We start from the raw sequence: 72,089 nt of genomic DNA on the forward strand, positions 1-72,089 counted from the left end.
GAGTGTGTGCAGTTCTGGATTAAATGATTGTGCAGCGATTTGTACAAATACAGACATGTTTGCAAAAATATAAATTTTCTGTTCTGCATTAATATATCATAAATTTCTCATGCAAAAAGGAATCTGTACATAAGTGGATCAGGTGACCCATGCATTGACATGATCTGATTTTAACCTCTTATTTCAGTCTTCTGACTCATTTTGTCTATATGGTTATAGCCATACCAATTAATTTGAGTATGTGTAATTCTGTATGTGTGTGTCTGGGAATGTAAGAAGTGTGTGTGAGTGGGTGTATCCGTTTTACACTCTTAATGTTTTAGAGTGTAACGCCTTCCTTGCTGTCCACTTTTTTACTGCATTGTAGTCAAATTATTGATTTTATTTTACATAGTTGCAGTGTTACAGTCACACCAGTTCATAGGTGTGTATGTACAAGTACGTTTGCGCATGTGTGCATGTGGTTTGTTTGTTTTTTTTGTATTATTGTTTTGTTTTATTTTTTCACCCCTTCATCTACATAGCATCTTAATGCTCGGACAGTACAGAGCACAGCCAGGGCTGGGCCTGCCTCCTCCAGGGGCAGTGCTTGCAGGTTCACCACTTGGGCTTTGAAGGGTGTAGTGGGAACCTTGGGGTCGTAGCCGGGCCGGGGCCTCAGGATTACCTGGGAGTCAGTCGGCCCAAACTCTAGGCATGAATCATCGACCGAAAATGCGTGCAGGTCCCCTACCCTCTTGATGGCAGCCAGTGCAAGCAGGAGCAGAGTTTTCAATGAAAGAAACTTTAGCTCAACTAAATGCAAAGGCTCAAATGGGCCCTGCTGTAGTGATTTCAGCACCAGAGTCAGGTCCCAAAAGGGTATCAAGGAGGGGCCAGGAAGGATTTAACCTCCTGGCCCCTCTAAGTAACCTGATGATGAGGTCATGCTTACCTAGAGACTTCCCAATCATGGGGTCATAGTGTGCAGCTATAGCAGCAACCTGGACTTTGAGGGTGGAGGGAGACAGCCTTTGCTGGATTAATGGGGCATCTTCGGAGGTCTTCTCGGCGAGAAGAACAATCGACGAACAGGTTCCACTTCAAGGCATAAGCGTGTCTTGTAGAAGGAGGGGCTGTCACGAGGAGCACTAGTTCAGGGAACCAGGTCCGAGTGGGCAAATATGGCGCCACTAGCAAGACTTGCTCCTCATCCTCACGGACTTTGCACAGTGTCTGTGTGAGAAGGCTCACTGGGGGAAACACTTATTTGCGTAGGCCTGCGGGCCAGTGCGTCCGTGCTGAGAATTCCCTCAGTCAGGGAGTAGAACAACTGGCAGTGAGGGGTGTCTGGAGAAGCAAACAGGTCTATCTGAGTGGCTCCGAAACGACTCCAAATCAGCTGGACCATACGAGGATGGAGTCACCATTCTTTGCTCGAGCATTGCTCAAGACAGCTCGTAGGCTGTACGGTTGAGCAGGCCCAGAATGTGAACAGCACGAAGTGACCTCAGAACTTGCGTCCGCCATATGCCCCAGAAGCCTCTGAAAAAGCATGCTGTCTGTTCGACCGAATCCAACTCCATACTGAGAAAAGAGATCCTCTGCATCGGGGAGAGTTTGCTCTTTTCCCAGTTGACCTGAAGGCCCAACAAGCTGAGGTGCCGGAGCACCAAGTCCCTGTGCTCGCACAACTGATTCCGAGACTATGCTAGTATTAGCCAATCATGTAGACAGTTGAGAATGCGAATACCCTGCTCTCTGAGCGGAACAAGAGCCGCCTCTGCGACTTTCGTGAAGACACGGGGAAACAGGGACAGCCCGAAGGGCAGGACCTTGTACTGATATGCACGTCCTTCGAACGCAAACCGCAGAAAAGGTCTGTGGCATGGAGAATTGACACATGAAAGTACGCGTCCTTTAGGTCAATCGCTGCAAACCAATCTCGAGGATGGACGCACCCGAAGATGCATTTCTGCATCAATATCTTAAACGGTAGTCGATGAAGGGCCCGGTTCAAAACTCGCAGATCCAAGATTGGCCGTAACCCACCGCCTTTCTTGGGTAACCGGGTCTCATCTGTGGTTTTCATGTCAAGAAGGAGGGGCTGCATGTCTACTTTAATGCTGTCACTTTGGAGACCAGTGAGTACCATATGTAATAACATACTTAGAACCAATACTGGATCATACTTAAGGCCTGATTCTGCTTCTTGGGACGCAAACAAGATTTGAGTTTTTAACAGCAGATGGCACTGCGTGCTTTAGAAATAACCATATTCTACTTGCTTCCAGTTCCTTACACAAGCACCACTTGAACCTAAAATAATCATTCATATAGTTCAAAAAGGTTTAAGAAAATTACAAGGATGTTTACAGTGGGCTGTGTCTACATTAATCTTGCATCATAAAACCATAAGAACCAATGTGCAAGTACATTTAAACACTTACATTACTCAGCCGAATTCACAAGCACTCTTTTTTGTGAGCATTTGAGTGTGTGGTTAAAAACTATAGCCTAGAGTGCAATCTGCTGTTAAAAACTGAGCTCAAAATCGATTCGAGAAAGAATCACGATGCATTACGAAAATCTCAGAATTGATTCACGAGAACTTGAGTGTGCGACATTCACTGAATGTTTGGGCTAGGCACTGCATTGTTTTGTGCTCACTTCTTCCACTTTTTGAATTTCACTCAATTTTTGTTTCATTTCATTTGTAATTTATCTCTTTCAGTCAATTCACTGTGGCCTGTTGTCTCATTTTCAGTGACTGTATTGTAAGATATTATAGTCTGCCTCGACCCAGCTTCCACTCCACAATATGTTTGATCATGCTCATTTCACAAAATGGCTTAATTATTATAGAGAAGAAGAAAGTCAACAGTTATGTTGTTTGCAGACCATTTGGGATGATCACATCCTGAGCAAATGGTGACCAATTGTAGGATGGGACAGGTGTGGGACACTGAGAACCACCTCATACAAAGTGGTGTCAGAACTTAATTAACATACAGACTACAGCTATTACAACAGGAGCAACTTCAAATACATGAAGGGTAGTAAACTGAAAATGTATAAAAGGTTTGAACTTAGGATGTTCTGGGTTCATTCTGACTCAGTTGAACCCAAGGTACTAAATGTACTTTGTTACTGCTATGCTGCAAATAAACATCTTCAAGATCTTCAACGTCCTCATCACTTTTTCTTACAGTATTTAATTCTATAATTTTATCTCTCAGTCTTAGTTCAGACATGTCACCACCTTCTAGCTCTGTTACTCTAGGTCTTCGAAATGTGTGAAAAATGTGAGAGCAAGGATAAGTGAGATTTAGATATAAAAATAAAAAAAAATCTTCTCTTGATCTGCCACATTCAGGAATTCACAAACCCTCAGAAGCTTGTCTTTGCATAGAGGATTTTGGCATGGATAAAACCTTGGATTTCCTCAAGTGTTGCGGTCTCCATTTTGACACTAGAGTGGACCACACTCCACAATGCTTCTCCACCGCAAACTTTATGCATAATCACTTCAGTAATAATTCACAACAATCAACTTTCCAAAACCGCATCGTTTGCATTACTTCTTAATTAACTATTGGTAACATAAGCTGTTAATGAGACAATATTTAGTTATCTATAATAAATAAGTAATTCAATGAATTAATACATTTCATGGCATTTCAGAATTTTCTGAAAACCTAATTGTTCTTTTTAGCAAGACACATATCTATAAACTAGTACAATCAATTTAAACATGTAAATACTCTTTCCAGTAATTAATCTTTATGTGCTTAGATGTCTCAAACAATCTGTGAATCGAACAATGAACAAAGCAAACAGAATTAAATGTTCATTACAAACATACAATCCATATTTATATGGCTCATTGCTCATCATATGGCCTAGTGCCATCAGTACTCCTGCATCACCAAACTAATCACATTTTCAAGCATTTTAATCAACATTCACTCACACTATGAAACATTCTGAAAACGTCGAATCACACTATTTTAACGAATGATTAAAAAGCATATCTGAAGGGGAGAAAATTAATCACACTCCACCACAAACTTTATGCATAAACACCCTAAGTTCTCCCCCTAGTGTCCGACAAGTCGCCACTAATCGATTGCACAATTTATTGGAATAAACAAATTTATCACAGATTAAATCAACACTGCCTAAAGAACATTTGCATTTGATGAACCTTTTTTTAAACAGATTAGCCTGAATATAAAATACTTTCAGTGTTTTAGAAATTAATACATTTTCAATATTAAAGCAAACACACACATACATATATCACTCAGTATTACGTCACACAAACATTTTAACCCACAGTACCTTTATTAATTTAAAACTAGATACCATACGTTTGCACTATTCTTGCATACATGATTTTCAGTGGTTTGATTTAGAAGTACTGCACCTCTTTGTTAAAACAACTACCTTTTGTCCTGAACTTTGCTATAAAGTTCACAGTGAATCCCACAAACTCACCAGACCAGTGTTGAAAACAAAAACAAAACAGCGGAACTTCCTTGTATGTCGTCACATTCTTTGCGGAAATGACATTCACGCATTACTGAATCTGAATCTCAACCAGACTACCTTGGGTCTACTTATCTCTGTCCACTATTTCCATTATGTTTGTTCACAGCAGATCTTGTGCAAACTCAGCAGACCAGTGTTTAGAACATTTTCACATTATTTGTAGAATTGATATTCACACATTACTGACTCTTCATCTTCGACCAGATACTGCATGACACAGCATTCAGTATGATGTCATAATTTAGACATTTAACTACGCGTATCCATGTGTGTTGTGTACTAAAGGAATACAGCATGAAAGAGTAAATATACAAATAACCAAGTGAACTAAAATTATCTAAATAAATTGAAATTGCATGACATTTAACTAACAGCATATTTTTTTTTATTTAAAAAAAAAAAAAAAAAAAAAAAAAAAAAAGTCCTGCCTCTTCCAAGCTTTATAATGGCAGTGAGTGGGTGTTTTTTGCAGTAGTCCAAAAGTTCAATAAAGTGCATCTATCCATAATTAAGTGTCCTACATGGCTCTGGGGTGAATAAAGGTAGATAGGTAGAAAAAAAAAATATAGTGAATTAATGCATTTTTGTAAGAGAAATATCCATATTAAAAACTTTATAAACCAATCTCTGCCTTCAATCGCATTCATTCTGGCGGATGAATGCAGCATAAGGTTCAGTGAGAAGTGATGAATGCAGAAGCGCAGAGGAGAGACCAAAATAAAACACTGGTCATGAATTAGAAGCACAAAACGAAGTTTTGAATATTTTTCTTACAAAAACGCAGGGAGATGCTGGAGATCTTGGAAGGATGAAAGTAGGCACTCTCAAGGAAGTAGCACATATGTTTTGAGTCCTCAATCCACAAGGGTGACCAGACAATGAGGTAATGAGGAGTGTGTGCTTTTAAAGTGCTGGCTGGGCGATGAGATGATTCATGACAGGTGTGGCTGATTAGAATTCTGGTGATTGAGTGTGCTGAGTGTTGGATGAGCCTGGTGTGGCCATGACAGTGGTTTGATCACTGTATACTCTGCTCAGTATTTTCTTAACCTTTTCATTTGCCATTTTCTTTGTCTAGTTTATCCTGCCTTATCTGTCCCATTTTCATGCTGTGTCTCTGCCCAGAATCCTGGTTACCTGACTTCTCCTTGATTCTGGCACATCTCTGGATCTGGTCATTTGAGTGGACAATTTCCTGTTATTGGCTACTGCCTGCCACTGACATTGATACTGACTTGCCTTTGGATTTTATCTATTTGGTTTGGATTTCTCTCCAACTTTGACCCTCACCTGAACCTCGCTCTTCTTCATTTCTCTACCCAGCTGGTTGGAGTTCGGTTCGGGGCTCAGTGTTCCATGATTCAGTGTTTGTTTATGTTTACTGACTGTCAATAAAGTTTCTGTTCAACAAATCTCTGCTCTTGGGTCATCTCCCAACCAAATCTTGACACCACACTCAGGCCAGTATGGACCCCATTTGTTTGGTGGTCAAGCTTCAAGGTGCCAATATTGATCTGTCATGAGGAGCAGGTTGATGTCATGGCTTCTCACGCGTCTGAAATTTGGGGCCAATTCTGGCAGCTGCAGTTTGGGCAACCATTTACCACTGCCATAGACTGCCCATTCTGACCCCTCGAACTCTGAATCAACAATCCTGGGGTCTACTCCTGTGAGCTCCCTAATTGTCACTCTTTTCTAAATTCAGTGTGATATCCACTGCAGAGGTTCAAGGGAGGACCTGTGCTCTCTCTCTCCTCAACAGATAGGCTTGTGACTAATGTGCTGCTTAGTATTGTACCGATTTCTTTTCAGAATCAAGATGATCAATGTGTTTGACAGAACCGTCTTCGGCTATTTGTCAGGGTAGATGGTCAGTGGGAGATTACTCTATAGAGTTTGTGGCTACCAGCAACTGGTTTGGTGGAGGACATCAAGGACAAGATCTGTGGAGGCTAAATGTAATAATCATTAATAACAGGTACCCTCTGACATCAGAGTTTTTCAGGTAGAGTTTTTCAAGTAGTTGGACCTGTACAACCCTTACCATCTGGTCTGGTTTGGGAAGACTGGCTTTCAGGTTTGAGGGGGCCATTTGTGGTGTGGACCACAGGAACCTGCAATATATCCAGACTGCTAAGAGACTAAATTCCAGACAGATTTGTTGGGCACGGTTTTCAGGTGTTTCAGCTGGCCTCAAAGAATTCTAAGCCTGAGATGTGCCTCGTCTGGACACCATCTTGCTTTTGGGCTCTATGGTAGGGGTTGTCGTCTGTGGCACTGACGTGTCGTGAGCAGAATCCTGACAGGAGTGGAGACACAAGAGGAATGTCCAGTGGTCTGCCTGTTATTTGTCCCTGAGGTAGTTTGCTGAAGTGGTTTGCTTTGTATCTTATTTACCCCTAAATGTTCATAGTAGTACCTTAAGGTACTACATATTACTACATATTACTACTCTAAAGCCTCATTTCCACCGAGCAGGGGTGCATTTTCCAAATGCATTGTTAGCCAACTATGGTAACAAGTTCCGTCGTTACCAACATAGTTCAACGTTTCGGTGTTTCCTGAAACCATAGTTCAAACAAACATTCGCAAACAGCGTCGCAAACTTACATGGTAGGAACTACAGCTCTCGACCTATGGTTAGAAGCATAGTTTCTTGTTAGTAAGACATATGGACTTAAATAAATTATGCTTTTAGGCACAATAAGCAAGCTAACATGCAGTACAATCTATATCTTCCATTATATTTAAATATATATACATTTTAATCTATAAATTTTAGCGCTTCTTCAATAAGCACCGTTTTTGAAGAGTGATCATGTGCATAAATGCCTAAGGCAACCCCGGATTATAACGTAAGAGGAACCCCGCAATGAATCAAACATCAAATAAAGCAAAATGACAGGGAACAAAACATAGTCAATTTGTCATAAGATCTTAAATCAATTAATTAGCAGAAGTTATTACTCCACCACATGCATGTGACGTCATTAACAATGGCCCTAAATTGTTGAACTAATGTGGTTCAAATGACAGATATGTGACCGTGTTCGGGAAACAGTCATGACTGGCTAGTTATTTTCCACAACAATGCATTGTACTATGGTGGTTAATCAGTGAGTTACGTCATTGTACGGGAAACGCACAACAGTATGGTTCAGTACAGTACAGTACGGTACACAGTTATTTCCTTTTTCATTGTCAGAAGTTGTGTGAATGGTACCAAAATAGCAAACTGTACTACTTTTTTGGGGCCCTTCGGTTGGGGTACCTAGCACAGTAATCTGGTACCTAAATGGTGGAGCTAGACTCACTGCAGAATGTTGATTGGTTAACAAAAAATCTTCTCTTGCACGTGCTACAAGGGGAATGAAGCAAAAGTAAGTTTTAATGGTAATGCCCCAGTGACAAGCTGTTGTAACCCTAAAGGTACATTTTTAACATAATTTTTGGTGTTGCCCAATTGCAAATGTGACGTAAATTTTATAAATCAGTTCAATTAACAAGAAGTTAATATTAAGTGATTTATGTTTTAGACACAATATTGTCTAAAGTATTGTCCAAACTTCCACTCCATTTCAATAAAGAATACCAACTCAACAGTTGTTTTATTTCTTTATGAAACTATTTATTTATCACTATTTATTTATAGCACATATTATATATACATTTTAAAGAGTAAAAGAAAAATTCACTTTTGGAAGTAAAATGGGTTACAAACAATTCATGTTGAATTCAAATGACTTAAATTTAGATTGAACCTTGAATAACCATTTAAATCAGGATTGTTTGTCATGTTATAAATATGCACACTGACATTAAGATTCGTGTTTTACACCATGTTTTCAGAAGTCTTTGGTTTTGTGTTAGGGCTTAACAATGAAACAGCCAACATGATTATATTTTGTTATATAGTGTCATAATTTGTGTTTTACGGGATAGTTCACCCAAAAATGAAAATCGTTCCAAACCCATAAGACCTTCGTTCATCTTCGGAACATAAATTAAGATATTTTTGATGAAAGCTTTCTGACCCTGCATAGACAGCAACGCAACTACCACTTTCAAGGCCCAGAAAGGAAGTAAGGACATTGATAAAATAGTCAATGTGACATCAGTTCAACTGTAATTTTATGAAGCTACGAAAATACTTTTTGTGCCCAAAGAAAACTAAATTAACGACTTTATCTAACAATTTCTTGTCAAAGTCAGTCTTCGACATAACAGTACCATGACGCATGCATGTCCGTTCCTCTGCTTGTAAACAAGGCGCAGCGCTTCCAGGTTCTATGTCAGAATGACAGCTCCTGCGTCAGCAGCACTACACACATGTGTCATGGTACTGTCATGGGCGCGCGTCGAAGATTGACATGGAAGAGAAGAAGTTTTTGAACAAAGTCATCATTTTTGTTTTGTTTTTTAGCGCAAAAGGTATTCCTGTAGCTTCATAAAATTAAGGTTGAACCATTAATGTCACATGGACTATTTTACCAATGTCCCTACTACCTTTCTGGACCTTGAACATGGTAGTTCCCTTGCTGTCTATGCAGGGTTAGAAAGCTTTTGGATTTCATCAAAAATATGTTCATTTGCGTTCCGAAGATGAATGAAGATCTTATGGGTTTGAAACGACATGAGGGTGAGTAATTAATGACAGGGTTTTCAATTTTCGGGGTGAACTATCCCTTTAAATTCTCCATGTATCAAATCTGTTTTTTTTTAATGATTAGTGCTTACTTTTAAACCCATATTAGGCTCTTAGGCCCCATTTACACTGCATGGTTCAAGTGACCCAATTCCGATTTTTTCCTCTCATGTGGCACAGATCAGATATGACCGGTGAACCTGTAAGCAGGAAAAAAACGCATGGATTCCGATTTTCTCAGATCGGATTTAGGCCTCATTCATATGTGGTAATAAATCAGATATGAATCGGATACATGCATTTGCGTGTGCCATGTAAGCAGACAAATCGGATATTCCCTAGTAAGACTTAGTCTTAAAAAACTGGAGGAAACACAAACATTACTTCATTATTCAGGGGTGCACATTGTTAAAGAGAGTTTGAATGAAGCCCTCGCTAAAGTAAGAGGGAGTCAGTGTTTGTTTGTGTTATACAGTGAATGGGAAGTACTGCTGTCTGTATTTGTAATCTCACCCTAAATTACGTATGTTGATTTATAAAAACACGTTTACCATAGTGCATGATTTACTTTGGTGATAATACTTTGGTGCTATTTTTATTCTATTGTGAGCTCAGATGCAGCCTTCTGTATTTCTGTCATTGACGGGTCTGGCAAAACTTGGTTCCCATTAGTGCATTTTGAGATGGAAGTGTCTTTGGTTTTGTCACGCACTGTCTTCAGAAAGGTGATAATCCCTGACCCTCCAGTACCTCTTTCCTCCAGTGCTGTTGGTGCTCTTCTGATTGCATCCAGCTCTTCAGGCAAACCCTGGTTGTTGGCACGGAGCTGTTTGGCACGGGAGGCCGGGATAGTGATGTAACGTGTGACAATGTTGATGTGGTAATTCCGAAAGTCCACCAAGCGAGCCACACACTGCTCAAATGTGTGTGTTAGACCCTCATCCGCTTGCTGGAGCACAAAACTGCGCAGAGACGGGTGACTAGAGATGTTTTCAATGAAATGCTTATGAGAGGGCGGCATGTAGTCCCTCATTCTTCTCAGGAAGGCCCCTGTATTGAACATATTTAAATATAATGAAAATATTTAAATATAATGGCATGTCTTGATGTATGTAGCATTAAAATGCAAACATGTATTTTAAATGTCTCAGTTATGTACGTAACCCTCGTTCCCTGATGGAAGGAATGGAGACATTATGTCAAAAGACATATGGGGTCTCACTTGGGAGGTCATTCATCACTAAGTTTAAGAGAAAATGCCAATAAAAATTGCCCAGTGGATTTTGAACCTCTCCCCGTGCATATGGGTATAAATAGGCGACAGGTGCATTCACTCTTCAGGATTTACACTGAGGAGCCGAGAACATGTCCCAGCAACAGCAAATGGTTCACGGTTGTGGCATGGGGACATAATGTCTCCATTCCCTCCATCATGGAATGAGGGTTAAGTACATAGCTGAGACGTTCCCTATCTGTCTGTAACTACGAGCCATGTCGAACGACATATGGGGTCTATGGAAAACTCCACAACCTGAACACCGTCACAACCCTTTGGCGCTGCAATTGTTGACAAGCCGTAGTATGCCACAAAAGCTACACTAAGGTCGTAACCTTCCCAAAGCCCCAGCGCAAATTCACTGACCTTGGTAACGAAGGGGACCAAACGGTAAGTACATCACTGCTGGAGAAAGCCATGATGCTAATTCTGTCCACAAAAAAGTTTTTGGAAGGGATTTCAACCTTCAGTGAAAGTTTACTTCAGATATTTCCTATTTGTTCTTTCAGCCTGGCAGAATGATGGGGAAGCGAGCCTTAAGGGAAAAGTTAGCTATGGAGACCACATCCTACCTTTAGGGATGTGACATGTGGAAATACTGATATGGACTGACCCAGGGGCAGTACTACAAATGGAGTCGGTCCTACCTTAGAGAAGGGATGGAACAACTGCCAGAAGAAACTAACAGAGCGGGTGTTTTGTAGGGGAGAGATGTGTTTTTAGAGAGGGAAGGATTACTTTGTGTAATGAACATATTGGATTACCCTTAGGGAATCAAACCATATGGACACCTAGCCCAGTACAGGGGCTGACCGGGACTCCGGGCATGCTAACACCAGTACTGGACCTGGACCTGGAGTCAGACTGCTGGGGGTACTGGAGGATGCTCGACCAGGGTTCGCCAACCGGGGAACTCTACTGGGAGAAGAAAGGCACTCGCATCACTCGAGGGGGAATGGCGCAGCAAACGGGACACCGAGCCAGATCTTCCCGCCAATTACCTGGTACCCAACATACGGAAAAAAACCCGTCTCTTCACAAGGTGTTAGATTTCACCCAGCCCGCAGCTCGACAGATGGCTGCCAGAGAAGCGCTGTGTGCCAGCGCCCAGGAGGAGGCAACACTTCAAGTGGAGTGGGCTCTCACCCACAGGGGGCACGGCTCGCCTTGGGATTGGTACGCCAAGGGGATGGCATCCACTATCCAGTGGGCCAACCTCTGCTTGGAAACAGCCTTCCCTTTCTGCTGACCTCCAAAGCAGACAAGGAGCTGCTCAGAGTTGCTGGATCTATTGTGGGGGTGGTCGTCGTTTATTAGTGATGTTACAGGACACAGCAACACCAAGGCTGGATCTGCCTCCTCTGGGCCCAGCGCTTGCAGGTTCAACACCTGATCTCGGAAGGGAGTGGTGGGAACCTTGGGTACATATCCAGGCCAGGTCTCAAGGCAATGTGAGAGTAGGCCATCCAAACACAAGGCACTCTTCACTTACCAAAAATGCTAACCTCATACCAAGATGAGAGATTCTCTGCACAGGGGAGAGCTTGATCTTTTCTCAGTTGACCTGAAGCCCCAACTGACTGAGGTGCCGAAGCACCAACTCCCTTTGATTGCACAACTTCTCTCGCGACCGGGCCATGATAAGCCAGTTGTCAAGATAGTTGAGGATCCTGATGCCCACATCCCATAGTGAGGCAAGGGCACCCTCCGCAACTTTCTTGAAGATGCAGGGGGACAGGGAGAGCCCAAAAGGGAGGACCTTGTACTGCCATGCACGACCCTCTAACGCAAACCATAGGAACAGTCTGTGACGAGGAAGTATTGAGACATGAAAGTGAGAGGCCTTCAGGTCGATTGCTGCAAACCAATCCCGGGCTTGAACGCATTTGATAATACGTTTCTGTGTCAGCACCTTGACCGGAAGCTTGTGAAGGGCATGATTCAAGACTCGCAGATCCAAGATAGGTCAAAGAACACCACCCTACTTAGGTACGATGAAGTAAGGGCTGTAAAACCCATTCCTCATCTCGGCTGGAGGGATTGGCTCGATTGCATCCTTCGCCAACAGGACAGCTATCTCCTCGCACAAGACAGAGGCGTCTCAGACTGCAATCGAAGTCTCAAGAATGTCGTTGAACTTTGGATGTTGCCTGGCAAACTGAATCATGTGGCCGAGTCAAACTGTCCGAATGAGCCAGCGGGACAGGTTGGCCAGCGCAAGCCACGCTCCCAAACTCCGTACAAGTGGCACCAAAGCGACAGACGATGTACCTGCAGTGGTGCAACGAAGGGGAGTTCTGCTGGGTGGCCTATAAGGCATCACGGTCTGAGTCATCGCAGCAAAACTCCCCGAGCCCCCGGAGGGTCTGGCCAGAGACACGTGGAGAGGCGTTGCATCTCCGAACCGCAATCTCTTGGCCACTAGCGATAGGGGGCATCATGGGTGAGGGTGAGGAAGCAGTGCGTTGCTCACTGTCAACCCACGAACTTTGCAACCCGAAGGAAAAGGAAACCACTCTTTCTTTGATAATGTGGTTACCGCTGGCCATTGGGTCGGTCAGTCACTGTGCACAGCTCCTGCATCAACCTCGGGTCGGTACTACCTTCGTGCATTTGTTTTAGTGCCTTGACTTAGTGTACCTGCAGGATAGCCATGGCATGCAGGGAGGAGGCAGCTTGGCCCGCAGCACTATAAGCTTAAGCGGGTAGTGACAGAGGGGTCTGCTCTGCTCCCCTTGAGGAAAAAGAGACTCAATCGCAGTGATGCCATGGTCATACGCCCACAATAGACGCATGACTCTTCCACAAGCATCTTTTCAGCGTGCTGAAGGCCCAGACACTGTAGACAGCGATCGTGGCCGTCAACAGAGGACAGGAATCAACCGCATCAAGAAGGACACGGATGAAACGGCATCTTGAAAAAGGTGCAAATCGTCCGTGATTTGCTCTTTTAGGAAAAACTGCTCTTTCAGTCGAAGCGCCCAGGGGAATCACTGCTGCAGGGACACCACTGTACTGTGCCGTAACACTAACCAGGAACAGCCATCTTTCAACACAAAGATGAACTGGCTTTGTAGTGAAGAACATCAACTACTTGGCTCTGAAGCAAAAATCTGAAGAGTGGATGCACCTGTGGCCTATTTACACCCATATGCACGGGGAGTGGCATAACTTGTAGTGAACGACAGATAGGAAACTATGTTTGTCTTTTGTTTTTATCTGACATTTATAAATTAAAAAAAAAAAAAAAAATTCTGGAACGGGCTTTGTATTATATGCAGGGCTATATACACTAGCGTTCGAAAGTTTGGGGTCAGATGTTTAATGTTAAATTAAGGTTTTGACATTATGCTGCATTTATAAGATTTTGAAATATCATTACAATTTAAAACAACTGTTTTCTATTTTAATATGTTGTAAAATGTAATTTATTCCTGTTATCAATTCTTGTTTTTAAGAGTTGTTTTTTCAGTATTATTTTTCAAGTGTTCATTGTGAAATGATTTTAATATGTTGTTTTGATTTGGTGATTTTTCTCATTATTATCAATGTTGGAAACATTTGTGTTGCTTCATATTTTTATAAAGACTATAATACATTTTGACTATTATTTGATATACAGAAAGGAACGAGCAAATAAACAGCACTTATTTTATATGAATCTTTTTTATCTAAACTTTTACTGTCACTTTTTAATATGTCTTTGGTGAATAAAACTAATAAAAATAATCTAAATCACACGCACAGATATGTTGGGACGTAATGATTTTTATACTGTGCAAACTGTATTTTCTATCCTCTTACCCTAATCCTAACAACTATCCCTCTCAGAAAATTTTCTGAATTTTTAGATTTTCAAAAAACATTACTTAGTATGATTAATAAGCTGTTTTCCTCATCAGGTATTGGCATCTTTGAGGGGACATTTTGTCCCCAGAACATAGGGTATACCTGAAACCCCTGAATTATACCTGAATTATATTTATAAAATTACAGTTATAAAATATTTTTAACAAATATAATAATACTACAGATAACATTATTTGGAAAATATTTACTTTACCATTTAAATATTTAAATACTGTCTTTTTTTTAATACTATGAGGACATGTATATAAATACATTTTAAATGCAATTGCAATAAAGATATTTTATGCATTTTTATATTATTTTCTATAAAATATATATTTAATATATATAAGTTAATGCAATAACTTTGGTAGGCTTAAAAATATCCATCCATTTTCCGCCACTTATCCGGGATCGGTCTTGGTGGCAGTAGGCTGAGTAAGGACACCCATATGTCCTTTTCCCTGGCCACGTACACCAGTTCATCCTGAGGGACCCAAAGGTGTTCCCCTCCAGCATGTCCTGGGTCTGCCCCAGGGTCTCCCCTAAGTTGGACATGCCTGGAACACCTCCACTGGCAAGCGTACATGAGGCATCCTAAACAGATGACTGAACCACGGCAAATAGATTTTAAATAGATTCAGTAAAATCCTTTTATAAGCACCCCTTTATAGGCCTCTGTGGTTTGAAAAGCCTTGAAAATTTTATGTTGCAAATGAAATGATCCCCTATTTCTTTAATAATTGGCTCCACATGTTTGTGTAACACCTGATGTTATCCAGAAAAAAATCATTACTGTAATTGCAAGGCAAACATTTAAATCAAGAATGATTTAATCAGAAGAACAATTACAGTTCTCTTACCGGTGCTGCCTTCATGTTGGACTCCCAGCAGCTCATCAAAGCAGTGTAAGATACTACTCTGAGCAGCACTGCCACCTGAAAACTCCATTGGCTTCTCCTGAACTCCCTCGTACACAAGACCTTCTGGCATTGATGGATTATCTTTCCATCTAACACCCACATGCAGAAGAACATTTTTATAGATTCAAACGAACTCTGAAGAAAATTAAAAAAATGAAACCTACAGTATGACTTACCCAGACAGATAAATCCTCATAATGCCATAGAATATGGAGGGATCTACATATTCTGAAACGGTGAACATTTATTTGCCACTTGAAGTATTAAAACCATTTGAATAAAAGTTAATTATTTTCACTTGAAAGTATTACCATGCATTAGTTTAAGGGCCTGTTTCATGCTGTCTATGGCCTGACTGACAACATCTAGAGCTTTGGTGACCATAGCAACATCATTATAATGGATGCCATTGATGACATCAAGGATAGCCTGTGAAAAAAGAAACTGCTAGTATTACCATGGTACAGAAATGTAATCAGATGGTAATATCACACTGTGAAGTTATTTTCAAAGTAAATAAAACAAAAATTATTATTCAAGACAGTACTGTTTCAGACTTTCTACTTCAAAATTTATTTTATGTTTGATTGTATGTATTGCTTTTTATTTTTTTTTTTTATTTGTTTAATTTAATTGTAATGTAATGAATTATATACTTGTGTGTGAAAACAAATTCTTGGCTATTATGCTCTGTCTGTGAACTGTGGCATTTGTAAAGGTGTCAGACCTTCAGGCCAGGAACAGCTGCCAGCTCCACCAGCAGGGTCACCAGAAAAAATCCTCTTACACTTTCCCCACCAGGCAATGTCAGCAACAACTCCAAGTTCCTTTCAGGAAGCAAGAACAGTCACCATGAATGACAGACCAATGCTTCAGAAGCACTAGCCACAACTTAGACCAACATGTGGTTTACAACATATTGCAAAGATTATTAGTATTATTATTATTTGTTTGTTTTTAGTGTCTAATTCTTGGCAGAAGGATGGAATTGTAAGGTCACTTGCACTAAAGAGGTTCTGATTTCAAACAAAGCATATTTACATATTCCACACTGAACATAATGAGATGGCTCCCTCTGCTGGTTCTACACATTAGTAATATTTAACACACGTTTCTGTTAATTCATTATAATACTTACTCCATGGAAAAAGGTCTGGGAACAATCCATGACAGTTGTGGGTGAAAAAAAAAGAAATACCATTACCAGTTAGTTTGCTTTATAATACACATCACATTTGAAATATAGCTGATTTTCTAAATAATCTTTTTTAATTGAAAAAAGTGATTTTAACAAGTTTATAACATTCTGTTAAATGTCATTACACATGAATGTAAATTCATTTCAAGTTGATTCCGAAAAAAAAAAAAAAAAAAAAAAAAAAAACATTATCCAGTGAATTTCTTTCGTGAACAATTTTATGAACGTTTATCAACATTGTACTAATGACAACAGCATACTAATGATATCAAATTCATGAGTTTTTTTTTTTTTTTTTTTTTTTTTTATACAAATTTTACAGATATTTTTAAATTGTATACAGGGGACTTTGTGGGAAATTTTATAGAGATTTTATTTTTTATTAAATTTTATATCTCTTGAAGGTTTTTTGTGTGTGTGTGTTGTGTATGTGTGTGTGTGTTGTGTGTGTGTGTGTAAAAAAAAAATGTGTGTGTGTGTGTGTGTGTGTCAGAATCTATTGCAACTTTTTTTAATGCGGAAAGATGACTTTTGCCCTGAAGTTGTAGTTACAACATACACCAGCAGGGGCTTACTATTCATGCGAACAAACCAAACCCTGACACCTTGATAGGACAGTTTGTCATTCGGGTCATCCGTGCATAGTGAAAATGTGCAAACTGTGCAGTGTACATACTGCAGAAATAATAAGCGTATGTTGGTGTGATGACCAGGAAGGGGTCATGATTTGGCAAGTTACTATGCTGTTCTTTTTACTACAGTTATTCTAACTACAGTGTAACTTGTTTTTATTTTTAGTAGAGTTATTTTTGTTTGGGTTTAAATACATTGTTTGTAATAAGTAGAATTAAATTTGTATGATGATCTAAGTCCACATGTCATACTAATCAGAAACTATTTTACTAACTACAGGTTGAGAGCTGCAGTTCCAACCACACAAGTTTGTGATGCCGTTTGTGAATGTTCATTGGAAATATGGTTTCGGGAATCACCAAATAATTGAACTATATTAGTAACAACAGATCTTGCTACCATAGTTGGTTAACTGTGCCTTTGGAAAACAAACCACTGAGCAACCTTGGGCAAAGATTTTAATTAAATTGTAGTTGTAGGGGTCCTGCGCCAGCATTGAGATGAATAGAAATGCCCACTGATAGCTGGTATTGATCCTAATTAAATAATTATTTTTAGTAAAAACAAGGCAGGATAAAATATTACTACATATCAAAACACAATAAGTTAGTATGGATCAGTGAGTTTACCCATCTAAATTTTTTTTCTTCCAGTTGGCGAGGACTGTGTCAGCGTGGATGAGAATCGGGGGCAGACCCAATCTCTGAGACACCTCACAGAACGGCACTGACAGACTCTGCGGAAGCACCTGGAGGTTCATGACAAACATAAAGAGTCAAACAGTTCAATTCTGCAGTTCAGACCTTTTAGTGGTGTGGAATGCATAAAAAATTATTGTTGTACTTTTACTGTTTCTCTCTCTCCCTCCTGCCATACGTAACCCATAGTCATTATGCTCAAAGCCAGATGGGCCAAACGCAGCTCATGATGAGTCCGCAACAAATGAGTCTCCAACAGAGGCATCTGAGATAAGATACAGAATATGAAACAATCACAAGACCAATCATAATTGGATTATTAACCTTTTTCAGACCCTGCATCCCTTCTCACCATCACCATTTTCTGGTGTTTATTTTCTACTTGGTACGTCACAAAAGATTGTTAGATTGGATGTTGTGTACTGTGTATTTAGTATGAAAAATCATACATTATGAATTCGGAGGCGCAAAGAATGGGAAGAGATGAGTTCTGGCATATTTCTGGCAATGTCCATCCAGGGCTTGTAGTACACCGGAAGGTCTTTCTGAAACACAATGTAGATATGAGTCCATAACACAATAATATGTAACGTAATATATATATATTCTTGATCATTTTTCATTACATTTACTGTTATGCAAATGTGCTTTCATATAAGAAAATCCTACACATACTGCATATTCAGTTTATGTCAAATCATAAATCATATATCCATACATTTATGCTTTTTCTCAGCCAAAGAGTTAAATACAACAAAGTACATAGTCCAAAGGTGTATCTTGAGGTGGTTTCATAGTTTTGCACCAATCATTGAAAGAGAAGCATGGTCCCAGATACTAAATGTGAGTCAAAGTTAACAATTCACTACCTTTGAAGCTAAAAAAATTAACTGCACTTGTCACCAAATTTACATTGAAATCCTACTAAATTGGTCTAGTTTTCTAAGATCACCATCTGTCTGCTTTTTTGAATGTGCACTGCTGAAATGATGAAATTGCGTCTTTGGGGAGCAAAGTTTTGTGTTAACCTATTTACCATTAAAACAAATAGATAAAGGTCACTCAGAAAGCAAACAATGCCGAAGTCTAATGCTTTCATATATCAGTCTTACAGTGTCTGGATATACTGACTGTATATGATTTCAAATTAATAGTTTAAAACATTCTGACCAGCACAGTAACTTGGACACTCTCAGTGTGTTACTACCAAGTAATGAAACAAACTGTAGCTTTACTTGAGAGCAATAAATTGCTTCTTTGTCATAAATTTGCCTTTTCCTTACCAGTTGAATGAACAGGTAAGGAAAAGGCAAATTTATATTGTACATTGCATGAAACTAATATTGTACTAATATTAGTTGTATTATATTATATTAATAATATTGTACATTGCATAAAACACCAATATAATACATTCTTATTACAATGTTTAAAAAACAAAAAAATGTATATAAACAAATGATGTGCTGCAGCTAACACAATCTTATACAGTAAGTGTGATGACCTACCAGAGGCTCAGGAAGAATAAACCCATAATCCTCAGAGATGTGAAACTGCTTCAAGGACATTGGTGTCTCTGTATTTTTCACTTTAGTGTCCATAATTTTCTGTAAAATACTAGTGACTGATTTTCTGTTTAGCAAGCACTGGGCATATGCAACTGTCAGCGTTCTATGCTAAAAGTTGAATGAACCTCATTTGTCAAGCAATAAAACTCTCTCTCTCTCTCTCTCTCTCTCTCTCTCTCTCTCTCTCTCTCTCTCTCTCTATGTGTTTCTGTTCTACCGTTAGTAATGACCTTTCCACACTTCCTCTATCAGAAATCATATGTGTATGCATGTGTAAAAACCAAAGACGCACTACAGAAACAGTTGTCATAACCTGCAATAAAAGGATAATTCTGTAATTGCATTGTGCCATCTTAAGCTAAATAAAGACATTTTAATGTGTGATGGTATATAATTACACATTCAGCAAGGTACTACGGTTGAGAGTTATATAGTTTAATTTGACTTTACAAGACTTGTGCTCAAGGTGCTCAATTGGTATATTTTATCTTGTCTATGTCAATTCCATCTTCATGCTGTCTCTGCCTAGTTTTGCCAGAGGAATCCTGGTTACCTGACTTCTCCAAGTTTGATAATCTACATTGTCCTGGTACTAATTCTGGCTCAGATCTCTGATCTAGTCGAAGTGGACTGTTTTCTGGTTTTGACCTCTGCCTGCCTCTGACCTAAAAAAATTAGTCATCTTTGAGTTTGATCAGTGTCTCTGGCTTTGACTCTTACCTGATCCTGACTCTTTTTCATTCATCTACCCAGCCGGTTGGAGTTTGGCTTAGGACTCCAAGGTTTTTTTTTTTTTTTTGTTTGTTTGTTTTTATGTTTACTGACTGTTAATAAAGTTTTTGTTAAGCATTTCTCTACTTTTGGGTCCTCTCCCAAACAGATCTTGACATCACACTCTGGCCAGTATGGACCCAGCAGAGGGACCCTCCATTAGTTTGACGGTCAAGCTTCAAGGTGCCAAATGGTGACAGCTGCTGACTGAGGTGCTGCTTTGTGGGGTCAGAAGCTTTGTATTGTGCTGATTTCCACGTTTTCATTATCAAGAATATCAAGGACTTTGACAGAACTGTCTTTGGCAATAAGTATCCTTGTCTTTTAGTGCCACTTTTTCAGGGCAGATGGTCAGCAATGATCTATGCCATTCGCCTGGACCATTGCATGGATTTGCGACACAGAGTCCAAAGTCCTTCCATCAGGTTATAGGCTGATTGCTCTGAGCTCCTGTTTGCTTTCTGAGTTGTGGAAGTTCCGACCAAATATAACCCCATACAGGTGGGCAGGTTGCACCTGACTATGGAGGACAAGGAGCATCATCTTTCCAAGGGTCTGTGTCTGTACTGTGGCCGTCAAGGTCATACTGCTTCTCCCTGTCCGGTAAATCCCTTGCTCATCGGTAACCAGGGGAGTCCTGATGAGTACTTATTGACTCATATGGGGAATAGGGGAAATTCATAGGTGCTAAGTGGGTGATCAAGAATAGTGTTCCCATTCAAGTCCTCACCACCCATGCCCTTGATGTTTGTGAGTTGGCCATCATCATTACATCACATCTCCAGGGAGTTTAAAGGGGTCATATGGTGCGATTTCAATTTTTCCTTTCTCTTTGGAGTGTTACAAGCTCTTGGTGCATAAAGAAGATCTGTAAAGTTGCAAAGACTAAAGTCTCAAATCCAAAGAGATATTCTTCATAAAAGATAAGACTCGTCCACACACCCCTAAAACGGCTCGTTCTAACACGCCCCCACATCTCTAAGTCACTATGTAGGAAGATTTGCAAAACGCTGCCCAGATATTCACGCAAAGAAAGAAGGCGAACCTTTTATTCTAATTGTAGTGTTGTTGTTGCCGCCGCCATGTCGCATAGACACTGTGTGTTTCACTGTGAAAGCAAAACTACTTTGTTTGGCCTTCCAAAAGAGGTCGATATCCGCTTCAGCCTTCCTGGGGCTGATCAATGCTGGTCCCTAAGGAAATACATCATCTTTGCACTGTGGATCGCCGGATCTGGTTTCACCGTGGATAAAGAGGAGTCCAGCCCATGGTCGTCACATGTGGTTGCCGCAAGCCCAACGGACGCTCCTTCATATAATCCGCCAGCCGAGCCATTCTCAAGCACGCCCACCACTGCTCACTCAATCCGGCCTCCACTCAATCTAGGCCTCTGGCTTCCGCTCACTCAAGGCCATGGTGTGTGATGTTGTTTCGTTAAGAAAGCGAAACTACTTTGTTTGGCCTTCCAAAAGAAGACACGACTAGAAATCATGTTTATAATGGGGTTAATGTTTATGTCTAGTCACTCCAGCCGGACAAGGCATCACAATATGTTAAGGGGCGTAACATTTCTGTCACAGGCTTGAGGTATTCGGCCAATCACAACGCACTGGATAGCTGGCCAATCAGAGCACACTTCGGTTTTCAGACCAATGAGCCTTGTAAAAATCAACGTGTTTCAGAAGGCGGGGCATAGAGGAGAATCAATTTTGTGGAGTATGTGGTTTGTAATTTTTTTTTTGTTCCTTAAACCGCATAAACACATTTCATTATACCAAATACACAAAATAATGTCATTTTTAGCAGCGTTATATGACCCCTTTAATTATCAGGCAACCACAGGGAGGATCTAGTGTTGTTCCTGTTTGACTCTCTGGTGGCTTGCCTCATCCTTGGCTGTCACAGCATAATCTTCTCATTAATTGGGCAGAGAACACATCTTGCATGGAGTTCTTTTTTCATACCAGTTGTCTTGTGTCTGTGCCCTCTTCTGTATGTCTCTGTTTTGCAGGAGGAGGATGCAGATTTATCCTAATTTGTACCACAATCTGCGTGAGGTCTTCAGTTGGTCTTGAGCCACCTCCAACCCCAAAACTTCTCTGTATCAAAAGTGCTTCTACTCCTTGTTCGCTCTCAAACAAATGTCCATGGAGAACTATTTGTCTCTAGTCTCTGACAGTCAGCATCATCCATCACTCCTCGTCTCCAGCAAGGGCAGGATTCCTCTCCATGAAAAAGAAGGGTGGATCTTTGTGTCCCAGCACTGATTATCATGGGCTGAATGAAACAATCATTAAGAACAGGTACCCTCTACTCTGTATGTCATCAGAGTTCAAAGTAGCGCAGAGGGCAAAGTTTTTCAAGTAGTTGGACCTGCACAACCCTTGCTATCTGGTCCATGTTCAGAAGAGGGAGAGGGGCATTACCGTCTTGAGGGGGTGGCTGTGCCAATTGTGGTGCGAAGTACAGAAACCTGCAATATATATGCAAGCTGAATTTCAGATGGGCTCATAGGGCACTGTTTTTTCTGGCATTTCAGCTTTGTCTTTTCTTACTGGCTGGGCTCTAAGAAAAGTAAGCATGAGATGTGCCTCCTGACACCATCTTTCCTTTGGGCTGGGTCATCATCTGGAGCATCAAGGGTCATGTGAGGAAAACCCTGACTGGGGTAAAGAAACAAGAGCAATGTCCGGTGGGCCACCTATTTGTTCCAGATATGATTTGCTGAGGTGGTTTGCTTTGGGAATGTTTATAATTGGTCACTCAAAAGGGGTCATCAGATGCTTATTTTCCTCAAGTTGATATGCTTCTTTAGGATCTTAATGAAAAGTATGTAACATAGTTTGATTAAAATTTCTCAATGTACTGTAAAAAACACCTTTTTTACCCTTTCAAAAACAGCCCTTTTCAGATCAAGCCGTTTTGTAGCATTTTCCTTTAAATGTTAAAGGGGTCATATGACGTTGCTAAAAAAGAACATTATTTTATGTATTTGGTGTAATGAAATGTGTTTATGTGGTTTAAGGTTCAAAAAACACATTATTTTGCACATACTGTACATTATTGTTTCTCCTCTGTGCCCCGCCTTTCTGAAATGCGTTGATTTTTACAAAGCTCATCGTTATGAAAAGCAAGGTGTGCTCTGATTGGCCAGCTTTCATTGTAGGCTACTCTCCCAGGATCAGGAAACAGTCCTCCATAAAATGTGCTGAACACATCTAAATATTTGGGTTGAACTGTTCTGGAACACTGTTTGTATTCTTAACCACTGATTTCTACATGTGTCCTCTTTTGGAAGGCCAAACAAAGTATTTTTGCTTTTGCAATGAAACAAAGTGGTGGCAGCAATACTACAGCAAGAATCAAAGTTACACCATCTTCTTTGCGTGAACATTTGGGCGGTGTTATGCAATTCTTCCCACACAGTGAAGTAGACATGTGGGGGCGTGTTTAAATATCTCTTTGGGTTTGAGACTTTAGTTTTTGCAACTTTAGGGATCTTATCTATTCATGAACAAATGGAACACTCCAAAGAGAAAGGAAAACTTGAAATCACATAATTTGGCCCCTTTAATGTGCTCTGCTGACCCCGCCCCTCTCTCCCGAGCCGCTCTCTGAGGGACTGTTTACTTTAGCCGCATTCATCGTGAAACTTGCTAATTAGCACATTATAAGGAAAGTTGATTTGCAAAGACTCATAAAAAAAAAAAACCTTATAATTACTTATTCTATTGGTGAAGCTGGATCACGAATGATTCGCGCGAACATAGACACATTAGGAAAGATCGGGGGAGCATTCCCTTCAAAAACAAACACAATCCACTGCGTCTTCAGCGGCTCAGATGTTGGGAGAAAATGAAGACTGCTGTGTTCATTATTACAGTACATCCAACAACAAGAACACCTCAATCGTTTAGGAGTCATTCTTGTCTATCTGCTCCGGCAGTGAAACAATGCTGGACAGATGACAGCTCACTCAGGGTGGGTATAAGGAAAGACACCAGTCCAGTCTGCACTGAAACGCTACTGTCAATCAAACTATTGTGGGAGGGGCCTGTTTTTGTGACGTCACATAGACAGGCATCTGAGGTCAGCTCGATTTGAGAAAGGGGTAAAGATTTTAGTAGATAATAAAAAACACTGGTTGGATTTTTTTTTCATTATAGGGTGGTTGTGTAAACACACTGACAACACACATTTCAGTTCAAACAACTTGTAAAAGTGCATGTAGCATCCGCTAACCCCTTTAATGTATTTTCTTTGATCAGATAGCTATCTTATTGTGAAAAGAGGTGTAAATGCCCTCTGAAATGCTTTCGAGATTAAACCATTTTTGACAGAATATTAAAGGTGCACTAAGCGATTTTTAAGAAATGCTTTTAACCACAATGTTGGGCGGAGTCCCAAAACATACTCGCAGCCAATCAGCAATAAGGGGTGTGTCTAGTAAAGATAGGGATAAGAGAACGCTCAGGACGGATATTAGCAGATCAACTATAGATGGTGAGAGATGGTAGATAAAAAAGAGTAAAATTTTGGAGGAACAACACATTAAAAAAAAGGGTTATTATCAGGTTGGACCCACGTAAATATCGGAGCAGCTTTCCAGCGGTTGAGAAACCCAAGGAGCGGGAAGGGAATAGGACGCTGAGGTTGCTTTGTTTCTTCTTGATAGGTGACTTACGTTTATTTTGCATTTTCACACAAGTTTTCTGTGTTGCCTTTTTCTTGAATATACTGAGACAGTTAGGCATAGCAGATTCTGCCATTGTCACTGCCAGGGTTGTGTAAGTACGTGTAGGATGGAGTTATTAAAAAATGAGTGTGGTCCTGTTGGGGTATGGACTTGTTTGTTATGGTGCTTTCAAATATCAACATCGTTTGGCAAAAATTGCTTAATGCATCTGTTCTTGCTCTATTTTGCAAATTGTTCCAAATAAAGCCGTTGGAAAACCACTGAATGAATTATTCACTGACTCATGATTTGCTGGTTTTACAGTATAGTTTCAAATTGCATTTAATTTTTTTCCCACCACAATTTCATATTTTATTTGCAAAATGCATTGCAAAGATGTTGATTGTGATTTCATTCATGACTTGTATCAAATACTGTTTGCCTCTACTACATTTCAATAAAGAATACCATCTCAATTGCTGTTTTATTTGTGTATTAAACTATTAAGCACTTTTTATTTATAGCACATATTTAACATTTGCTTTTAAGAACAGTGTATACAGTCTCAATTTTTTTTTTATATGGAAATAATGTATGTCAAATTTCAGAAGTGAAATGGGATACAAAATTCAGGTTTACTTCAGACGTATTAAATTTAGATTTAACCTTGAATAACCCTTTAAATAAGGATTGTTTGTCATGTTATAAATATGCACACAGACACTACACTGTAGTTCATGTTTTAACATGTTCAGAAGTTTTTGGTTATTGCAACAAAGTTCACAGATCGGGAAAAAGGAGGCGGGATCCATTGAACATTTAAACACAAAACTTTAATAAACAAATTAACAAACACAAAATGAAAGTAAAAACGGCAGCCCCTCATGGACAACTGCCGTATAAAACATAATATAAGAACAACACAAAATCCAGGCCTGGTGCTCTCTCGCCCTTCACTGTTGTTACTCTTTTTATCCTTCCGAAGCTCTTTTGCAGTGAGTGGCGCAGGTGCCACTTATTGTCATTTACTCCACTGGCCTCGCTCCGTTCCCACAGATCTCGGCCCCGTCCCACTTGTCACATACCCGTAGTGATGGCAAGATGAAGCCCCATGAAGCATTGAAGCTTTTCAGCCAAGTGGTTCACAAAATGGTTAATTCCTCAAGGCTTAATTTGCTCACAATACCACCTGGTGGCCAAAGAGTGTAAAACAGGCAGTGCGATTACAGATGACCTAGTCTCAGCCTGATGCATATGGGACACAAATGTGGAAACACTTCAGGAGTGGTGAAGTCGTCATCGGACAAACTGCATATGCTCTTCTGTGTCAGCCGTGACACAAGGATCCATTTTCTACATGTATTTACGCTTAGATTTGAATGAAAACAGCGTATCCGTGCAGCGCGGCTGACACAGAAGAGCGTACACAGTTTGCATTTAGCGGTTGTTCTCAAAAATGGCACTACAGTGATGCAGAGAGACACAGAGGAGTCGGATTGTAGAATAAAGTCGTTATTTTTGTTTTCTTTGCATACAAAAAGTATTCTCGTCACTTCATAAACTTAACGTTTGAACCACTGATGGCAGATGGACTATTCTGACGATGTCTTTCATACTTTTCTGGACCGTGACAGTGTAATTTACTTGGCAGTTATTGGGACAGTCTCAAGCCTCCCTGTTTTCATCCAAAATATCTTAAATTATGTTCCGAAGATGAACAGAGTTTTTAAAGGTTTGGAACGACATGGGGGTAATTGATTAATGACAAATTAATAAATTTTAGGGTGGAGTATCCCTTTAAGGCTTAAAAAAAACAGTGAAGAAAAAAAATCAATTTCCACATAGACTAATCTATTTATATGAATATAATGTGTATTTTCTAGTGGGAGGATATATAATGATTGTATAACATAATATAACATAACTGTGTAATAAATGTAAATGGCTTGAAATGAATGGGGCTATCAAATTTGTATAAATCAAGTCTTTGCTCAAAATAGGCAGGAGGGGCAATATTATTAGTCTAAAACTGGAAAGTGGCTAAGTTTAACAGTGCAGAGGACTGTGAATTTACAAGATTCGAACCGCTTCCTGAACTAGTCTGGCCAAGCGAGGCTTCGGAAGTCATCAATGACGTCATTGCTCTAAAGCAGTGGTTCCCAATCCTGGTCCTGGAGAACCCCCAACACTGCACATTTTAGATGTCTCCCTATTCAAACACACCTGATTCAACTCATCAGCTCATTAGTAAAGACTCCAAGACCACAAATGTGTGTGTCAGATAAGAGAGAAACCAAAAACGTGCAGTGTTGGGGGTTCTCCAGGACCAGGATTGGGAACCACTGCTATAAAGCAATACAAGCGTCGATACGTGCTTCACTGAAAGCTGCCGAGATTTCTCGACACACGCTCCGAAGCCTTGGCACAGAACGTAACATCACTACATATCCCCATCACCCCTCAAAGGCTGGGGGGTAACCACGAAACTGCACTCTGCTCTCCCCCTCTGGGGGACCTGATCACGGCGGCCGCAGTGTACCTGAGGGTAAGGACAGACGAGGTGAGAGAAAAGGAGACGGAAGGATGAGGAGACACAAATGAGTGAGGGGTGAGAGAAAAAGAAAAAAAAATCTCGGTCCGGTTCCCGGACACACTCCAGCTTGGTCAACCAGCTGAGAGGCTCTCACTTGCGGTGCCATGCGATGGTACTGGACATCTTTGTTGGACGGCTCAATGCTCCTCCGCCTCCTGGCAGACAGCGATGACTCCTCCTGTTGAGAGCAGCTGGCAGCAAGTCCCCCATTTCCTGCTCCTCCTCATGGCAGATGGCAGCAGGCTCCAGCCTACTCCTCCGCTCCCTCTTGGACGGCAGCCACCTCTCCACGACCCAGCAAGCTCTTCGTCCCACCTCGTCTTCCAACGCTCCAGCACCACCACCTTGGGCAGCCACCGGTGGTCCCTGCTCCTTCTCTGCTCAATCTCAGTCCCTCCTTCCTCCCGGGTTTCGGCACCAATGTAACAATGTTCGTAGATTGGGAAGGAGGCGGGAACCGGCGAACATTTACACATAAAACTTTAATAAATAAATAAACAAACACCAAAAGAAAGTAAAAGTGGCAGCCCCTCATGGACGACTGCCGCATAAAACATAATAAAACAACAACAGGCATAGTCCTCTCTCGTCCTTCACTGCCATTACTCCTCCTTTTATCCTTCCAGAGCTCCTCCGTGGGACTCGACCGGTGAGTGGTGCAGGTGGCGTTCATTATCATTTACTCCACTGGCCTTGCTCCGTTCCCATGGTTCTCGGCCCCGCCCCACTTGCCACAGTTATATTTTATTATAGGCTATAGTGTCATATTTTCTTGCTTAAATTCTCCACATGTATCAAATCTGGATTTTTTAATCATGTAGTGCTTAATTTTAAACCTAGATTAGGCCCTTAGATTTAGGCTTAAAAATAGTAGGAAACACAAACATTACCTCATTATCCAGGGGTCACATTGTTAAAGAGAGAGTTTTAGCCCTTGCTAAAGGAAGTGAAGAGGGAGTCAGTGTGTGTGTGTGTGTGTGTGTGTGTGTGTGTGTGTGTGTGTGTGTGTGTGTGTGTGTGTGTGTGTGTGTGTGTTGGGGGGGGGGGGGGTGACTACAGTGAAGTACTGCTGTACTGCTGTGTCTGTATGTGTTCATTGAATGGCCAGTGCTGCGTTGCTGTGCCTGTGTTGTACCGTTCGTACGGTAACTGAGGAAACATCAAGAGCAGTCTGTCCGGCCCCGCTGCCTGACAGCCACAGCCGAAATTCAACGATTCGTCCGATGGCGTTTGAGAAACAAAGAGAAGTTTCTCTCGTAAGCGGTTTGATTGGCGGCAGCGATTCCAAGCCGTGTATTTCTGATCCGAAAATGAAGTTGAGCTCCAGCTTTCCTCAGTCTCCAGCCACATCCGATGCATTTCTTCTGTCGCTTTCCCATGTCGGCCGAGCCGATGCAGCACTTCCCTGTGATGCGGTAAGAGCAGCCGCAGCCTGTGTGTGTCTCACTCTATTTACTTACTGCTTTATGAGGATATTAAGTCGCTGATATTTATTAAGACGACACTTAAAGTGTCATTTCTCAAGGAGACATCAGCGGTTACATAATAGCCTTTTGTAAGGCAGAGGCGGTGAACGAACACAGCTTATTTCATTCAGAAAATCCAATCGATGCTGCTTTTAAATTTTTCTTTCTCGTAAGAGTTATCAGAAATAAATGTCGTTTTACATGGCAGATCCATAAGCTACCACTGTAAACGGGATAGACAAGATCTTTCAGTATATCATTCGAGCGTCCAAAAACCAATTATGCAGTTTGTATCAGTGGTTTTAGTTAATCTGTCCATCACATATACACATAACCTGCTTTTATAAATAAACTGAATTAGCCTATGTAAAATAATTTTTAATTGGTAAAATAAATAATATTACTTTTTTTTAGTACACACACACACACACACACACACACACACACACACACACACACACACACATATATATATATATATATATATATATATATATATTTATATACTTTATTTTTGTATATTTAAATATTTAATTTTATGTATTTCATTTAATTTTATTATTTTTAAGTATTTTAATAATATCTAATAACTATAGCCTAACAATAATACATAAAAAAATACATTTAGTAAATAAATATTAATAAAACGCAAATAAATAAATAAATACAATTGTTTAAGTGACCCTTTGGAAGTTTGACCTTACTATCTTTACCAGCAAATAGGCCTATCGTAAATCATTAGGTAACACTGTGGTAGCTATAGTGTATCCCTTGAAAGGCGTAACGATTCAGATGCACTTTGAGTGAGAAGGACAGTTTTCATCGGTCATCGGACAGTTTAGAAAGATGCTCCTTCATTTACGCTGTTACGCATTTACGTTTTGATTATTGGAATAACGCTGCATTAATAACACGGGCTCATGGTACAGTAGTAGAGGAGGAGTAAATTCCGTTTCCCTGGAAACCAAAGACTGTGCCGCTATACCAGCCACCTCCATTTTCAAGACACGAGGTAATAATACACCAGTATCTGTTATATAACTTCATATTATTTGTATGTATTTGAATAGTTCTTAATGTAGTCTATATTCGACGATTCGACATCATCTAGAGTTTAGAATGCTTGTGTCTGCACTATTATACGGTGTTTGCTATGGTGTATTACAGAAGGCATTAAAGCTGAAGTAGGGGATTTTTGGATAATGCGCTCGTGATTGAATCAATATTTCAGTCACGTGAGCGTGTATCATTGTAACTTGATAACTTTATCAGTTAACACTGAATGACGGATGATTAACTGTCTTAATAACACTGAGTGATGGACTTATGCATCCATATTGATTATATACATTTACATTTAGTCATTTAGCAGACGCTTTTATCAAAAGCGACTTACAGTACAAATGAGGATAATAGAAGCAATCAAAACTAAAAAAAGAGCAACTATTTAAGTGCAAATGACAAGTCTCGGTTAGCCTAACGCAGAACACGTAGCAAGGTATTACACACACACACACACACACACACACACACACAGAGGGGAACTGGAGGGGAACTGACACACCACACAGAGAGAGAGAGAGAGAGAGAGAGAGAGAGAGAGAGAGAAAACAAGTAGATAGAATATAAAAAATAGAAAGCTAGTATAGAATATATCATATATATATATATATATATATATATATATACTGTATATATAAAGATACATAGATAAAGTAGAATTAAAATAGAATAGAAAGTGCTAGAGTTAGAGGGTCATTTAAAGATGGAACAGATGTGTTTTTAGTCGTTTCTTGAAGATGGCTAAGGACTCGGATTGAGCTGGCAGGTCATTCCATCAGGAGGGAACAGTTAATGAAAAAGTCTGTGAAAGTGATTTTGTGCCTCTGAGATGGCACAATAATGTGTTGTTTACTTACGCAAGCTTCTAGAGGATACATAATTCTGAAGTCATTAATTTAAGTAAAGGGGTACAGAGCCAGTGGTGGTTTTGCAGGCAAAGATTAATGCCTTGAATTTTACACGAGCAGCTACTGGTAGCCAGTGCAAATTGATAAACAGAGGTGTGACGTGCATTCTATTCAGCTCATTAAAGATTAATCTTGCAGTGGCATATTGGATTAATTGTCGAGGTTTAATAAAGTGGCTGGAAGACCTGCCAAGAGAGCATTGCAATAGTCCAGCCTGGAAAGAACAAGAGCTTGAACAAGGAGTTGTGTTGCATGTTCTGAAAGAAAGGCCTTGATCTTCCTAATGTTGTATAAAGCAAATCTGTATATATATATATATATATATATATATATATATATATTTTATTAATCGTGAGAGAGAGAGAGAGAGAGAGTGTGTAGAGAGAGAGAGAGAGAGAGAGAGAGAGATTATATGCCATATAGCTATGTGTATATGACCATTATCTGATAATGTGTGGGGCTTTCAAGAATTAAAACAATAAAAGTTTAATGCAGCCTTATATTTTTTTCTCCTTATTATATTCTGCCCTTAGAACCTGTCCTATTTATTTGTATTATTTATTTATTTATTCTGAGCAAAAATAATGATTATCATACATTTTTACCATGATTTACTGAAGACACCCTCTAATAGGCCTATGTCATTCAGTTGAACAATACTTCATATACCAAAATATCTTGTCAGGCATATTTCGAACAAGAATCATTAGGTGACATTAAAGGACTATATTTAAGGATCACAGTGAAGCCCCCCAAAACTAATTCATTGACATTTTAAATCTTTACCAATCTTTGCCACTATCCTTCAAACCAATAGGTTTTACCTATTTGTCAGCAATATTTTTTTAATCGTATAAAATATGATAAAATTTAGTATGAACACTTTATTTTATATATACTACTACTACTAATTATTATTATTATTATTACTGATTGGTTTAGAAAAGGGGTGTCAAACTCAGTTCCTGGAGGGCCATGGCCCTGCAGAGTTTACATTTAACCCTATTTAAACACACCTGATCCAACTAATCAAGTCCTTCAGGCTTATTTGAAAACTACATGGTGTGAGTAGTGGAGCAGGGCTGGAACTAAACTCTGCAGGGCTCCGGCCCTCCAGGAATTGAGTTTGACACCCCTGGTTTAGAAGAACGCGAGGGTGAGTAAATGATGACATCATTTTCATTTTCAGATTGACTTTCCTTTAGTATTCTACTTTGAGTATAGTACTCAGCCATCTAGTGTGTGAATTATATAAGGTTATTTTGTTATCCAACTTCAGAGTCCGATAGCCCCGCCCCCTCCAGTAGATAATTATTAGTGTTTAACATTCCACAATACAGTTTTTTTTTTTGTTAATTATGCATTTAAAGTGCACTTTTCTTTTTTTTACATTTTCAGTTTGAACACACTACTCATACTATTTATACTAAAACTGCACAGAATAGTGCTTAAGTATACACATATTGGGATGCACCCTAGTTTAATGGTACACATCTCTCACAGGATGAATTTAGGGGGACAAAAACAACAATGGCAACATCTCATCCCAGCTGCACTTTATCATTAGCATCTTGTCCTCTGTTTTTGTGATCACCCAGCTGGTAACCCTATCAGCTTTTTACCTCTTTAAAACCTCTGCGATGATGATGCTGGTAACAGGTTAGAGCTTAATGCTTCTGTGAAAGACAGAACATTATTTTGTATGTATATCCTCAGTGTAGGCCTACTGAATGTGAATGACGTTGTTTTTACTTTTAAGGTTACATCAACTTAACTCTTTTTATGTGATGTTTTTTGAAATACCTACTGTGTGCCTATTTGTGTTGCTGAAAGCGTTTAATTCATTTCCACAGAAGTTAATAATTTAGTACACAACTGAAATGAAGCCCACTCAAGGGACCAGTGTACCTTACCAAGAGCTTTAAGTGCACTCAAACACACAGGCAGCTAACTTTAAAAGGCTCTGAAGCCTCATTAGTTACCACTGGCATCGATACAGAGACAGTAGGGCTGTAGTTCCTTTATTGATTTCATATGTTGCCATTCTGACTGCACAACAAATCAGGTCGGTTTGAAACTCCACAATTATAGAGATCACTTTTAGTTGGGTGAATGGAGGAAGTCAAGAAGTGAGAATAACTGAGAATTTGCTTATGGAAGTCATTAGATTGGATTGTTTATGTGCCAGGTTCTTAGAAATGTAATTTTTGTATTCCTGGTTTGGTTGTTTTCGGGGGGGGAAAAATTGCCATTTTCAAGAAATATATAAATTTAATGAAATGTATACATTTAATGAGTAAAAAGTAATAAAACATAATTTCCTTTCCACCTGCAATACAAATGAGTGTACACACACACACACACACACACACACACACACACACACAATAAAACATAATCACACACACACACACACACACACACACACACACACACACACATATATATATATATTTATTATTAATTAAATGTTATGACATTTATTTCTTAAACATTGCACAGCATGACATTTTTTTAAAATATTTACATTTTGAAATTACAAAAATGTCAAAATGTAATCATTATAGAAATGTCATTGCATCTATGAACTACTTATTTATTTGATTATTTATTGATTGATTGACAAAAAGGACCAAAGAAAAAAAAAATCACGTCACTGACCCGCTTATCAATGATACATTAATCAACTAATATTCACAGGTCTGCTGTATGTCTTTGTGCATCTGTGGTAGTTTTTTTGGCAAGAATGTTTCTAAATATTTCAAAGTTATTTTTAAATATATTAATTAGTTGTAAATATTTTTACATATTATATTTAATTATTATTTGTGTGCGTGTGTGTGTATAAGCATCATTTTATGGATTCTGACATGGATTATGAGAGGCCAAATGTCGAGACTATCAAGTGTGTGGTGGTTGGAGACAACGCAGTTGGAAAGACCCGTCTTATCTGTGCCCGGGCCTGTAATGCAACACTAACACAGTACCAGCTACTTGCCACACATGTGCCCACTGTCTGGGCAATAGATCAGTACAGAGTCTGCCAGGAGGTGAGGAAAGCCTACTGTTATATACTTATTCATGAAAAAGTATATGAAACATGTGATGGATGCCACTTTCTATAATTTCCCTGATTTATAATCTGATAAAATTATATCTAAAAAAAAAATGTGTTGTATGCGGTTTCTTGGGTAAATCTCCATGCATGTGATAGGTATGTCTCTCCGGTCAGGTTCTAGAAAGGTCCAGAGATGTGGTGGATGATGTCAGCGTGTCCTTGCGTCTCTGGGACACTTTTGGTGACCATCACAAGGACCGCAGATTTGCGTATGGCAGGTGAACTTGGATTACCTCTCTTCTTCACACTAGATTAATGCTGCATCCCAATTTGCCTTTAAAGTATGTACTCTTTTGGTGAAGAAAAAGTACACACTTTTGAGTGTGTAGTAGAAGAGTAGGCAAGTTTTGGGACATATTATCTCATCGTACAATTGCGTCTTTAATGGACCACTCCATCGCATAGTTACACACTCACTGTCACTGTAACCTGGCCTGTTAATCATATTTTCACAGTTAACATCCTCATTTCATTAAATTTAACTTCCTACTGTATTGGAGAGAAAAGAAGTAGTATATTGATCTGCCAACCGTGGATCTTTCATTCAGAGAACTCTTTCTGCATAATGAAGCATTTAAAGGTTAATGACCAAACGGATTTTAGTAAAAGTTTACAATATTGTTGCAGATGAAATATAACACAGATATATATATATATATATATATATATATATATATATATATATATATCTATATATATATATATATATATATATATATTTACCAGGCTAAATGTTGATTAGTAGTAACTCAAACCCTTTTATCTAAACCTCTCTACTTAACCATCGGTCGCACACATCTGCCATGTTTGTAGTATTTTTTTTTTTAATTCTTCTTGATTTTTAATGCTGTCCTTTTCCCCATATTCTTTCTACATTTTGTGAAGGTTTGTGAAGGTATCTACACCTCTAGTAGTAATGAAAAATGTTGGCATTAAAAAAAGCGAAACATAAAATTACAACATGATGATGAGTAAATACTGGACAAAACATGTTATGTGGAATATATATAAAAAACATATTTAAATTAAATGTTTTTGAGATTTTTACAACAGTACCTCCATTAAGACCTCCATTAAGATTCCTCATTTTTTCCTACAAACATGTCAAATTCCACAGAACTGTATCAGATTAAACTTTGCTCTCACTGATAAGCTTAAATTGTGCAGAAGTCAAAGGTGACCCCTAAAATGGTTACCAAGCAAAACAGTTTTAACCACTTAATGAGTTGGGTCTGGTTTCTTAACAGGTCTGATGTGGTGGTGTTGTGTTTCTCCATTGCAAACCCGAACTCACTCCACCATGTGAGGACAATGTGGTACCCTGAGATCAAGCATTTCTGTCCCAGAGCTCCTGTTATCCTAGTGGGCTGCCAGCTAGACCTGCGGTACGCTGACCTGGAGGCAGTGAACAGAGCTCGCCGGCCACTGGCCAGGTAAATTACCACAGCAAACGCAACTATTGGTAGGCATTAATGCTAGAAATGTACCAGTTGTATGTTGCAAACCAGTGTTTCCCAACACTGTTCCTTGAGGCACCCCAACAGTACACATTCTGGATGTTTCCCTTATCTGACTCATCTGTTTCAGGTCTTGGAGTCTGTGCTATTGGGCTAATTTTTAATGCTGTCCTTTTCCCCCATATTCTTTCTACATTTTGTGAAGGTTTGTGAAGGTATCTACACCTCTAGTAGTAATGAAAAATGTTGGCATTAAAAAAACCGAAACATAAAATTACAACATGATGATGAGTAAATACTGGACAAAACATGTTATTTGGAATATATATATAAAACATATTTTAAATTAAATGTTTTTGAGCTTTTTACAACAGTACCTCCATTAAGACCTCCATTAAGATTCCTCATTTTTTCCTACAAACATGTCAAATTCCACAGAACTGTATCAGATTAAACTTTGCTCTCACTGATAAGCTTAAATTGTGCAGAAGTCAAAGGTGACCCTAAAATGGTTACCAAGCAAAACAGTTTTAACCACTTAATGAGTTGGGTCTGGTTTCTTAACAGGTCTGATGTGGTGGTGTTGTGTTTCTCCATTGCAAACCCGAACTCACTCCACCATGTGAGGACAATGTGGTACCCTGAGATCAAGCATTTCTGTCCCAGAGCTCCTGTTATCCTAGTGGGCTGCCAGCTAGACCTGCGGTACGCTGACCTGGAGGGGGCAGTGAACAGAGCTCGCCGGCCACTGGCCAGGTAAATTACCACAGCAAACGCAACTATTGGTAGGCATTAATGCTAGAGAAATGTACCAGTTGTATGTTGCAAACCAGTGTTTCCCAACACTGTTCCTTGAGGCACCCCAACAGTACACATTCTGGATGTTTCCCTTATCTGACTCATCTGTTTCAGGTCTTGGAGTCTGTGCTATTGGGCTAATAAGTTGATGCAGACCGATCGTTGTATGACATCAAAGTACCGTGAGAGCTATTGAGAGCAGACGGCTCCTTATACTTTCGAATCGCTCTCGTGGTACTTTGATGTCATACAGCGATCGGTCTGCACAGAGCTGCTTCAAGTCGAACACACCTAATGTGTTGAGTGCCTTAAGGACCCGGGTCGGGAAAAACTGTTGTAAACATAAATTTTACTGTCTATGCTACCTATAACAGTATTTTAAAAGAGTAGTTCAAAAAATTAAAAATTCCAATTCTGTCATTATATACTTACCCTCATGTTGTAATCCATACATTTGCATTGTATCTTGACATGTCATATAAATAACAGATGAATAAGATTTGAGAGCAGTGATGGAGGAGGATTTTCAGTGATTAATGACTAATATTATAGTCTGTTCCTCATGAAACTGCTATTATATAACTTATTTATGTGGTGCATGAGATGTAAGGAATAATTTTTAGCTAATTTAACGGTGCCATCTTGTAATATTTGAAGCTCGCGCCAACACCTATGCCAGGGGTGTCCAATCCTGCTCCTGCATGGAGGGCCACTTTTTGGAATTACTTTTGATCAAATGAATCAGTGAAACTGAGTTATCATAATATCACCACCACAATGAGAAATGACATGAACACCAGTTGACTGAGGAAAGACAGCTGTCCATCACTGTATTCATGACTGCAGATAAGCGTAGATGTACCCCAAGTGAGCCAAGAAAAGAACTTATATGACAGACAAATGATCTTGAGACATATGCTTCCTTTAAATATCCTTGAGGGAGAGTTTAAAAACAGAAAACACAAAGTGCTGTAAGAAACTTTGCTTAGCACACCGTTATCTTTGTGCCTTTGGAAAGTCTGTGTCTGCACATGTTCTTATTGTTATCAGACTGAGAAGCCTACTTTAACCCGAGCATGTGGATGTTATTGTTTTTCTCAACATTAACATGTGAAACAATATAAAACATATGCCGTCTTTAATTGGCACAGTCTGCTTTATTTTTTCTGTTTGCTCTGCTTGAGCTTGAATGCTATTTTTTGGTGTGTGTGTGTATATATATATATATATATATATATACTGTATATATGTTTACACACGTTGTCAACTAAAAGAAAACCTTGAGATGAAACATAACGTTGTTGTAGAACATTGTTGTAAACAATGCCTAATCATAAGTTTGTTCATAAATGGTGACAAAAAACTTTATTTTTTTATTTAATATTGTATTTATGTTTTTATATTTTTTCATTATTTAATTATTTTTTTTTTCTTTTTATGAGCCCAACTATTTGAATACAATATTTTTGAAAAATGCCCATCCCTAAATGGCACATTTATGCTGCCTTCAGAAATCAATGAGATGAAGGTAACTCAGTAGACAGGCTATGATAGATCATAGGATTCCAACGTGCCTTTCTACCTCAGAATGCGCAGGCAGCATTTTTCAGCTTTTGGACGCAGCAATAAGAAACATCCAGACAGGTTTGTTGAAGCTGGTTGTAGCTAAACTCTGCAAGACATTGACCTTTCAGCAGCAGGAATGGACACCCCTGGTCTTTGCCAATTCACTTTCCTTGTATGGTAAAGAGTAAGTCTTTTGGTTTTCCACCAAAGAAAGCAAATCATGCAGGTTTGTAACGACATGAGGGTGAGTAAATGATGACTGAACTGTCATTTTTGGTAAAGCTAGTTCTTTAGTATCATGCTGTGTTTTTTTTCTGTTTTTTTTCAGACCCATTAAATCCAATGAGATATTGGCGCCAGAGAAAGGCCACGAGGTGGCTAAAGATCTAGGTGTCCCTTATTATGAGACCAGCATAGTTGCTCAGTTTGGGGTTAAGGATGTTTTTGACAATGCTATCCGTGCAGCCCTCATTTCTCGTCGTCATCTGCAGTTCTGGAAGTCGCATTTACGAAATGTTCAAAGGCCACTTCTCCAAGCCCCCTTTCTTCCCCCTAAGCCCCCTCCACCCATTATCACCGTTCCCGCCCCTCCCAGTAACATAGAAGAGCACCCTAGCCGTCTGTTGGAGGACCCACTCTGCGCCGACGTCATCTTAGTCCTCCAGGAATGCCAAAGGATCTTTGCTCACCGCATCTACCTTGCTACATCTTCCTCCAAGTTCTACGACCTCTTCTTGACTGAACCTCGGGGTCCTGAGGAGACCGAACGGGAGAGAGAACGACCCCGAGGGCCACCGCTTTCTGGCCGTGATTTGCTGATGCGCGCAGCTAGTTTTGACGTTTGTGAAAGTAGCGACGACGGAGATAGAGCAAACTTGCGTGCCTGTACCAGTGATGGAACTCTAAAAAGTGAAGGAGATCGTCGCGGTCGTCTGCTCCCTGCCTTGAGTCGTGCTTTTATTAGCATCCAAGAAGAAATGGTGGATGACCCTGTCACCATCAACCTTAGAAAAATGACTGTTGTGCACATGGACCCTTCAATGCAGCCCGGTCCATTCCGGTCTGTGTTGCGGTACCTGTATACAGGTAAACTAGATGAGCGGGAGAAGGAGCTAATGCAGGTGGCCCACATCGCAGAGCTGCTGGAAGTGTTTGACCTGCGTATGATGGTGGCTAACATCCTGAACGATGAGGCCTTCATGAATCAGGAGATCACCAAGGCCTTTTACGTGAGACGCACCAATCGAGTGAAAGAATGTTTGACCAAAGGGACCTTCTCTGGTAAGAGGCATTTGAACTGTATGTTTGCCTGTTACTGTAGTTATTAGGGGTGGACCAGCATGATAGTCAAGTCAACCAAAAAGCAACTAGTTGGTTAATTTGGTTGTTAATGTTGTTATTAGGGGTGGACCAGCATGATAGTCTAGTGATAAAAAAGGAAAGAACTTAAATTACACTTTCAGTTTTGATCGTACAGATAAGAGCAATACATCAATCGAATCTGTAAAAGGTCTACTTTTTTTTGTATACAGACATAATAACAACAAAACTTTGTGCACTTATAAAATAAAGATAACAAACAAGGAGTGCTGTCTGCTGCAGCCTTTGTCTGCGCTGATCTTCAGATACAAATGCGTCATTAAAATGAACTGTAACTCAGTGAATACTCAACGAAGAGACATGAGAGATATCTATAGAAAGCCTGACATGTCTACTTTTAAACTAAAACAAGTGCTGCTGAAAACAAATATTCTGTGATAAAGTAATCCATATGAAAACAACGCGATGTCCGTTTTTTCACATCTCCCTTCATTATCTTCTAATGCGACCACGCCCCCGCGCCGAGCGCGCGCTTTTGAGATTCAAATGTTTCACTGAAGCGCGCGGCTTTTGAATACGCCCACACAACAGAAGACAAACGCAGCGAGAGACTGTTTCTTCAAGTTTTTTTATTATTTTACTGTTTGCTTCGCGATGAGAGGAATAAGACATAATTCACCCCAAAAAGATGTGATGTGGTTGAGGATTTGAGATTTGGATTTTCTCAGAAAAAAAGAATGAAGCACTTTATTCAGCAGAGCTCATAAACATGAGTAAGTCTCTTATTTATTTATATACTTGTACTAGTTTTCACATAACGTGTAAACATTTTACTAGTTAGACTTTTTCCAAAGACTTTTTTTCCAAACTATAATTCCTGACTAAATGTATAATCAAGTGAAATATTATGAAGTTTCAATAACAATAATACACCACTATACCATTCAAAAGCTTGATGTAAATAATATAAATGTAACAATAAATGTAACTGTAACAAATGTAACAATCATTGCTGTTTCTTTCAATTTATCCCCCCTAAAAAAACTAAAAAAAATATTCTCAGCTCTTTTCAACATTAATAATAATAATAATAATAATAATAATGATGATGATAATAATAACAATAATGTTTTTTTTGTAGAAAATAAGATTGTTTAAAAGGATTTCTGAAGGATTGTGTGACTGGAGTAATGATGCAAAAAAAATTCAGTTTGAAAGTCAGCTTTGATTTTTCCTAATAAACTGTTTAACTGCACTCACAAGTGAATATTAAATTATGTTGTGGGATAATTAAATGTATTCTAAATAAACTACAAACATAAAATTATATAGATTTATTTTGTCCTCACATTCTTTCTTGTAACTCATCCCTCTCAGTGACACAGCGGGGACTGAATGGCTCATTATGCAGCTCATTATGCAGGCCTTTGTCTTCTCAGGTGTGAATTCATGATAGTTGACGCCTACTCGCATATGACTTTTACCAACAAAAAGTGTCTTAGAAAATTTAAATCAATATATTGTTTTCTGTAAGTGAGTAAACAAGATGATTTTCACATCATTTAGAAAAAAAAAATTCTAGGCTACAAGCTCCAGTTCTCAAAATCCTGGGAAACAATTTTCTGTATGTGTTTTATTGCCTTTTTCAAGTGATTTAACATTTTTAGTTTTTCACTAACCACGCATAACATTTTTTTTTCTCAAAAACACAATCATGTACATTACATGCTGCTCACATATTATTATAGCCTAGTTTGTGCTGATTACAGTGAGATTAGACTTTAGCCATTTAGATATTTATAAGAAACTGAAAAAAAGCACAAATGTCAGGGCATGACAAAACTTCTCCAGGCCCCAAAAATACCCTTAGACTCCAGAGAAGCAACTAGGTGGACTAGGGCTTTAATGTAGTTTGCCATGACTGCTTTTACATGAAATTAGCTGTCTTTAAGAGTACATTTCAGGACTGTTGAACAAATGGAATTGGAATCTGAAATTGGTAAAAAGGTTAGAGGCCATTATTTCAACCAAACAACTATTCAGAATATCAAAATGAAATGTTGCCATTCACAATGTTACATAAAGTCAAATACATAAAAAAATCTAGTTAGATGGCATACTTTCACACTATTTTTTTAGACAGTGTGTCTTCAAAGACATAATTAAAATGTTTAATAATTTTCAATTATATGCAGCAAAATGACATATGTTCTCTAAAAAATTTGAAACAATGCCACACAGAGATTTCACAAACATTTTTGGGTGATCTTGAGTAATACAAATTGTTGAATCGGTTTTGAAATAAAGGCACAATATGTAAGATTTGTTTATATCTTGTGTTATACAAATTGTTGAATCAGGGTTTTTAACTAGTGACACGGACCGTGTCCATATTGTCATTGTGTCGTCTGCCAATGACGTCATAACCCCTCGATTTTGTTTTGTAGAAAACATGGAAACACCAGAGACACTTTAATATGTTGTGCATTTTATTAGACAGGTGCTGACCAAACAGAGTAGCATTATAACAGAACATTCATATGTATCAAACAGCGCTGTTTTTTTCCCCACATACACATGACCAAAAGGAGTGGAAGTGGTCGACTGTGGCATAATAAAAACTCTGCTGCTTTGTGTAAAAACTCAAGCCATGTGTCACGTTCGTTCAGCGGCCTTGTTTCGCGTCGACGGCTTTCAGCCTCACCCTCCTTCATTCTACTATGTTAATAAATCATTAGCTCAACCATGAACACGATCCGAGTCCTATCGGATTGCATCGGCTGTGTGGATGAAGACAACAATGTATCGTGTTTGGGGAGGAATGCATCGACTCATCAAGCTACGCCTTTGTTTCTTTGTTTGTTTTGAATACGTGATCTCTATCTGTGAAAAATTACATATTGTGCCTTTAGGTCATTGAAAATGACAGTTTGAAGTGATTTGCCAAAAAAAGCATCAAACACTTTAGGAAAAAATCTGTAGGTCTCTGTTTGTGAGAACTGTGATTAGCATTGTGCGTTGTGTTAGCACTGTTAGTATAATGGAGGACAGTTTTGACATCCTTGTTACCAAACTGCCTCCCATGCAGGAGATGCCTGTTCGAATTCCACTTGGAGTGGGGTGAGTAGAACTGGAAGGGTTGTATTGGTGCCGTGACCCGGATGGGAGTGAAGTTTAGTTTAGGGGGTGAATGTAACGGAGGCCAACTAGTAAGAATTGTGTGATTAAACGTCACTCTACTGGTGTCAAGAGGTGCACTAGCAACTGATGCTAGGACCTTAAGACTTAGTGTCCTTGTTAGCATGCCCACCTCCCATTCCTGAGATGTCAGTTTGAATCCCCCTTGGAATGGTATGAACAGAACTGGAGGGGTTACATTGCCTTATTTATTTGTTATATTTCTGTCAACTCTGCCAAGCATTCAGACAACCGATGGGACTAATTTTGCTGTCCCTATTTGTAGCTGTATATTGAAAAGCAAACTTCTGCGTTTTTGGAATTTGCACATGCTGGGTGTACAGTGTACATCCTAGCGGAAGGTCGCCCAGCATTATTTATAACCAAAGCAAATTTTTCTCAAATGTGAGATGCGCTCAAGCAGAATGTCCCTTCAAGCTATTTTCCTCCTACTTCAGCTCAATTATTCACCCCCAGAGAGGAAAACAAGCCCCCATATTTTGTCAGCTGGATTTCAGTTTCATAATCAGTGCTCTTCTGGTAGTGAGAACCGGTGCGGATGCATTGTGTTTTTCAGCACTCTCAGGGTTTGGAGGACATCAAGCTGACTTGCAATGTTGTCTAAACTGTATTGATCGCAAACATAAACACTGAGCATTTCTATTTATTTATCCTTCACTCTAGCACTATGATGGAGCTTTAGTGGAATGTAATATCGAGGGTGTCATAAAAAGCCTTTTAAGTTGTCAAGATGATGTTGTCCAATATTGTCTGAATTTGAGATTGGGCCATGTCCACATAACAATAGTGGTAGTTGCCCTTGTGTCAGTTTAAGATCTAAGAAGGGTGGATTTTAGTGCACGGCCTTTTAAGTTTAATGTTTTTTGTAGTTGCCCTTGTGTTAGTTTTAGATATCAAAGGGTTGTGAGTTCGAGTCTCAGGCCGGCAGGAATTGTGGGTGTGGGGGGAGTGCATGTACAGTTCTCTCTCCACCTTCAATACCATGACTTAGGTGCCCTTGAGCAAGGCATCGAACCCCCAACTGCTCCCTGGGCGCTGCAGCATAAAATGGCTGCCCACTGCTCCGGGTGTGTGTTCACAGTGTGTGTGTGTGTGTGTTCACTGCTCTGTGTGTGTGCACTTCGGATGGGTTAAATGCAGAGCATGAATTCTGAGTATGGGTCACCATACTTGGCTGAATGTCACGTCACTTGTGTCAGTTTAAGATCTAAGAAGGGTGGATTTTAGTGCACTTCAGTAAAATATTATAGTAAATACTGTCAACTTCATTTCAGTGTCGGAATTGCTATGTATGCTGATTTACCAGAGAGTGGAGAATGTTTATTTGAAAAGCTACAGTAGTTTGTCTGTTCTTTGCTGCAGATGTGGTGTTCAGGTTGGATGATGGCACCATCATGGCCCATAAACCACTGCTTATCTCAAGCTGTGATTGGATGGCAGCCATGTTTGGTGGACCGTTTGTGGAGAGTTGTACAAAAGAGGTACACTGCACTCACATGTCATCTAAACCAGTACCACTGGGAACACTGAGCTTTTAAAGATTATTTTTGTGGTTTGTATTTTAATGGTAACACTGTGTACAATTTCATAGCTTGTCTAACATCAATTAATATAGTAAAAAATCACTAAGTGGGCGATTTAATTTTGTAGTATCTGGAGCAAAACGTAATGATGGGACATTTAAGTGATATTGAACCAGTGTTATTATAGTTAAGTAAAACTAAAACTAAAACAATAAGAAACTTGAAATAAAATCAACTTAACTGACATAAAATAAACAAAATAAAAAATAGAGTAAAATAAAATAAAATAAAATAAAATCAACCCTTAAACTTATTTTATTTGAGCTTTACCTTGATACTGACATGATACTAAAACAACTAAAACTAAAACTCAAATAAAACTTAATAAAAACTAAATAGACAAAATAATAATAAGAAGAAATAAAAACACAAAATAAAATTAATAAATACTAACCAAAATGAAAATATAAAATATAAAAAAATATATATAATAGTATCTCAATAAAACTAAAATAACACTTTTTTTTTTTTTTTTTTGTTAGAATGAACTAACATATTTTTTGAGAGATAAACAGAATATTACTCTTAACATCTGGATTGATCTAGTTTCAACCCTTCATTTCTAATGAATGTGGTAATCCAAAATAATGGTAATCCAAAATATGTATGTGGTAATCCAAAATAATAAATAAGCTTACCAAGTATGAAAAATCTATACAAATTAGTATTCCCAACATATATGGGGCCCAAATATCTGTGTCATTGATCATGTTATGGTCAGATGATTTTGCTTCCATTGGATTGTGTTGATACTTGACACTTAGACATTGAAAAGATGGAGTGCTTATGAAATACTTTTGGACCCCATTGTGTCAAAATGTTGAAATAAATTATCTACAGAATGCTCAAAGTTAGACTTTACTAATGAACACCACAGATTTTAATCATACTGTTCTTGTGTGGTACTGTAAAACTGAGTTTGTATTCCCCTCAAAAAAGCCATTTTGAGATTGTTGCTGTGTTTTGTCAGGTGCTGTTTCCAAACACTACGCGAAGCTGCATGCGTGCTGTGCTGGAGTATCTCTATACTGGCTGCTTCTGCTCTCGCCCAGACCTGGATGCCATGGAACTCATTGTACTTGCAAACCGTCTCTGTCTGCCTCACCTGGTAGCGCTGACAGGTACACAAACAAACCTCCACACACACTGTTTTTGAGATGATAATGCACATAACAGTCTGATCTCCGCAGGCAATGACTATGACTATAACACTGTGTCCTTTTGTACTGAAATATAATGCAAGTCTCTTGCAAATTACAGTGATTTTTATCATGTTTAAAGAGTGTTTTTATGCATGATATGAAGCCAGTTCGGGCATGGACTGACTTTTCTCTATGGCCTATCTGTAACATACATGCATGTACATTTGCCAGACAATTTCAGATGTTTTTCAAAAAGTGACACATTGCATTAAAGCTACACATTTTATTCAGTTCATGCATTTTAGCAGATCTCGTTCAAAGCCGCTTATATTAAGTGGACATGGCAACACTGGCATGCAGAGACAGCATGACCTTTTCCTTTGGAGTTTTAAAATGTTTTTTTTTTTCTTGCCAAATGATGAGTAAAATAAAGCCTGTGGTAAACATAACTTGATGATACTTTGATGTTTTGTTCTACAGCATTTACTGCACACACTCATACCGAAAATGTTAATTTTTTGAGCAGTTTTGTTTATTTTTGAAAACTTGATAAGACAGTTTGGGATGTCAGTGTGTGCAATTTATGTTGTAGAACAAAACATCAAATTTTGTCAAGTTAAGTTTACCACAGGCTTTACTCATAAATTGAAATTTATAAAACACCATAAAAAAAAAAAAAAAAACTAGTTTAACAGATTCTGACGTCATACCTTTCTTTAGCTTACATGTTAATGATCGTAGCAAACGGGTGGTTTCAAACTGCGTTTTTAGGACTTTTTTTGGTACATTGCAAAGAGAAAATGCTCAGCAATGGTGTTGACTGATGAATTTGCACATGGTTTGTCTTTAAACATTAAAACACCAGACAAGCAAACAACTTTAAATACTTGATTTTCACCACACGGGGTCTTTCTCTAATGTTACAAAACTGAACCTTATTGTAAAATTTTAACGCGTCATTTATTAACAAAGAATGCAAACCAACACACAATTGTGACATATTCTGTTGTTTTTATGAGTGTTGTGTGTCTGTCCTAGAGCTGTACACTGTGAAGGTCCTGACAGAAGCTGCCATGATGGGAGCTGATATAGATGGAGATGTTCTGCTCTATCTGGACATGGCCCAGGTAAACGTACCATTGACAGACAGAATGAGAATGCACCCATGTCAAATTAAATCCTTTTTTTTTTTCCATTGACAGACAGAATGAGAATGCACCCGTGTCAAATTAAATCCTTTTTTTTTTTTAATCTTTCACTTGTCCAGTGTAGTTCTTTAGTACCACTCATGACTATGGTGAGCATACATTGGTAAAATACAAGACTGACCAAAATATCTCAATATTTTACTATTATTGAAGGGCATGACTACGACAAAAACATTACCAAAATCTTTTTACAGGATAAAATAATTTGATTTCATAGATGATCCATTTATATCATGCTTATAGGTATTTTTGTTATTTTATCTTTGTTATGCATAATCGTAACATAGTATTGTTACTAGCAAAACACGGAATCGTACCGTTTTTAAAAGCAGGGTATCGAGATGTTGTTTTTTGTTCCAGAATGTCTTACCTTTTTAGTACCAATACAATAGTGCAATACTAGTAGCTGAATTTTAAATTTATTTATATTGATATTTGATTTGATTTTCAAATATATTTTTAGTAAGAGTTTTGTAGGATCATTCTACTTTTAACTTAAGGCCAATTCAGAGTGCACGGTTTCCTTTTCTTTTGCTGTTTGATTCATGTAGATATCTGACAGATACCAGGTGAAGTGACGTACTGTAATCTGGTGACTGTCAGAGTTGGTCTGCATCTGTCGGTGCAGTGTGAAATGGCCTTTAGTAGTAAACCTAATTTCTTGAAAAGCAGAACACTGTTACACAATTCAGAGATTCATTAAATCTAACACTGAGAGCACAAACTCAACATAGGTTTGCTCTGATTCTGTGTAACTTGCAAACGCTAACTGAAAACAGGAGAAAACATCTGTAGCTTCTGTATGGGATAACGTACATTCAAATAGGAGAAAACATCTGTAGCTTCCTCATAAAGGGGTTTCTCTTTTGCTATCAGTGACTGGCTTACTGAATGGTCCTGGGGATGAAAGGGAGATTGTTTAAAAATGTGATATTTGATCATTTTAAAAAACATTAAGGATGTTTAAGATGTTGTTTCAGAAGTTTAAATATAGTTTAAATATTGTAGTGAATTATCTTTTGGTGGGTTTTTGCAACATTTAAACTGTAGAATGTAGAATTAGGTTGTCACTCCAATAAATTACTGAACTGTGTGTTACACTAAACAGACTTAAGAACTAAAAGGTGAATTGACAGTGCACTGTATGTAGCCAAAGGGCAACAGTGAATGTCAGAATCTATGTTTTACCCCTTTCGGCATTAAGTTACTGAAAATAGAGTAGTTGTTTAGGAGGGGAATCATCTCAAAATAATCTGGTTTTCTCTATAGTTGTTTTCATCTGTCGGTTCAGTTGAAATTCCCTTTAGTTCCACTGTTCTCATCAGCAGAACACTGGTACACAATTCAGAGATTCTTAAACTACTAACACTCTGAGCGCAAACTCAACCTAGGTTTGCTCTGATTCTGGCCAAATCTAAACGCTAACTGAAAACAGGAGAAAACATCTGTAGCTTCTGTATGGGATAACGTACATTCAACCAGAAACTATTTCAAAATATAACATAAAGGGGTTTATTTTGCATCAGTGACTGGCTTACTGAATGGAGAAAGGGAGATTGTTTAAAAATGTGATATTTGATCATTTTAAAAAACATTAAGGCCACATACACTAATGTTTCAGAAGTGACAACCACATTTAAATATAGGAGTGAATCTCCTAAATTATCATTTCATGAGTGTATGTAACATTTAAACTGTAGAATGTAGAATTAGGTTGTCACTCCAATAAATTACTGAACTGTGTGTGTACAGAACAGGATTAAGAACTAAAAGGTGAATTGACAGTGTGTATGTAGCCAAAGTGACATGAATAAAGAATCTATGTTTTAGGAGTGATTAAGAACCAAATAGAGTAGTTGTTTAGGAGGGGAAGCATCTCAAAATCTCTGATTTTCTCTTGATTTGAGTAATGTTTTTTTTTTTTTGTTTTTTATCTTTGTTTTTGTTGTGATTATTTGCTGACTGATTGTTGGCTTAATCATGTTTGTTTCATCTACATCTGTGTCTGTCGCAAATTCCCTCGTGACATGAAGGCCAAATCTACAGGTAATTAGATTTGCCGTCACCCATCATATCAGTATAACTGCCAAGTTTTCAATCGTGACATGAAGGCCAAATCTACAGGTAATTTTTCCCCGCCAGCATTTTTGAAAAAAGTTGCCAGGCACTGCCAGCGATTTTGATGATTTTCACTAAAATTTGAGGATATTTTGCTGTATGAATATGCAATACACCAAAATAAAGATCAGAGCCTCTACTTTTAAACAAAAGAATCTGTTTTATTCTATCTGTTTTATTCTACCTAACAGTTATCTCAGTATTGAAATGATTTCCGCATTAAACTAGTGTCATAGTCTCATTCTGTCCCGCAGGAAACCTGGAGCACTTTGAGAAGCATCGTTGGCCTCCGGTGTGGTATCTGAAGGAAGAAGATCACTACCAGCGGGCGCGCAAGGAGCGTGAGAAGGAAGATTACCTGTACCAAAAGCGTCAGTGTAAACGCAAGTGGCTCTTCTGGAATCTACCGTCTTCACCTTCCTCCAATTCTCCGTCTTCTCCTGGTTCCTCTGCAGTCATCTGATTGGCTCTCAGGGTGCATGACCCACCAAACAGCCCTAAATGTGGGATATAAACACACAACAAGGAATGATAGCCTTTTTCAACTCTATAATATTACCTGTTCACATTTTCTGTTAAGCAAAATGCTCAAGCCCTGCTTTTAGCTGCTGAAGAACAAGCAAAAATGAAACAGGATGGAGAACGTAATTCAAAGCAACACAAGGCTTTGACTAAAAGCACATTGTTGAGTCTTTCTACTTTACTGGTTAGATTTTTCATCAAATCACGTCAGCTTTGACGTCCTCCTGTGACATCATTTCCTGCGGTGGTAGACTGCAGCTCAATCTTTGCTCAGCATCGGTTCCCCAAACATAACCATATCTTCATCTGTATAGAAAAATACATGGCAGGACTGCACATATTCATAACTTGAAATGCTAATAAGTGCTTTTCAGCTCTAAAGGACGAGAACACAGGAACGTTTTAGAGCAACCAGCAAACATGAATTCCTCATTGTTTTGGTAATCTACAATCAAACCACTTCAACAGACAGACATTCTCAACATTCAAATGGTGTCCACCATTCAGCATCCAAAGGTATTATTAATGTGGCATTTAAAGGTTGGCGGTTCGTCGAGGGCCGCGTGCAGACGTGACTCCACAGAACCGGATCAGTACATAGCCATGTTGCGGGTTCAGTGTGAGTTAAGCTCCAATGATAACATCTGGCTTAATGTTGATTAACACAGAAAATGATAATTGTTGGTACTTAAAGGCATTTACAATGGAAATACTAAAGTTATATTTTGAATCAGCAAGGATGCATTAAATTGATCAAGTGACGGTAAAAGACATTTATAATGTTCCAAAAGATTTCTGTTTTAAAAAAATGCTGCTCATTTGAACTTCCATAAAAGAAGTTTCCAAAAAATATTAAGCAGCACAAAAGTTATTAACACTGATACTAAGAAATGTTTCTGGAGCAGCAAATCAGAATATTAGAATGATTTCTGAAGATCATGTGACACTGAAGACTGGAGTAATGATGCTGAAAATTCAGCTTTGATCACAGGAATAAATTACATTAAAATATATTGACAGAATAAAGGTATTTCAAATTGTAATATTTCAGAATTATTATTATTTTATTTTTTTTTACTGCAGTTTTAATCAAATAAATGCAGCCTTGGTGAGCATAAGAGACTTCTGGCAAAAAGAAAACTTATCAAGCCCAAACTTTTGAACAGTAGTGTATTTTCTGTGCTATTCGGTATTATGCCTGTCAATACAGCTTAACTAGTATTGAACTCATTTTGTCTCTTTATACATGATTAGAGCATTTTGCGCTCTAGTCCTGCTCTTCATCAGTCTGCATGCTGAATGTTACTTGTGCACTAGGGGTGTACGATAAATAAAATTTGCGAGGATTTGCGCAGCATGTCAGTTAACAGCGGCTCTGTGTAGTAACAGCTGCACTATGTGAAATCATGCACCTGATGGAATAACCGGCTTTACTGACGAGATGCGCATTCATTATCGGCTGATATTTATCATGCACCCCTATTGTGCACAACAGAAAAAGTACATTGAGACTCTTTGTTTTTGGTTATATGTTCGACTGAAGCAGTCTTTCTTCTCTATTTCTTCCTCTCAATAATTGTAACCTTACATGTAATTAGCTGAAGTATGGAAATCAAAACATTCAACATTCAAATGATTATGGGTTTACACAAAATCAGCATTTACTGACACAATGTCACGTATTTGTGCTACCAGAGTAGTTCAGGTTTACATCAAGATTGACAAAGCTGCATTTTTGTCTCGATAACAATATTCTGGAAAACAGTAACAACCTGTGATATTATAACTAGATACTTCAAAACAGGATCCCGGGTGAACAGTCACACCGGGCTTCTCTACAGGGAATATAAAGAGTGCCTCAACACTGCTGACATTCAAAGTGTGGGCACCAGCTGCTGGCTTTACCAAAGTAAGCTCACAAGGAGGAAGACATCACATCTACCACACACAATACACAATTTTAAATTTTCCCAGCTTTCAGATGAGTTTCACAGGCAGGCCTGTGACAATCCCATGATGCATCGCAGTTACGTATCCCATTCTGAGGGACACTTATTATTAATATTTAGTAGTAACTTAGGGAAAAGTATTTATATGACTATTCTAGTACAATAAGGAAAAGCAATGGAAAATGTAACAATGCAATGCAAGGCAGTTCCACAATTTACAATGGCATAACTATTTAAGGTGCAATACCTCACCATACAGGAGAGGAAATCTCACAAGCACGGTTCATATAGACTTTAACCCTTTTGCGATTGAATGTTTATTATATAACACATGCGATAGCTAGAAGCGAATAGCACCTTATATATAGAATGGCTTATTATAAGGAAATACAGTAGTTTTTATAGTACCAGATTGAACTCTACAGTAAAAAAAAAAGGATAATAAATCACACTATGGAGAGTAAAAAGCAATCTCCTATGCATTTTCTGCCAGTTGTAAACTAATTATTATCAGAGAATGTTTTTCTGCTTTAATAAATCAGATTAAGAGCTGACCTGCATGTGCAAGGCTGTTGTAGCTGGCAGCAGGGGAATGTTGAGGAATATTGTTTTAATTTAGAAACCCATACATATATGCTGAGCTTTGAATGTAGATCTAGAACAATACAGATCGCGTTCCCTCCATTATAAAATACATGATGGACTGTTAATCCTTCAGTGGGACGAGTGAAGATTTTTTCAGAATCTTACTAAGCATTTGTAATAGCACTCAGGAACATTCGCTGACGTTTTATGAGGGTGATGAGGTTTTATCCTAAAGAGTAAAGTGTTACAAGAAGTTTGAAGGTAATTTGGAAATGGATGAACTTAAGGATGGTCATTGATCATTTATACAAACGTCAATCTGAAGTTTCTACCAGCCATCCTATAAAAGACGAGTGTTTAATTGGTGTAGATTTCACAGACAATTTCATCAGCCTGTTAACATATTATATATACCTTGATACAGGTATAGTTTTTAGTTACCATTATGGAACATTTAGTGCTATGTAACACATTAATACAAAGCAAAATGGGAGTGATGATATGAATGTACTGAGATATGAAAGGTATCGTGTGCATTCAACACATTTTGATCTTCCCAGAATTTATCGCTCAGATGTTGCTCTTTCAGAGTTCAGGCTTAATGAAGTTCTCGGTGGCACATCAACTTTGTTTCAGATGTATCTGCTAGAATTAAACAGATACAAATTAGACATTTTTTAACAGAAAGAAGTGAGACACTCAGAAAATTGTGTTCTCAATCTGTTGCTGCAGAGAAGATACCCCATGCCTTAATGTAAAGTACACAAGCAGAAACGTTGCTGATATTCATTGTTTGTATTTAAAATGTAATGAATCCTTTATGTATTATATGTGTTGTACAACAAATAAGTGCATAATGTGTAAAATCTGTGTCATATTGTTTATTTGATGGTTATTCATCTACTTTAGCCCATTGTAACCTAGTTATTTTCACAGTATTGTCTCTGTGTTATCATACATTGCCGTTCATTGCCAAGATGATATAGATAGCTGAGTTCAATCTTCTTGTATTAGTGTAGTAATCTGTACCACTATGATACAGATGGAGAATATGGATTAGTATGATAAAAAAGTATGTACTGAAATGAAAAAAAAAAACGATCAGTGCACATTGTACACCTTTTAAATCTTGACTACCTTGACATGCTTTGTGCAAATAGGCTAATGTTTTGGTCTGCTTTAAAAATGGTAAAAAAATAAAAAGATTAAATAGATATAGATATTTTCTTGGGGATGCTGTGCACAATATAATATAATATACTGCATACAGTGCCCTCCAAAGTAATCATGCACTTCCACACTTCCAAGCTGTTTCAGCCACTGAAGCATGTCTTCTATTTTATTTCACTCTCAGATAAGATACATAATCAGGGGTTAAAGCAGAAGAATATACAATATGTAAGTTAAGAATATAATTAAATAATTTTAAATAATTGCTTTTGCATCCTATAGGAGGTCCTAGTGCCACCACTGCAAAGAAGCACAAACCAACCAGAGTGTATATGATATGTTGTTTTTGCTGCACAATTACAATAATGTAGGGCCAGTGCAACAAAGAAACAATTAAAAGCCTTGAAATCAAATGACTGAAAGCAAAACTTGAATGTTCTCTCTGTATTTAGAAGCCTGATGTGTGAGAAACAGGCATCAATTCCATGAGCTGGTATTGGGGAGGGGGAGTTTGTATTTTCTGGAAACCTGCAGCATGTGTTCTTGAAATGTGTAAATATTGTTTAATAAACACAAACAAACAGTTTGCATTTTTTATTTTTTGGTATAGAACCCACCACCTCTTCCTGACATTGGTTTGCACTGCTATTAGCAGACACCTGTTCTATAGATGCTAAATCAATGTAAGGTTTTTTTTTATTTTATTTTATTTTATTTTTTTTTGTAATATTTCCTATCTATTTGGTTCAGTTTTAAGCATTCTGGAAATTATTCCACCATGGTCCACAAAATTAAAGTTAATATATATAAGTTAATATATAATATATATAATATATTATTACAAGAACAATCACCTGTTACCATGTGGCACTAGATCCCGCAGTAAAAAAACAAACAAAAAAAAAAAAAAAAAACAATGACACACCACCACACCAACAGCGACCAAAAATTGATTGACGCATCTATAGACCACTAAGGTGTCTGCTTATAGCAGTGAAAACCAATGGAAGTGAAGAGGGGGCGGGTTCTAATGTGTTTCTCGATTTAACTTTGTAACATAATACTATTAGCTTACTATGTTAGTCGACAAAACTGTTTGAAGTTCTAGCTCAACGGCTACTAATATCAAGGATTTGTCGAGAATTTCAGGTAAATGATATAGAAATGATGAAAGTTGACTTCAGTTAGTGGGCTGTCAACAGACAAACAGAATAGTAAATAATAATACTTATTTTTTTTCCCTCTAACATTTTTTTTTTTTTTTTTTAGTGAATATTCAATGATTTCAAAATACATAAGTTATAACCATGATCTTACAATAACTTTAACTTTACTTTGGAGACACATCTGTCTAACTCTGTCAAAACACTGCATCATTTAAAGTAAATGTGCGCATGTATCTCTATAGGGCTGTCACTATAATAATTGCACTGTAAATTGCTATGAAATGACAGCTGCTATTTACTGGTTATATATAATTCTGGGAATCTGCATAATATTAAACATTGTGTTTATCGACACATGTACTATAATTACATATGTAGATAACAGATGCGAAATAAAAAACATTAATTTTGACCCATATGCACTGTAAACTATCATTGCAGACTTCTTTTTAATATAAAAGTGGCATACAGTTAATATGATAAAAAATAAAAAAAATAAAAAAAAACACCACTGAATGCTTGCTTAAAATACTGTAAAAATAAATAAATAAATCACTATAAAAAAATGAACAACATGTATGTCTAATCTCTTAAATAGGTATTTTATCCTGCTGGGATTGTTTCATTAGAATTCCAGTAGGAATCCAATACAAATGTCTTTTAGCGTTCCTTTAGGAGTTTTGGACTAGGGTTAATTTCCAAACCATATTTCCTTAAATGAACTGATTTCAGAAGTCTGGCTTGTAGGCCGGTGTGGGATGTGTAGGACTCCCTCAGAGCACTGAGTCATGGATGCTTAAGCAGCCGGTCCCACTCAAAACCCACACAGCAAGCCTTACAAATCTAACAACTTACTCACTAGTTCAACTTTCAGTGTAATCATGGGATATTCACGGTTTATATTAGTGTTTCATGACCTGTCATAGGAAACCGTTGTATAATGATGGAGTACTAGACATCTTCACTTATTCGTACCTGCATTTTTACTCTTTAGGGGAGAATTAAGGGTGATTTACCCTGATTTGGTTGTTGACAAATGCATGATAGTCCCTCAGAGGATCAGAGAGAAGATCAGTAAGGAGTGGGGGGCACCTCAATTACATCTGCCAAGTGCTGATGAGGTAAGAGAAATTCACTCCTTAACCTCATTCTGACCTCTTTCTCACGCTATCAGCTAGTGTTCAGAGGTTTAGCCTTCAACCTGCGATTAATAATGGTCCTCTGCCAGGCTAGAATGTGTCATAATATAAACTTGGAGAAGTGTGTGTTAATTTTAGATGTTATAATGCTTTCTCTTATCCAGGTTTAATATGCTAATGGTTTGATGCTAATTAAATGGTTCTTATCCACTCTATCTGCTATTTTAAACACTTAGGAGATTCTTTGAACTGTATTTCAAATCAAATTTTGTATTTCATGTCATTCTGGTGTGTTGTTGTTATGTATTGTCTCCAGAAGATGGCGCAAGTGTTCCGTAACTGAGGCATATTTGTGCTGAAATGAATTCATGTTATAAAGACAAAACTCTTTTTGAGTATGACATAGAAACAGCATGGACATCTTTCCTGAACTTATGCGATCATTTTTTATTTTTATTTTTAAATTAATGTCAGTGCCATATCAGTGCTGCAGTGCTTCCACACACACACACACACACACACACACACACACACACACACACACACACACACATATATAATAATTATATACAAAATTTTGAACCATTACTCATTATCATTATTAGTTTTTATTAACTCAAAATCAGTATGTGTATGCAGTCTATATGAATCAATTTTCCACATTCTTGATCATATTAAGAAAATATTATTGTTATGTATATTTGCATCAGCATAATTACAATGGATGGTAATATTTGCATTTGGATCTTTTAGGTTTCCCCTTAATATCCTTCTCCACAACAACTGAAGTCTAACTTTAAAATAGCTTTCTTCTGAAATCAATGTATTGAAATCAATCATATATAATCAAACTAATGCAATAGTAATAATAATAAGAAGAATGATAATGATGGTATGGATCTTTATCTTTAGACGTTTACATTTACAACTTTGTTTTTAGGCAAGTATGTTCTGTTAAAAACTAATTATAATAATTGTTTTCAAATTAATTGATATTGTTTAATCAAATAAAACTGTTTTAAAATCCCTGATTTTACATTGTAAATAAACTCCAAGTTGTCTTTTCAAGCCAGCCGTTTTAGATAAAGTAAGAGACAAAGAGGCCATCAGTATGACTGAAGAGCTGTTGGACAGCTGTTATATCAGGCGAACTTTGTCCGTCTCACTAGATTGGTGTATTTGAGTTTAGAGCAGCGATGCTGTGCGAATCATTCTGGCAAACTTGAAATAGAATCAACTGTAGTGGAGAAACGCAGCAAAGTACCATGCCGTATCTGTAAATTGGAAAGCCACTTCAATTTTAGGAGCTAGTTTATAAATTCCATAGCTAAGCAGTCTGGCTGGAAGATGATCTATCGCCCTCACGTCTCCCAAACCCCAATTGATGTATGGTCGTATTATCTATTATGCTGTCATTAATTTTTTTTTTTTATTTATGGTTTTTTTGTATGTCAGCAAAACGGATTACACGTGAGATCAAATCAATACCAACTTTATTTACCGGCCTTTCAAACGTAATTCCCCCTTTTGTGGCTCTGACTCTGATAGAAACATATGGTCTGCGCTGGGAATATGAGCAGGCTTTTCGGAGACCGTACGTGTCAGTCCTCGTTCTGCGGTCGTTCTCTCTCCCCCGCCCCCTTGACCCTGCCAATCGACACTTCATCACCACGGAAATGAGAGGCCAAGTGGCTACGCAGCGGTCACTGGTTGTCGCTTTACCCCCGCGGTGACACCCACCTCATCACCTCCTGCTGGAGGCATGCTGGGTAATTGAAACAGAGCGAAATGGGCAGCGGTCCAGCACGTCCGCCTCTCAATGGGCTTTCATTACCCAAAACAAAAGCACAGGGTCATGCTAAACAACAGATTTTCCTCCGTCAGCCCTCAAAGTAATGACTCAACCCTCAGCTTGACTTGAACTTGATTTTCACTCGAACAACCATAATGCTTTAGTGCTATTGCCGTCGAAAAGTCTCCAAAAGTCATAACGCTTTCATCAAAGTAATGTGTTTGAGTGAATGTTTTATCATTTGCATACGGTAGGGATAACGGCCTTTGAGATCTCATCGTTTGTTGTGGCGTTGAGGGTGCAAATGTATTAGAGTCTGTCGCATGTACTGTTGTTTACTTCTTCACTCCGCCATTGCATACTAAGAAATTTAGATCTAGCTCTGGCGTTATCAAGAATATCGTTGACAGTCATTTGAGCACTGTCTAAAGATCTTGTAATTCAAATTATTTTAATCTCAGGCCATTACAGAGATAATTACCTGTTTGTCTGGCACTTTTGGATGCTGTGTCAAAAATAGTTTGTTTACAGTAATGGTTGATGAACTTGGACTGTTTAAGCACATCTTGTTTTTCTTAAAACTGGCAACACTAGCATACCTGTTATTTGTTATATTAAAAATTCAGGCTTAAATCAAGTATTAAAATATCATTAGATTCTGGTTTTGTTAAAGGGATGACATTTCTGTCATTATTTACTCAACCTCGTGTCATTTCAAACCCGTAAGACTTCTGTTAGTTTTTCAAACACAAATAATGATATTATTATTAATAAAACCTGAGTGTCTTTTGGCCCTCCACTGAATGTCCAATAAATCAAATCATTGATGCTTCAGAGACTGAGATTGTGAAAGAAAAACAGTCATCTCTTCAGAAGACTTGGATTAAACCGCACATTTCATGTGGATTGCAATATCTTTATGAACTTTTTGATGCATTGAAGGGTACTGTATATTGGTGTTACCATTATTTGTGTTTTAAAGATGAACGACATGAGGGTGAGTAATGAGGACAGAATAGTATACAGAATAATGGGTGAACTGTCCCTTTAAACCAGACCTTATTAGAACTAGCCTAGTTTAACAGGGAATAATACTAGAGAAAAAATGTCCCCTTTTAAAAGGTGAAGTAATCTTGATTGAATAACTTGAACACCAATGTGCTTTTTACATTTATTTACCCTCACTCATACAAAAAAATAAAGTTCAATTGGATTTTATAAATGGTCTTTTATAAATGGGATTTGTTATGTACAGAATATTCTTTGGTTTCTCTTGTAATGATACCACATGTTCTCAGTTTGGAGAACAGACTATTGGCAGCATTCTGTGTACCAACACTTGTGTTGTAACGCTTGTGCCATTTTCCAGACCCACAAATATCCTCGATTCATGTACATCATCAAAAATGATTTCTTATCTATGAAAACGAGGCTGAGAGGGATAGAAGTACAGTGCATTTCAGTGGATTGTATAGGTGTTTAACAACATGCTGAATGTTCAACTGACGAAATGTCTTTCCAAGAAAAAAAAAAAAACTTTCAGTAGACAAACTGCATGAAACAGTTTTGAATAGTCATAGTTGATAAAAAATTATGTTATGTGAAGTAGGACCTTAATATGGTGCTTTCCATTGTAGAGACTAAGGCTGTCCCCCAGAGTTTAATTTTCATGCATATTAAGTTCAATATAGCGTCAGACCAGATTAGGGTCTATACAATATACGGTATGATTTGAGGTCTTGGTACTTTTTAAGATCCATATGAACTGATTTGCTATACTGATAGTCAGTAATTGTTTTTATGTTTTGACTGATTGCCAATGTGATGGACAATATTATATATTTATACAGTTTTGTTCTTGTTTAAAAACAAAATCAATGTTCACACTAAAGCCCTAATGTATAATTTTACTTGAGATATTAGGGATGTAACGATGTAACTCCCGATTCAATTCGATTCACGATTTTTATTAAAATTAGAGGCAGGCAACCACTGGATTTTAATCATGATCCGAACAAAGATGCTGCATACATGCAACATGAGCAGTTTTTATTTTTATTATTTTTTTTGTTTTGTTTTTTAGTTTTTTGAAGAAAAAGAATGATTTTTTGTTTTGTTTTTTGTGAATACACATAAAATATATGCATGAAACAGAAACAGCAGACGAGGTGAACGAGACGCAGATTCACTCTCTGCCAGCAGGTGGAGCTTAAAGCTTTTTCATTGGTTACCGCTGTAAACAAAGCAGCACTGCACTTATGAACTTCAATATGCATCATACAGAGGCAAGATGAAAAGAAAAAATACCATCTAAACTAAACCATCTAGAAAAAAAAAAAAAAAAAACTTTTCTAAAGACAGTAAGTTCTTCTCAGACATACATTCATATAAACTCCTACACCTAATTGAATCACAATTTGTTTAGTATCTCAACCGATTTGAATCATTACATATTTGAATTGGCTAACGGTTAATCGTTACATCCCTATGAGATATCAAATCAGGTTTTGAAGAAAAGTTTCTTAACAGCGTATCCAGAAACAATTTATCCGTTTACAATACCTGCAACTTGATCAAATCACATCACAAGGATTTTGCATCAATTATATTTCAAGGTGGGCGGAGCTACCCAGCACAAGGCCACAGAAATAGAATCCAAATTATTAAAAAATGTCCTGCTGCTTGTCGCTGCAACTCTTTCAAGAGTTATTAAATTATTTTTATTTTTTTTTCTTCCAAATTCGAAAAGTTCCTAAAGGGAGATTTTGCAGTGATTGCATATAGAAGAACCATATTGGGTTCCCAAAAGAACCTTTCAGTAAACAGTTTTTGTCATTAGAAGAATATTTAAAGAAAAATAAAAAAAATCACTTTATAGTGGAAACCATGGATGGTAAAGATTCTTCATGGAACCATCAATGCCAGTCTTTTTAAGAGTGTCTGTTACCTGGTATATATATATATATATATATTTGAGTTGGAAATAATCCCTGATGCTATTCCAATATCAACTAATATTAATTATAAGGTCATTGATTTATCATGCATTCTTACTTTAAAAGCATCTGTGAGGCTGTGTTTGGCATAGAGCAGCCGGTGATCTCCAACATGCTGCATGTTCTTGCAGATATCTGGAGTGTAGATGTTTATTTAAACGTCTGTGTAATCTTGTATTCTGGATGAACGTGAGATCTGGCACACGTTATTTGCTGATCGAGAAGTATTTCACATACTAGGAATTTTCAGAACTTCTCGACTCCATCCCATTTCACTGAGCTCTTATCGGGTGGTATTCTAGGACGTGACTTATTCCTCAAAAATCACGTTAACTTTTTAGGCTGTCGCCCCCTGCAGCTGCCGAAAGTCTCTTTGGCATAGGAAAGCAGCGCCTGTGGTTCATATGGGGACTTCTACTGTTTTATTCGGTGCTTAAGAGAGATGAGCATGAGGTTTCTAAACCATTACAGTGATTAGAAAGCGCCTGGATGTGATCTCCTGAGCTAGCTTACTGCGCCGCTAATATCTCTTTTTCTCTCGCTCTCTCTGTGAGAGTGATTTTGTACGCTGTGCTTAAGACCGTGCGTGGGGGCGTCAAGAGAGGATTTCAATGTGAAACATCCCTCCCTACTTCCTGCTTTTTTTTTGGCTTATTTCGGTGAAGCTCTCTGTACTTTTCTGTTAGCTGCCTGTAATGACGACAGGGGCGGCATCTTCATCGCTAAGCCTGGCAGTGCCCACGGCTGCTAGTCGTCTCAGCGCATCGCTGCCCACTCACCCACGCTAGCCTTGGCAGCAGCACGCCATAGCAGCGTGCTATCCGACATCCGAAGGTGGGGTTCCTTTCCGGAAGACCCTGAGTGTCTTTCCCAGGGAAAACCCACTCGTCCACCCATGCAGGATTCCTGAAAGGTCTTTCGCTGTTGGGCCTCTTGAAAGATGGAGGAACAGAGGGGGTTTAGAGTTTGCTTTTTATACTTGCAGTGGGCGAACTACTTTAATTTGTCTGTCTTTAAGAGGAAATGCTGGAGATAATACATAGAAATTCATATAACTGCTGTAAGTGTAGTTTTTTGTACTACATTTAGTACTTTAGTAATACATTGCATTTTCTGTTTCACATTTAAACTGGTTGTCACTGTAAAAAAAAAAAAAATACACATTTAAAAAGAATTGCAACAATTGTAAAATTTTTAAATACATCAGCTGTGATATATATATTGTAAAATTTTTAAATACATCAGCTGTGATATATATATAGTTTAATTTCCATATAATTCAACAAGTTTACCACTGGCTTACAACTCTGGTTAAAAGTGAAGAACAATTACTACAATATCATCATGAGAAATACATGAAAAATGAAGAAAATTATATATATATATATATATATATATATATATATATATATATATATATATATATATATATATTATGCACAAAATGTGTATGAAATGTACGCATTATTATATTTAATACATTTAAATGTAATATTTTATGGACAATGAATCAACATTTTACTCCATTTGCTGTAATGTTCCAAATTCTTACAAATGAAGCCAATTAACATGAAGCAGGCTTACAAGATTAAAACTAATTAAAACATGATTGAAATTCTTAAGTCTTTGTCTTAAATGGACCACTTAAGAAGCTTTTAATATATTATTTTGTTATATTGTATTAATATATACTTTTCATTATTTTTCTTTTCTCTTTATTTTTTTAATGAACTAAGCAAAACTGTGTATTTTAAATAAAGATTTAAAATTATAATAATAATTATTATTATTGTTATACATTTTAAATATTAATTAATTAATTCATTAAGTAATGCATTATACTTTTTAGAATAAGCTAAGCATTTTCACTACATGGAGAAGAGCAGCTATGACTTTTTTTGGTAACTTATTGTTCTACAATCATGATGTGATTTTGGAACGACAGCGTGGTAACAGTTCAAAGCAAATTATCTGCAGAAGGTGTGACTCAGTTGGATAAATACAATTTAGCCTTATGAATGTGTGATTTCTGCTTAAGATTTTTTTCTTCTTCTCAAAAATCTTGCATTTCTGGGTGTGTCCAGTTCTGTGAAACTAAATTGCCATGCACTGTAATGGAGCCAATTTTCAAATTCCCAATTTTGCCAAACCCTGCCACTAGATGAGATCCACTGCATGAATGAAAGAAGGTCACTGTTGTCTGTTTAATAGTAAATCTGCCATGACCAGGTGGGCATCTTACAGGCTCTTATTCAGGATAGAAATTAGGTTTCTCTCTTTCTCCCCAGTGGATCTGTTTGTCATGATAACAAGCATATTGCTTTGACACAGGACCTCGTTTATACAGTCATCATCAGACGCTCTTACACAATGCCTATGAATCACATCAGGGATCTGACACTGCCAACATCTGCTGCTACTCTTTACTAGAGGCGAAGGATTGATATGAATATTCAGTTGAACACTGAGAGAGGCAATAAGCCACATAATCCTTGTTTCCACACACTCAGATGATTTACATGTTGTATAAGGGCTCTACACGGCTCTCAGACTGGATACGTCATGAATGTACAGATTCTATAGTGAGGTTCAGGAAGCGGATCCCGCGGGAAGGGTCAGCGCTGAGATGTGAACTCCTGTGAGGCCCCAGGAGCTTCTCAACTTTGACCTCATAGACATTATACATCTCCATCTCCACGTCTTTGGGCTTCTCCATATACTTTAATTCTGTTTCATTATGTTTCTGTCTTGCTTTACCTTGCTTCCTTTTTCTAGATTTTTTTTTAGACTTCTTTAAAATCTGTTTTTGGATTATGGCAAATTTAAGAAAAAATTTAAGAATATTAAATATTCTGGACTAGTTCTAGGTTACTAATCACATAAAAAAAAAGAAACGAATTAGCATAAAAATAGAAGCTTTTTTTTTCTTTTTTTTTTACTTTTTTATCATAATGATAATAATAAAAAAATATTTCCTGAGGGCCGACTCAGCATATTAGAATGACACTGAAGACTGGAGTAATGATGCTGAAAATTCAGCTTTGCATTATAGGAATAAATGACATTTTAAAATTTGAAATATATTTTTGATCAATAAATGCAGCCTTGATTGAACATAAAATACTTCCTTCAAAAATATGAAAAATATATCATGTTTACAAACTTCTGAAAGGTAGTGCATTATTTTTGACTTAGTAAATAACAATATTAGGCCACACTTCCAGTTGTATTTCTATTTTACTATATTTACTTATTAGCTCACTGATTCTTCAAGTTATTTATCTTTCAGTTTTTCCATCAGCTTTCAAATGAGTAGTGCACTCTTCTAATTTAAACAATGCATCTTTATTAAGATTCTCCATAATGGCATGCTACTTCACCTTCATTTAAATATCCGCTTTACATCAAACCTAGACCTCAGCAGAAAGAAAAGACAAACAGAGAGATGTCAGACGAGAAGGTATGGGAGACGCATTTGGAAAGATGGAATTACACCATTAATCTCTCGTTTGTCACTTACAAATCTCATTAAAGTCGAGATTCTACTTTGTGCCTTTTCCCTACATTGACAGATATTTTAAAGTTCAAAGATGCAATAATCCATCAGGCTCGGGGAATATGCCTTTGCCGCAGAGGATGCCAGGATAAACATACAGAAATTAAATTTCTATTTATACGAAGCCTGGAAACCGCCGAGCGTTTGCCGGAGAATTGATGCTGCATGGAGCATCGGAGGCCAGGCTCAAGCAGCTAAAGTAATTAGCCTAACACTTGCGTTAACTAGATGGTGGATCATATCTGGCAGAACCGTTGCTGAAATGGGGACAAAATGTCACTCGGCTGCAAGCTGTTTAGAGGGATCTGCCCAATCCCATTTGAGGAGTTCTGCGTGTAAAGGCAAGCCTGTCAGAAATATGTAATGCCATCTCTAATGTGAATTGTGAGCTGATATTGTTGCAGGATGATGTTGCCGGGTGTCTGATTGAGTGGGTGTCTCGTTCACTTAGGTGCAAAGACTGTGACATTCCGTTACAGTGCATTTGATGCCCTGCATGCTGTGCCTTTTCAACAAAAGGTTGAAGTAATGTTGCCTTTTTGGGCCTTCTTGACACTTTCGTTTAGAGAGGACAGGAAATGATGCGAGGAAGATGGATCGGAAAATGACGTGAGCCATTTTCGCACCTGCACCCGGACGATGCGTGCTACCTGCTGGGCTGCAGCTTCGACACGTTACCTTATTTAATGATCGTCACGAGAGATTTTAGAACTTCAAGGCTGTTCATAAACTTCTTTTCCCTCAGTACTCCTATAAGAGTTTTCAAGTTTTAAAAAGTTTAGGATTTGCATTCATTTTACAGGAATTAAATGCATGTGTTTCTGAAGATTCGCTGTAATTCTTCCCTACCGCCCCCTCCATGCACGTCTGTCCCGGCCCACTGATTCACCTGGTCCTGAAAGAGCCCCGGGGTCTTTTACAAACTTTCACTGTCTCTGTCTTCATGCCATCCCCCTTTTCTCTTGGCAAAGATATTGTTTCCACAGATAAACACGAGAGAACAAGAGAAGCTTGGCAGATCCGTAGTTCTGTGGGAACTGTGAGAAAGAAGGGACAGTGTATTTAATGAGCCATGCGTAATCTTCTTTTCTGTGAGACTGCATTCATATCAAAGTCACTTGCAACTTTCTAACTTTTGCAACTTCTGAAACTTGATTTAACAACATTTGCCTTTTTAAGTGTTGTATGTCCATTTTACTCAATGGAACTAGAATGGAGAGAAGTGGAGTAGTCTAAACTTTGAGCTCAAACTTGACTTTCCTGCGTGAGCACCATAGCTCAATGTGCAACTGTTGTTTTTTGATTATTCTCTTCAGTAATAAGATCAAATTGTGGACCTTTTTTCAAAGTGTTTAGGAAATGTTAACTTTAAAATTAATTAAACTAATTAAAATAAATTAAACTTATTTGCAGAGGTTACAATATTATAATTTTTTTTTTTGTAGATGTAGCTGAATAATATATCTTTCTCATTGCTGCAAAAAAAAGTATCAGTGGAGCCTTGTTCCTTCAATTCCACTTTCTTCCTTTCTTCCTGTCTATGTTGTTCCTTTTTACTTCATTTTTTTCCTTTCCTACTTCCATTCCACTTTCTTCATTACTTCCTTTCCACTTTCTTCCTTCCTTCTTTCTTTCTATCCTTCCTTCATTCCTTTCTTCATATCTTGGTTTCCACTTCTTTCTTTCCTACTTCCATTCTACTTTTTGTATTCATTATTTTCCTCTTCTTTGTCATTTGCTTCCTTCCTACCTTGCTTTTCACTTCTTACTTTCCTTCCTCCATTGCATTTGTTTTCTTTCTTCTTTTCCTCTTCCTTTCCACTTCCTTCCTTACCTACTCCCTTCCTATCTTGCTTTCCTTTTCTATTTCTACTCCCAATCCACTTTCTTCATTTATTTTTCTCCCTCCCTCCCTCCCTCTCCCTCCTTTCTTCATTTCTTTTTCTCCCTCCCTCCCTCCCTCCCTCCCTCCTTCCTTCCTCTCTTCCTATCTTGCTTTCGACTTCCTTCCTTTTCTACATCCATTCCACTTTCTTCATTCCTTCCTTTCCTCTTTTTCAGCTTCCTTATTTCCTACTTTAATTCCAATCTTCCTTTTCTACTTCTATTTCACTTCCTTTCTATCTTGTTTTACACTTTCTTTACTATGTCCATTCCATTCCACTTTCTTCATTCCTTCTTTTCCTCTTCCTTTCCACTTCTCTCCTTCTTTCATTCCTATCATGCTTTCCACTTATTTCCTTTCCTGTTCTATTCCACTTCCTTCATACCTTCCTTTTTTCTTACTTTCAACTTCTTACTTCAAAATCAATTCAATTCGTCTTTCCATATTTACATTTTACTTTCTTTCTTTCTTGCTTTCCACTTTCTTTCTTTCCTACTTCCACTCCACTTCTTTCATTCATTCCTTCCTTTTCTTTTGTCCTTCTTTCAGGGTTACCATTTTCTCTTTTCTCTTTTTCAGCATATTTTCTATTGTTAGTTAAATGTTTTTATTACTTACTGGGCAGGTTGTTGTTGATGTTTTGTGGTCATTACGAGCTTAATCTGATTTTCATTGGCAGCATCCTAGCTGGTGATATATGGGGCCCTATCTTACACCCGGCACAATGCGATGCAATGTGTAACGCAAGTGTTTTTGCTAGTTTCAGCCTGACGCAGTTCGTTGTTTAAATAGCAAATGCATTTGTGCGCCCATGGGCATGCTTGTCTAAAAAAGAGTTGTGTTCAGGCGCATTGTTGGCGAGTTGTTATTTTGAGGAACTGAAAATAGACTGCGCAATAGACCAACTAAAACCTGGTCTAAAGTCTGGGGAAATATTTTTTCTTTATTATTTAAAGAGCATGTTAGTAATATGCGCCTATAGGCAGGTGCACAATGCGCGTTCACTTTGCTTATTACACAACACACAGGGAGGCGTAGAAGCACACAAACAAAAAATTACATTCCGCCATGTAAATAGCGAACCCGCCATGGCGTGAGCGCAACTGGCTTTTTTGCACGTTACGCCCAAAAAACACACATTACTCATTGAGAGAATAGGGACAACCTGTTTAGACCATGCTCCGGGCGTGCCGACATTTTTTCCATCGTTAAACTAGCAAAAGTGGATTTGGACACGCCCTGAGTGCACCTGCACCGTGCACTTTAGACTATGTGCTTAGATCATTAAAATAGGGCCCATTGTCTTTTTGATCAGAGCAAATAAGCATACTAGTAAGAGCATGGCACATATCACACTTGAACATAACTCACTTGTGTTTCAGATTTTCGTGATATCACCTCTTGTGCATTTTAACGGGTGGTTGGGTCAGCGATAATTCTCAGTATTTTAAGAAAAGTGAAGGAAATGTGAATTTCAATAAACATGTTCATATGCTTCAGATTTTGTATCCCAGAAGCAAGCTGAAGAGATTCTCTTGATGGTTATATCTTTAATTGTGAAATTAACTGTGATTGATCTTGACTAGCTTTGTGCCTTGAAGAGAATGTGGTTGACGATAAGACTCAGCAGTCATCACGTCCCTGTCATGTCTCTGATCCTGCGCTTTGGAAGTAACAGAAATATTATGCAAATCATTTCTTAATCCTTTTATGTTATTTTGTTCCATTTCTCTCTTTCATTTTTCACACTCTCATATTTTTGCTACGGCATCTGTACATTTTTAAGCGATGTTCTACCATCACACAAACTTCAGCCAGTTGCTGCAGTCGGTTGTCATTTCGTGTCCTCAGAAAAAAAGTTTTGTTGATTGCATCACCAAGAAAGCTCACCTATAACAAAACACTTGATTTGTTAACTATAACATAAGAAACAGTAGTATAGTTAATTCTGTATTCGACAGGCTGCGTGTGTACTTACTTTCACAGGAATATGGCAAAAGTAGTTCAGAGCTCACCATCTTTAAGACCTCTTTGACAAAAGCTGAAGAAGACAACCAAGCCTAATTCAGGAGAGAGCGTGGAGATAGCAGATTGTGACCTATGTATGCCGGTAGCTTCTTATTGTCCTAAGGGTTGGTGTTTAGAAATAATAAGAAAGAAGTGGGACGGTCTTACATCCAAGAAGCTTAAAATGCAAAATCTCGAATAAGCCCAATTTTCCTCAGCCAATGGCATCGCATTTCGGAAAGGTTTTTGTGTTGATCATCCCAAACTGACTCACGTATATCCAACCCTCCCCTCAGAAAATAAAAACACTAGAGGTTTATGTGGCTTTTCAAAAAAATGTATCTAGACATTTATCCACTTTAATCTTCTTAACATATTAAAGTCATTTGCATTACCCTGAAGTGACTGAGGTTTTTCACCGCTTCTCTCCCCCACAATACACAAGGACTTGGAACACCATGTGGACATTTTGTCTATGAAAAGAACACAAGTGGGCATAAGCATAAGTCAACTTACTGCCATGTGCAGTTGCCTTATCCAGCTGGGTAACTATTTTTTTAGCGTATTGTCTTCTAAAGCGTTCGCCAACTGTTGCACCATTTTTTTCCCCTTCATATTTATCATGCATGATGAAGAAATATATATATATACATTAACACTAGATTTTAGCTGTGATTATATTCACAATACAGCACGGCTCCACTTCTATAAAATCCATGCTACACAATAAAAATACAACAAAATGGTGTATTATGTTTTAGCACTTGGAATGCTTTATTGACCCATCAGAAGTCAGGAATGGAATTGTCTGTTTACAGAATATTAGTTAAAATTTTTCTAGCATGATGTTCATATATTTAGACTCTGAATATATTTTGACAAACACATTTGTGGTTTAACTGCAGGTCATGGTTTAGCTGTTAGATTCAGTGTAATTTTACATGGTAGAGATGGTGTTAACCTTTCCTATTCATTGAGAGAATCTTAAGTGACAATAATAATATGTTTGTGAGGGCTCAGCCCTTTTGTGCTGACAGCTAAAAGGCCAGAGTCAATCTCAGTAAGTGTTCCAGTGTCTGCTTGCTCAAACTGTTGCTTCAACTTAGCAACTGTCGCCTAACCGACTACTTTAATATGCTGAGATTGTTGCACTTTGACTGTGTGTGTGTGTGTGTGTGTGTGTGTGTGTGTGTGTGTGTGTGTGTGTGTGTGTGATGGATGAATTGGCTTGGTTGAAGAATACCCATAATTCTTCATAAATAATACATAATTTTTCTGACACTCACAGTCTCATGCAGAATACCCATAATTCTTCATGTACATGATGTTTTTGTGAATCACTGTTCAGATGTAATCTTAATGACTGCATCTTGGAACTTAATAAAGGATTCCTGACACTTACAGTCTCTCTCTCTGCAGTTACATGAATCAGTGAGTTAAATTAGATCCGTTTCCTTAATGATCTGGTACATTGTGTTTTTAAGGGCAGTAGACACATTTACAGTAGCCATGTCTGATGCTCAGAGTCAGCACTATTATTTTATTATTTTAAGCCTATGTTATTAAATAATAGGGAAAAATTATATATATGTTATTTATATTTTAATTTTGTATTTGTTCAATGGGAGTAATTGGATCATTTACGACAATATAAAATGCCATTTGCAATGCATTTTTAGTTATTCCTATGCCCTATATTTTGATGTACCTATCATATAATATTACCTTATACTAGACAAATAAAAAAGTCCACAATTGTTAAAGTTGGAGATCATAATACTTGATTTTCTTTTATCACAACCTATGACAATTAAGTAAAAGGCTATATTTTAAATTATTTAAGCATTTTGGTTTTATTGGCTGTTGTCATTATAGTTGTGTCCCTGGGTTTTCTGCAAATTCTGACTTGAAAAAACTGACAATTTATTAAGAATATTGCAGGTGTTCTTTGTAATGTGTAATGTGACAACAGTGTAATCTGTAATCAGTAACTGATTACAATTCATAAGTAATCTACCCAGCTCTGGAAATAATGTATGCTGAGGCGGATATGATTTTATGCTTAATGTAACTTTTTAACTGTAGTAATGGCTTATTGTCTGATGTTAAGTTTTTCATTTTTGGATTAATTTAATTTTTTAAATTTGTATTTATTATTTTTTAAAACAGTTATGTTGAATTGTAATAATATTTGACAATATTATTAATTAATTCATAATTAGGTAGGTTATAAGTATTTAAAAGGATAATGAATAAATATCAGTAATTTTGATTTTAAGTAATTAACAGCTACAGAATAAAGATGAAGCCTTATGCTTGAAGATTTTAGCTAAATTCTTATGGTTGATTTTATTTATCAAACAGCATTCATTTTGCATTCTACTTACCTAAACCGTGTTAAAGAAAGCCCCTAAACCAAGAACAAAGTACTAGAACTACTACAGTCTTGTGTTTGCTTTCCTCGCCTTCAGCGCAAGTCTGCAAACTGGGTCTGTATTGTTTGAAATGGTTCAGTAAAACTTGATCACCTAAAATGGATGCTTCTTTTTCACGCAACTATAATGTGAAGAAATCAATTGCCAAAAAGGAGCTCTTAATTTGATTTCCAAGACTTTCTCTGTTTCGCGCAAATTCCCAAGTAAGAAAGAAGGAGGGAGAGGAAAGATTCCCGAGCACTGGAGAAGGAAAGCGAGAATAACTGGATGGTGTTCTGTGTGTGCAGGAATGTGGATTTCTCCCTTCCGTAAAATCCTAATTGTGCCTGGAAGCGCTGCTAGTATGTAGGGTATCTCAGCTCAGCTTGGCTCAACAGGATTTGTTCTTCTCCGTGTGTATGTTGAGCATTTTCTTTCAGCACGAGATGCGGATGTAACCCTTTCACAGTGCGAGGAGCCGAGCGCTTGTGTTTGCCGCTAGGCTGATTCCTGGCTCTCTGCTGTTTTGTGCCGAATGTATTCAAACTCTGCTTTTAAAAACACATTTTTACCCTGAGAAATGTGGCTGAGGTTATTGTCCCGTAACTTGCCTTGACAGAGAAGCAGATCCCAGATGCTTCTGAGAATGCAGAGAGTTTATGGACCTCAGGCATCTGTTGAGACCTTTCGAGAAGGATGAGAGAGAGCCGAGAAACATGAGATGAGGGAAAGCGGTCGCTCTGTTGATGGAGCGGCTTACTGGCTGCACCTATGTGTTCAGACAGCTACATAATTGACTTCGGGCTTTTGTTGAAAGCATTATGAGAATCTCAAAATGAGACCCAACCAACAAATTCAAGGACTAAATGCAGAAAATGTGGCTGTTTGGAGTCGTATATGTCTGGTTCACGTTGCCAATCAATAGGTGTGTCCTTTCAAAGACCTGTGAAGTAATGGCCCTTTTTTGTCTATGTAAATCCCACTTAATCCGTTATCTGGCTGTGGCGCAAAAAGCGTCACGTATGTCATGTTTATTTCACTCAGGTGGTCCAAAATGGGATTGTGGCTCTGAGCTGTTGGGCCATGATGGATAGGTTTATATATACAGGATATTCTGTACAGACATACAGCATACAACAAAACAAACATCAACCAGCAGTGTGTTTAAATACTAGCCATTCTCCAGATCAGTGTGATAAATCCAGAAATGTTAGATTTTTATGTTATTCTAATGCGCCATAGTGGGACCATCAACTGGCAGGCCAAGCATGGTTTTGAGCCAGTCACAAGATCAAGATTGAGAAGTCTTTCGGATCTCATGGAGCAGTAATGTTTCACTCCGGACCCCATCTAGGCTAAAGCCTAATAATTGATCAGAGGGAAAATTGAACAAATACAAGTATTTGACACGTATGCCATTTTGAAAATAATATGCGCATCTCTAACATTGTAACAATTTATGAGATGGGAGCAAATGTGATATTTCAATGCATTCTTTTGTATTTCCCAGAGAAACTTTGCATTTGCTCGTAAAATTTTTGTGACGGAAACGATATGAGAACGAGAACATTTGCGTTCTCTCGCAAAACATTTGTGTTCCCCTGAGAAACTTTGTCTTTTCTTGCAAAGCATTTGCATTCTTTCACAAAAGTGCATTCTCCAAGGAAATGTTAGGTTTAGGAAATGTTTATGTTTTCACGCAAAATATTATCATTCTCTCACAAAAGAGATAAACTTTGCACTCTCTAAAAAATAAGCTGCATTCTATCGCAGAACATTTGCGTTCCTCCAAGCAACTTTGTGTTTTCTTACAAAACATTTGCTTTCTCTCACAAAAGCATTGCGTTCCTTTGCACTCTCTCTCTCTTTCTATCATTTAAAAAAAGCTTTCTCTCACAAATCATTTGCGTTTTACTCAAGAACTTTGCATTTTCTTGCAAAATTTTGCATCCTCTCACAAAAGTATTGCAATGTGAACACAACATTGTTCAACGTTAAATTGTTTGTTTAGATGACTCTATTTAGAAAGCTGGGATCACAGTATGTGAGTAAGATCAGCAAAACTAATTTTGTTAGAAACATATTTAGATATTCTTGATCATTCACACAAAATAATAAACTGACTCTACAAAAACGTCCTACTTTTTAACATTTGTTAGAAAACTGTTATGCACAGCATAAAAAAAAACCCATCAGGGATTTATTTCTTATGGATATTTTATTAGTAGGGCTGACAAAGCATTATTTAATGAATGTTAATAATGTTTTTATTATTATAGAGGTTTTATTATTATTATCATTAAATTTAATATTTTTTTAATTGTTATGGTTACACTGTACAATAAGTAGGGATTCATGATAAATATTGGCACAATATTTACATTGTTTACTGACAAGCCGCACAAAATATGTGCAAAATATGATTGCGGTTTTGCGTAACTTGTCAGTGAACAACGGCTCTGTGTGGTAAATGCTGCTCTATGTGAAAACGTGAAGGATTTACCACTAATTTACTGCTGATTACAGAACCGACTTTACTGACGAGATGCTCATTAAATATCGCACCAATATTTATCGTGCATCACTAACAATAAGGTTCCAT

At 37.9% G+C, this 72,089-nt stretch overlaps 2 protein-coding genes across 2 annotated transcripts; one reads left to right on the forward strand and one right to left on the reverse strand.

Moving 5' to 3' along the window:
* Positions 1-9,674: 9,674 nt before the first annotated feature.
* Positions 9,675-19,455, reverse strand: LOC109082139 (indoleamine 2,3-dioxygenase 2-like). Its single transcript, XM_042762783.1, has 10 exons — positions 19,264-19,455; positions 18,205-18,300; positions 17,901-18,020; positions 17,687-17,805; positions 16,365-16,379; positions 15,954-16,053; positions 15,538-15,655; positions 15,403-15,454; positions 15,167-15,315; positions 9,675-10,228 (listed from the first exon to the last, which is right to left on the reverse strand). The coding sequence occupies exons 1-10, from the start codon at positions 19,354-19,356 to the stop codon at positions 9,774-9,776; spliced, it is 1,317 nt and encodes a 438-aa protein (XP_042618717.1). The 5' UTR covers positions 19,357-19,455; the 3' UTR covers positions 9,675-9,773.
* Positions 19,456-28,429: 8,974 nt separating this feature from the next.
* On the forward strand, positions 28,430-49,791 carry LOC109068704 (rho-related BTB domain-containing protein 2-like). The gene is made up of 11 exons (XM_042762784.1): positions 28,430-28,777; positions 33,647-33,848; positions 34,031-34,134; positions 35,164-35,349; positions 38,066-39,018; positions 43,618-43,736; positions 44,809-44,959; positions 46,019-46,107; positions 47,496-47,512; positions 48,146-48,234; positions 48,561-49,791. Exons 1-11 carry the CDS (start codon positions 28,716-28,718, stop codon positions 48,767-48,769), a joined length of 2,181 nt encoding a protein of 726 aa, XP_042618718.1. The 5' UTR covers positions 28,430-28,715; the 3' UTR covers positions 48,770-49,791.
* Positions 49,792-72,089: the final 22,298 nt, after the last annotated feature.

This window comes from Cyprinus carpio, chromosome A8 (genome assembly GCF_018340385.1).
Source record: "Cyprinus carpio isolate SPL01 chromosome A8, ASM1834038v1, whole genome shotgun sequence".
Classification (NCBI taxonomy): Eukaryota; Metazoa; Chordata; class Actinopteri; order Cypriniformes; family Cyprinidae; genus Cyprinus; species Cyprinus carpio.

Excerpts from the sequence above, each read along its gene's own strand:
- LOC109068704 (XM_042762784.1), top strand. The coding sequence starts at position 28,716 with ATGCATTTCTTCTGTCGCTTTCCCATGTCGGCCGAGCCGATGCAGCAC. Across the intron at positions 33,849-34,030 it reads AGTACAGAGTCTGCCAGGAG|GTTCTAGAAAGGTCCAGAGA; the intron begins GTGAGGAAAGCC and ends CTCTCCGGTCAG. Across the intron at positions 35,350-38,065 it reads GCTCGCCGGCCACTGGCCAG|ACCCATTAAATCCAATGAGA; the intron begins GTAAATTACCAC and ends GTTTTTTTTCAG.
- LOC109082139 (XM_042762783.1), bottom strand. The coding sequence starts at position 19,356 with ATGGACACTAAAGTGAAAAATACAGAGACACCAATGTCCTTGAAGCAG. Across the intron at positions 18,301-19,263 it reads TTATTCTTCCTGAGCCTCTG|AAAGACCTTCCGGTGTACTA; the intron begins GTAGGTCATCAC and ends ATTGTGTTTCAG. Across the intron at positions 17,806-17,900 it reads GAGAGAGAGAAACAGTAAAA|GTGCTTCCGCAGAGTCTGTC; the intron begins GTACAACAATAA and ends ATGAACCTCCAG.